This window comes from Pempheris klunzingeri, chromosome 21 (genome assembly GCF_042242105.1).
Source record: "Pempheris klunzingeri isolate RE-2024b chromosome 21, fPemKlu1.hap1, whole genome shotgun sequence".
Lineage (NCBI taxonomy): Eukaryota > Metazoa > Chordata > Actinopteri > Acropomatiformes > Pempheridae > Pempheris > Pempheris klunzingeri.
Window position 1 is genome coordinate 13,911,498 of NC_092032.1, and position 72,089 is coordinate 13,983,586.

At 41.8% G+C, this 72,089-nt stretch overlaps 2 protein-coding genes across 8 annotated transcripts; one reads left to right on the top strand and one right to left on the bottom strand.

The window, feature by feature from the left end:
• Positions 1 to 4,843: 4,843 nt before the first annotated feature.
• rbm33a (RNA binding motif protein 33a) lies at positions 4,844 to 32,129 on the top strand. Of its 7 annotated transcripts, none has more exons than XM_070852640.1 (20): positions 4,844 to 5,014; positions 8,528 to 8,606; positions 9,464 to 9,512; positions 9,935 to 10,008; positions 10,169 to 10,484; positions 12,396 to 12,557; positions 13,042 to 13,207; positions 13,389 to 13,618; positions 15,053 to 15,371; positions 16,936 to 16,997; positions 19,547 to 19,676; positions 20,089 to 20,456; positions 21,095 to 21,367; positions 21,563 to 21,847; positions 22,291 to 22,959; positions 23,008 to 23,121; positions 24,820 to 24,996; positions 25,945 to 26,130; positions 26,573 to 26,661; positions 26,829 to 32,129. In XM_070852640.1, the coding sequence occupies exons 1-20, from the start codon at positions 4,996 to 4,998 to the stop codon at positions 26,875 to 26,877; spliced, it is 3,816 nt and encodes a 1,271-aa protein (XP_070708741.1). In that variant the 5' UTR covers positions 4,844 to 4,995; the 3' UTR covers positions 26,878 to 32,129. The 7 variants fall into 7 exon arrangements, with proteins under 7 accessions (XP_070708741.1, XP_070708742.1, XP_070708736.1 ...); XM_070852641.1 differs by having other exon boundaries at positions 15,056 to 15,371; XM_070852635.1 differs by having other exon boundaries at positions 22,291 to 23,121.
• Positions 32,130 to 35,845: 3,716 nt separating this feature from the next.
• On the bottom strand, positions 35,846 to 43,518 carry shha (sonic hedgehog signaling molecule a). Its single transcript, XM_070852785.1, has 3 exons — positions 43,005 to 43,518; positions 38,705 to 38,966; positions 35,846 to 36,640 (listed from the first exon to the last, which is right to left on the bottom strand). The coding sequence occupies exons 1-3, from the start codon at positions 43,302 to 43,304 to the stop codon at positions 35,961 to 35,963; spliced, it is 1,242 nt and encodes a 413-aa protein (XP_070708886.1). The 5' UTR covers positions 43,305 to 43,518; the 3' UTR covers positions 35,846 to 35,960.
• Between the last annotated feature and the right edge of the window lie 28,571 nt (positions 43,519 to 72,089).

Below are 72,089 nucleotides of genomic sequence, written 5' to 3' on the forward strand. Positions count from 1 at the left end.
CAGTGACAGAGCAAAAGCGTCTAGACGGGTGTGAGGCAGCAGCAGATCAGGTACACAAGCACTGATGGACACACCTCACTCTCACTTCCACGTTGGTTTTAGTTAAATCCGTATTTACGCCCTTTTCATTTCTGCACACCGTGATGCACAAGCTGATCATTTATGGCCGGAAACAGTACGATAATCAACGTCTTCAGAAGTCTGGACGAGCATTGTTTGAACTGAATGCTAGTGAAGACATTTCAAAATCAGGCATGCCACGAACAACCACAGAGAACGTGTAAACAAAACGGAGCATAAAACATCTAGGGCTTCCCATTTAGAGTGACGCTGCAGCCAGATTTACAATCACATTTACATGCGTGTGTTATAGTTATAGATTCAAATATAGTGTGAGAGAAAGCAGGCATACGCTTTATGCAATGTCGTCAGACAGAGTGGAGAAATACTTCATCATACTCTGAAGCTACTCTTGAAAAGTAAATACTGAAAACGTTTAGAGCGCACGTGACTAAAAATGTTTTTTTTTTTATTGTTGTTTGGGGGATGTAGTCATGACATGATATATTAACGCAGTGATCTGATGAACCCTATAAAGTCACCCAGCATCATTTTATAGCGCACCTTAAAAAGTGAACACACTACCCCTGTCCTGACCTACAGTGTGCACAGAAACCAACCTTTGTGAGCTGCCTCCTGGTTGGTGCACTCTTGTTGAACCCCAGGGCTGAAGGCTGATCCCCTGCAGAGTAAACAAGGACAGGAAAAGAAAAACACACTCACACACACATCATATAGGATTCATATTACTTCACCACAGGGCCACATAGATTAGTCCAGATTAATTAACTGCACGTGTGGCTGGAAAGAGGAGCTGTTTGGTGCTTTGTAACCACAAATTGTGCAGGTGGCACAGCCGAAAGGGTTAAAAAGAGAATTGATGAGGCAGGTTTTCCTTTCCAGTGGCTGCTGAGTAACAGGTAGCGTGGGGTTAATCAACATCCTCACGTCAGCAAAGGTGCGTCACCTGCGCATCCTCCTGAAGTAGTGTGAATGAGGTCAAGCCTCCAAATCAAAATAGCTACTGTGCAATTCATGGGAAACAAGAAAACGCACACCACACGACTTCTTTTCACTGTAATAATTAATAGGGCTGCTCACAGCTTGTTCCACGAGGGAAAGATAATTAAAAATTTGAGCTACGAACCCATTTTTTTCGACAAAAAAAACAAACAAACGCGTAGCTAACACTCACAAATAAGCATCTTTTTTTGGCTAATGTGCAGCGCTGCGGTATCCACTCAGTGTTAGACAACTTGCACCCTGCCGCCTGCCTTACCTGCCTGTGAATAAAGAGCTGTCTGCTGATAGACTGCAGAAGAAAAAACTTTCCCAGCGTTTATCTCAAAAATATTTTTTGGCTGAATGTGGCGACTCGTGGGCGAAGGCGTTTGAGGAGGAGAGCAACAAAATCCCATTTCCAGCAGGCGGCTTCCACGTAAATGTGCAAGGACGTGTAAAAAAAAAACTCCATCTCCAATTTTATCAATTTCAGACAGACTCCAGACAGTCTCCAAGCGGTTACGTGCCTGCTCGTCTTGCGCGTGCACGCCGAATGGCGCGGGAAGCGGCGATAACGGATCCGGAGTGACAGCGCGAGCGGCCAATGGTGAAGAAGAGTCGAATCTGGCATCCAATCAGAGCGGCCGATAGGCGCAAAGCCCCGCCCCCTCCTCCTCATCCTTTCTGTTGACAGTGCACTGAATAAAACAACAGTCTGAGTTCATTGCACTGAGATGTGGGTCACTGACTGCAGCTATGGGAGATGTATTACAGAGAAATGTTATTACCTCAGACATGTACATAAATGATACCATTAACTGTACATCTGATGACCCAGATGCAATTAACTAAAAGGATTATAATCTACCATTTTCATATGCTTTATTTTAAGATATCTACCATGTCACATACCATATAAAAGCCTATAAATATGAGAGATTCCTTTGACACTGTGATTGGTGCCATTTGTTGTAAATCTGAGACATCAGTGACAAATGACAGTGACATATGCGGCAGCCATTGTGTCACTATATGCAATACTCATGCCATGCATGACTACATACAGTGAACTCAAATTCCTGCAATGGTCCTAGCATGTTAGTAGGCTTTATAAATATCAAGATGTCGCCACTCATGCCTGCTGCCTAGATCTCCATCCAGTTATAAGAGAGAATAATACTATTGAAATATTTATATATTGTTCCCAATCACATATTGTACATTAGCAGTTGAAGGTTTGGTAAATAATGCTAAAGAGTGTGCATATACTGTACAGCAAGGTGTTGGACCATCCTTGGATACTGAAATAGATAACAAACCCCTGACCAGTGTCCAAGGAAAGATATGGGGTTCAAACTCCAGTCTCTTGTGTGATACTGACACAGACATCCACAAATCTTACAAAAGCAAATCTTCATGTTGGAGTATATTAAGCTAACAGTTCACCATGTGGTGATATATTCCAACTTGGACAAATCAGTCTCAGATAGAATTAATCTCAAGCTAAACACAATACATAATGATTTTAAAAGAGAACTGGTCGCATTTCATTTACAAAATAATCTGTCGCAGGCCTATACACTCCACAGCTTCAGTATCACTTTCTCAAGACAGTTGCTGATCCTTATGAGCTGACAGCAAAAACTTATTGTCTCCCACAAAACAACTTCCAAGTTGGATTTAAATTCTGCCAAAGAATACACAAGGCATACAGACAAGTTTGTTGTAAAGAACCTCTGTCCTTTGGATGGAAAATAACAAGTCTTGTCTCCTTCGGCTTTGCACCCTTTAATTTGCATTGTTATGGAAAACCGCTGGATTTGGATAGGGCACAGAATCATTGAGGTCACCATAATAGAGTGTGACAGCTCCCCTTTTCACATCTATTTGGAAGTAAAATCAAAATTCCTGGGAAAGTGAATCCAGGCAGCATAGAAATATCTTGTACAGCTTTGGAAACAGCTGTTTAGAGTGAATATTTAATAAAGCGGGGAATACATATTGATATAAAGGCACCTGCATTCATTTAAAGGAGAAATACTGGACACATGAGTTTGCATATGTACATAGAAGCTGAAACATCAGCCTTTTATAAGGTTAAGTAAGCTTGTTCTAAAAGAGAAGCAGCAAGTTTTGTTTTAAGCTATACATTATTATAAATAATGGCCTTGAATGCAGCCGTAACTGCACATGACGACCAAGGGGATGTCTGGGAGCTTGAAATACTGTAGCTAAATTGCATTTCATATTACTCTTAAAGAGAAAAGGAAAACATTTGCCGACTCAACATCTTGTCAGTACAATCCCCACAGTCCATTAGAATTCACAGACTGTCTTTCACCAGGAAAGCCCTTTTACGCTTTCTCAAATTAAAAATCTCACGGCTGATCCCCTCCATCACCCTGGCTTTCAGATATTGACCTTGTGGTGCTACAAAATAGCTTCTTCCTCACTGCGGGACCCCATAATGAGCCAATACAATGAGGCTTCAGTTCACTGCTCACCTCTCTTTGGTGTCTCTCGGGGTCTTTGTTGACGTTTGTCAGCCCAGGAGGAATTTGGGCGTTTGAATTCTGCTATAGTCTTGCTGCACACTCAGACAACAACTTTGACTCCTGGACTTAAGCACGAAAGAGGAAAAAACTTGGTCAGAGATGAAAAGGCTTTGACCTTACAGGGAAGAAAATCAAAGGAGTGACTTGAAAAAAGATTAAGCACCATTTTGAATTTCAGCCAAATTGACCAAGATCTGGGCAGCATGGTGGTGGGCAGCATGGTGGTTAGCACTGTTGCCTCACAGCAAGAAGGTTCCAGGTTTGAACCTGGGGTTTTTCTGTGTGGAGTTTGCATGTTCTCCTCGTGCTTGCGTGGGTTTTCTCCGGGTACTCCGGCTTCCTCCCACAATCCAAAGACATGCAGGTTAGGTTAATTGGTGACTCTAAAAATTGCCCTGTGATTGGCTGGCGACCAGTCCAGGGTGTACCCTGCCTCTCGCCCGAAGTCAGCTGGGATTGGGTCCCCTGCGACCCTGACGGATAAGCGGTATAGATAATGGATGGATGGATGACCAAGATTTGAAAAGGCCAAACATTTATATATATGGCATCTTTGCAGAATGATGACAGAATATGTCTTATATATAATGACATACGTCCTTAAAGCAAACAGAAGAAAAAGGAAATAGATTAATGACACTATAAATAAAATAGAGATCCCTCTTCACATGTAAATCTCATCTGAAGGCCAGATTTACATATTGGTATAATTATTTGTGAATAGTAATAACCCAGAGAACAAAATAATACTGAATATCCAGATGGCTGCTATGTTAATGGTGGTAACCATGAGTTATTTTCTTTAGGATATTTTTTATTATCTTGCATTAAGCCACAAACTATACTCACAATTACACCAAGGAAGGACTTTAGTGCAAGGCATTTCCTGAATGTGTAGAAAAATATTGTGTTTCCATTTCAGCCCAGAGGTGTTAAGAAAGAAACTCATAAGGATAAATGGATATTCTACCTACCTACCTGTTTCTTTACTTAGATGTCTGTAAATGCCATTTTCTCAATGAATTAAGCCAAACAATAGGGCACATGTTTATAAAAGCAAATTTGGATCAATAATGGACTGAAGGCAGTTGTAAAGGGCAGATACATGTCAGATGTGTAATGTTTACCTAACCTGACTAGCAGCCCGCTCTTGTGCAGCAAACCGATCGGGGGAGCTGGTGTTTCCCACCCACAATGCATCATCGCTGCAAGCAGCTCTGCCATGTTTGTGCTCTGGTCGTAGATGGAAATCATTGCCGCATAGAAGCTCTTCTCTTTACCACTCTCGTGTTTTACACCGCCATAATGGTGAAATACTAAAGACCAAATGCACTCTCCAGTTTTGTAATCAAACTCTTAGCGGGACGCGCATTGCACCATGTCAGCAAACGCTCAGGGTGAGTAAAGTCAGCAGCGTTTGACGACAATGCTATGCTACTATTATAGCTAAGTTAGCCGCCATTGCTAACTGCTGTGAACAGCATTTAATACCACGACTGAATTCACGGTAGGCCACACACTGGACCTCAGCTATGGCTAGCTGAGTTAGCTTTACTTTGAGCAAACTACGGGTGAACAGCAATGATTGATATACGTCGTTGTAATCATGTTTAAATGAAAGTTAGCGTTAGCTTGGCAGCTAAGTTATTAACATGATATAACCTTAGCTTAGCATAACTAGCGACGTGTGTAAGACTTCATGTTCGCTGAATTATATTACCCACAGACTAAGCAAATGGATACGCAGAGAAGTCGCAGGCTAAAGATAGGGTTTCCTTTTTCAGTCCAAATTTGCGTTTCGAGGCTGTTAGCTGCGTTTATAAATAAGGTGAGGAAGTTAGCCTGCTAGCATTAGCCAGCTTGTAGCTAACTAGTTGGAAAACGTTTCATACTTGAATATCTGATCCAGAGTCCTGCCTATGTCCAGTTTGTCCGTGTTGAAGTTACTCTTGAATTGCCAAAGTTGCTTAATGTTTTGTTTTTTTAACGATTAATGGTATCCAAACGACAGGTGTTGTGCTTAAATGTAAGCTAACGTTAGCCGCCACAACGTTGCTGATAGGAGTTATCCTCAAACCAAGTCCGCACAAGTCAAATGTCTACCGAGAGGGAACACGCTTTTCTTTGCATTTCTTTTCTTTGCATGGTTGGGGTTTGCGTTTTAGCGACATATTAGTCGCACAGTGTTGTGTTTTTATTATCTGGCCTTGGCCGCAGTGGTCGGGAGTGAACTCACGACTGTAAAGGGGAACCAGTAAATGGCGCAGTTTACTCAGTGTTAATTGTTTTTGAGCAGCGTTGGTCTGTAGATGCCATCAGAATAAACACAGCATGTCATTTATTGTTTGAGTCTATCCAGGTGACTCGGAGTGGTGAAATACATGAACAGGGACTGTAAATACATTAGCTGTCCAAAAGTGGGTCTACTGGTGTTGAAGTTATAACCTTACTCTGTACAGTTACATATTTCATAGATGTAGAGAAAGCTGTCCTAAAATGAGCATGCATGTCAGTAATAAACAGGGACTTTTCATCATGTTTCAGTTTACGGTATAATGCTTAAACTTCAAATATGACATCTAGAAAATGGTATGGTTGTGGTAATATGTTCATATAACTAATGTTTTTCTTTATTGCCCTAGGATACACAAAACTCATGTTATGATAAAACCATAATTTAAAAAAGATCCATGATACAATATTTATCATATTAAAAAAAAAAAAAAAAAGAAGATAAATATGATGACTTAGAAAATTTACATTCATGTTGTAGTCACAATTCTGACTACAACATGTAAGGCACCTCAACTACTGGCATGTTGTCAATATGAACAAATAAATAACATAAGTCAGAACAGAACATAAATCAGTCAGTAATACTTTTTCGTCAGCATACAGAGCTCTGACCTGTTGATAATTGCAGCTTTTGCTTGTCAATGGGGCATGCACGACAGACTGACTGAAATGCACACATGAAGAACTTTGACCATGTTCTGTATTATCTATGACAGAGTGTGGTTGCATATCAGCAGTGATAAACAGCCCTTTAGCATTAGTTATTACTTTGGCCCAGTCTGAATCTGCCTTTGAGGCTGCCTGAACGCTTTGGGGAGAAAGACTCTTTTTGCCTCGTTCTGCTTATATTTACATGTAATCTATGACTGTCGATGTGTCGCAGACCGATCCAACTTCAGTTAAACAATGTCAGCATCCAGTTTGATACTAATTGTTTAATTTTCCTTGTGACTAAGCAGCCTCAGCTGACTACCATGCTACAGCTGATAGACACGAGTGCATTGGCAAAACTGTCCGGGGGAAAACTCACTCTGTAGAATTTCTGTTCCGCACATGTTAGCCTTGTAATATCGCTACCATTTCCAGTATTTTCATCATGCAGTGGCTTTTCTCCTTGGTCATTTTCTAAATTAACCAGTTACTGAGCATAGACTGACTGTTAAAACTTTAGATATGGCATGGATTGGTCAAATGATATTTACCAAATGCATGAGTTTGTGCTCTCCACCTTTCTGAAGTTTGTGTTGACAGCTTGTTTGGCAGGAGGTGATGCTGTGCTGTTGCCTCAAAATCCCTGCGCCGTTGTGACCTTGGGTCTGCCAGCCAGACATCAGTTTTGTCTTTGAAATTCATGCAGCAGAAGGCTGCATTTCATAGCTGTTTTTGTAATGTGGTAGCTTCATCATCCTTTTATGTTCAGAGACTGAAGAGAGATGCAAGTGCAGAGACTGGAATGATAAAGCAACATTTTAGACCAAATCTTGGCCAGATCCACGCTCTCTTCTTAAAATCAGTATTATACATTTTTCACAGAGGACATTTTGACATGTCAGTGTCAATTAGGTGTTGCAATTGAAGTGGTTAGTGGGTGCCTGCTAGAGAAGCATTCAACAGGCCTCACTGGGGCACTTAAATATAACAAAGCTGTTGTTAATGGCAATTCAAAATGTTTTTTTGTGAAAAAGGCTTATGTCCAGATCCTAAACTGAGGAATTAAATTACAAAGTGGACACATTTACACCCATTCTTGATGAAATTGTTTTGTCATTGTTTCCAAGATTGTGTGGTATTAAATGCAGCACTTTTAAGGTAAGGGAGTCATTATTCTGGTTATTCCTCCCACTTTTTGTCCTTGATTATGTGTAGGGATGGGAATTGACAGGATTTCATTGATATAGATGCCATTATTGATTCTGCTTATTGGTTAGAGTCTTTAGCGTTTCCATTATAGATTCCTGATCAATTTTCTGGACAGTTCGACAATTAGGGTCCAGTTCTTGATTTCCATCCCTAATGATGGGTGACTTTGATGGCATTATTGGTTTGCTTTTGCCTGATCTGCTATTTTATCCCAGTGTGTGCTCCTTTTTGGTGTGTCAAATGTTATGTAGTAGCACAGCAAAACCGAATGCATGGAGCAATGAGGCCGAAGGATTGTTGTTGATCTGTATCAGATGATGATCAGATAGCAGAAGCAGATGTGGCAGTTGTGTGATAACAATTTCCCCTTGAGGAGTAACGTAACAACTAGAAACACATGAAAATCCTTTTTGGGCACTTACACAACTTTACAGTAATACAGGCCAAACTTTGGTTTTATGTTTGGGCAGCTTTAAACACTGGGTAGTAAAATACCCTGCTATATGGGTTCAGCCATTAGAAAGATGTTTTTTCCAGTCTCTACTGTTTACCATGCTGTTGGAGCACATGGCATTTGTGTTGTTGTTGATTTGGATTAGCATGTGCAGCCAGCATGCTTATAATCTCTGTACATTTTAAATTGCACAGGCCAGTAGGACAGACTGATGTCAATTTATGAGGAAGGTTCATATTGTTGGCATAGTCCATTGCCTGATGGGAGTTGGTCTGTAAGCAAAACTTCCTTTCTGTTTCAGATTATGACTTTGATGAATTTGACAAACCCGGTGCTGAGAGGTCACGCAGGAGGAGAGGTGAAGATGATGATCTAGAGAGGTAAAACATCTTGTCATGATCTCATTTCTATGTAGGAGAGAGTGCTGTTGTATATGTTACTCACAACCTGCTAAGGTAGGAAAAATCGGACAGACTGAACGCAGCAGATTGCTCCTCTCCTAATTAAAATGCCATTATCCTTTGAAAACCATGTCTTTACAAAACATAGACCTCAGGAGCTAAGAAAAACAGCTGCTTTTAGCTTTGCAAAAATGCTTTTTTTTTTTTTTTTTACATGTGTGAATATATTCAGCTTAAGAAGTAGAATAATTTTGTCATCACATAAAGGAACCACTAATCCTTCCTTTATCTGTATCCATAACAACTACAAACACATGATTTATTTTGCAAGGTCTCACAAAATGAGTGTAGAAAAATTTTCCTAGTCAAGCCAGTTACCTTCAGGCTTAAGTGGTGCGATAGTCTGTTTAAAGGTTATTGACAGGCAAGATGTATTGGTGCTGGGAATACTGCAACGATTTACCTTTTGTTGTAATCCCTTTGGTTACTTTTAAAGATGCCGACTTGTTACACATCAAGTACAGCAAAGACACACAGTGAAAACAAGCGCTATATAACTGCATGATAATGCAACTATTTCTCTTGAAATAAGATAATCAACTATGAATATTATAAATAATTGTCCAAAAACCTTTTTGTTATTGCAGTGCATTCCAGCTGCTTAATAAACCCTGGATTTCAGACTCTGGGAAGAGACTCTATAGCCTCCCATTCTGGTATCACAACAGGGAGAATGACTGTACTGTATAAAGCAGCAGTCTTTTGCTAATAGACATAACACTGCACTATTATCTGACTCGGCTAACCTGTTATTGGTTGTCTTGTGTCCTTACAAGTGATTTGGAAGAGGAACTGTTGGAGGAAGATTGGCTGTCATGTAAGAAGGTAAGATAAAACAAAGTCTCACTCAGTCTCGGTCTTTGTTTACTTTGATTTTTATACTTGGTGCCAAAAAACACTCTGTGCTGTTTCTGTGCTTACAAACAGGAAACAGAACATAGCGGTCCAAACATTTGGTGTTAGTGTTGGTAGAAGATTTAGAAAATGGAAGTGAGCAGTTGACTTGTAGCAGGTGGCTCCTCCACAGGGGGAACTGTTGATGTGAACCAGGAGGAAGTACAGTGGACAAAAAAGAACTGTGCTGACCTGCCCAGATTGCCTTCACCACATGGGAATAGAGCATCCTTTGGGGTTGGAGGTGGTCCCCTGCCCCGACACCTCACACAGAAACAAACAAGCAGAGCTGAGGAAGCGTAGAATACATTTGTAAACAAGCACACCATAATGTTCCTTTATTTTTGTTTTAGAATCCCTCAGAAGCATCAGATGAAGAGCTGAACGATGACCTTCTGCAAAGTGATGAAGAAGATGTGAATTTGAGGTACACTAATTACATAAGTGCCATGTGTTCAAGTTTTCACCACTTTTAGTTGAAAAACTGACAAAGTTAAGCTCCAATTTTTACTTATTTTACACACACGCATATATATCGATAGATAGATATATATTATTTATTTACACTAATGTTTTGTTTGTTTCAGTGGTCAGGATGTGTGCCTCAATGCCACATACAGCTTGGACACATCCTATCACCAGCAGGACAACTCGCAGGAAGCAGACTACACAGATGATGTCGTGAACCTGGGTGCAGAGGGCTGTGAAGAAGGGGATGTAGGGGAGGAGGGGTACCAGCAAGAGGGGGAAGAGGAGTACACAGAGGAATACAGTCAGGACGACAACGCAGAGATACCTGAAGACCAAATGGATTACACTGAAGAGCCAGCTGAGGGTGACGATGGCTACCAGGATGAAGTGCTAGACATCCAAATCAATGAGCCCATAGATGGTGAATTTCAAGTGAGTCCTCACATATGCTTACTCTCACGTAAAAGCCTACAGTTGTGTACACACACACACACACACACACACACACACACACACACAGAAGCGTCCTCCCACTCCCCTTTCTGTCTAACTCTATTGTGTTCAAGAGATAATGTCAGTTTTCTTGTCTCGGTAAGGGGACAGTCAGGATTGAAAATCTATTCAGGAGAAGGAGATGTTGGTCGGCGTTTTTGGGCAGGGGAGGATTAGATTCATTATCACTTCCTGCCAGTTAATTTCTCCATCTTGCTGACAAAGTTTGTGTTGACAGCTTGTTTGGCATGAGGTAATGCTCTGCTGTCGCCTCCAAATCCCCGTGCCATTGTGACCTTGGGCCCTGTATCTTTGGGGGAGTAAGAAGCTGCTTTGTGTTGGGGAGATGTGCTGCCAATCGGCGGAGGTTAATGTGGGGGGCTTTTATCTCGGGCTTTAGACTGGATCTGATAAAGTCTCATGCAGGTGAAAAGATTATTGACCTTCCTGAGGACACCCCATACAGTTTTCTAATGATTGATGTGAGTTTCTCTTTTATTCTTCCCCTTCCCTCTTAGCCAGGACTAAGAGGATCAAAGATAAGACCGGATCCATGTGCAAATGTCCGTTATGGTCCATTTACCAAGGTGTGATGGTGTTTGGCACCTGACAGAGATATATTAGCCTACCTCCTTTCTCCAAATAAAGATAAGATGTTGACCTTCTTACTGGGGGCGAGCGGCACAAGTGGACACCTATTTTGGATTTTGGGTAGTGTCTGCAGGTGTTTATGTGTTATGTGTGTATTATGTGTAATAACTATTTACAAGGTCACTAAACTGCCTGGCCTTGACATTTTGCTCGTCATGGTATTCAGTGAGTACTATGTGGAACAGTTTAAAGGATTAAGCTGTTGTGTTCCCTTGGGGCAGCCTGTCCATCCGTCTGGTTTGCTGAGGGTTTTTTTTTTCTTTTCTGCATTAATATGTGCTGCTGTTTGGCAGGTTAATGGAGCGCAACTCCAAACACCACGGTGTGACCTACAGTCTGACCTTATTTAGCAATGAGTTTTTGTTAGATGGTGTGATGCAGATAGAATGTTTGAATTACTAGCAACTCCTCCACCAGTAGCTCGTTGGTTTGCTGGAATAACTGAGATGTGTATTGGGGATCATGTGAAATGATTGCATCATGAGTTGAACTGAATTTTTTCTTATGAAGTAGTAAAAACTGACCTGTCATCTCCCAGAATGTTTATGTCTGTGTGATGTTTTTTGACATGGAGTCGTGAACATACAGTGTGGCCAATAAGGGAGTGATTTGCGAGGAGTCAGTCAATGATATTTTCGCCATCATTGAACTGGGGAGGAGTGTTTTTATCTGTGCCTGCATTTCTGTATATCATGTCAAACATTTACATCTCATTGAATTTCAAATGCTGTCAGGAATAGTAATGAAGCCTGGCTCCCACTGTTATGGTAATTTTGGTCTGAAGGGGGGGTTACATGGTGTCGCCCCAAAATCCTCTCCGTGACATTTTAATGTTTGCCTTTATGCTCTGTATGATTTTTGTCTTTTTTCATTAAAGACATTTTTTTTATCTCTCTAAATTGCAAAAATTCATAAGTATATCCTCATTAAGCCTACTTGTATTTATGTTAGCTATTCAAATGATATAGAAATGTACATCCATATTCCATACATTTTATTCTTAGATGTCATTTGAATTCATCCATGTATCTTTTATGCTTGTATATAATATTCCATACATTGTAACGGCATTGCTGAGCATAAATAGATCCTTTTTCAATAGAGACACCAAGAGCCTGGTTTTCAGTGGCTTAAATACAGTCAGCCATTGCTGATTCTTATCTAACTAATCAATATGTATTATCCATATGATCTTTTAAGGATGATGAATATGAAACCTCCTATAATGATGAGCTTCTAAATGAACATGGAGTCCAACAGGACGAGGCCCCCGAGGAGGAGGAGGTGGTAGGGGGTGAAGAGCAGCAGGAAGAGGCGGAGGAAGACATAGCTGCGGCTTCTCAGGTCTTTGACACAGAGGAGGTATGCTGAGACCCTCCATACACACCAAACACATTGTACTTTTTGTTGGATTGATTGCATTTTATTGAAAATCCGCTGTTAAGACCCAGCATAGATTAAACTGCGATTTCTTGATTAATCAATTAATTATTTGGTCAAAATGGAAAAAATGTTTCAGATTTCCTATATTTTCAAATGTCTTCTTTTGTCCAACTCACTGTTCAAAAGCCAATGGTTTAATGTTAAGGAAGATTTAAAAAGCTAGAAAAAACAAAACATTTTGGAAGCTGGAGGCAGAGAATCTTTTGGCGTTTTTGCTTAAAAATGACTTACGCTATATATTGATTATCAAAATTATGGCAGCTTAAAATGCTTGTGAATGGCTTATTGATTCAGCTCTAGACAGCAGAACAGGAGAGGAGCTGTCTTGATGCGCACAGTTGTCGCCCAATGCTGAAGGATATGTGTTTCAATGTTTATTTTTAACCTCTGAAAATGTCCTCAGGCTGAAAATGAGGCTGTGCCTGAAGAAGAAACAAAGGAGGAATCGGATGAGGAGGATGAAGAAGATGAAGAGGGTGGTCGCATACGGTTCAAATCTGAGCGGAAGGATGGCGCTGTTGTGCGGTTGGGTGATGGCAGTAAAAGGAGAGATATCCCCGAAACACTAGGTACAAAGTAATCTTCATTCAGATGCAGCCAGAGTGAATCCTCAAATATTTTCTGATCTTGAACCTCTCCTCTACACTGTAATATTTTTATATTACTATGGACTTAGGCCTGTATTTTATCCCAAGTTCAAGTATGTCAAGACGGTTAATGTGCTCTGTTTTCCTGTTCAACTATCATCAGAGCTGTCAGAGAAGGCCAAGCAAGATCTGATGGAGTTTGAGGAACAAGAGCGGCAAAAGAGACAAAACCGTTATGGTGGCCGAGGCAGAGGAGGAGGAGGAGGAGGAGGAGGACGAGGAGGCAGAGGAAGAGGAGGCTTCCCAGCTTTTGGAATGGTAGATTTTAGAGGAGGGAACAGAGGACGAATGCACGACCAGAGGCTCCCCCTGATGGGAAACATGGGCATGCAGGTAAGCCACTGTGCAGTCATCCACCTGAACTACTGTAAAAGGATCATCTATTTGGCTCCACTGAGTAACGCATCACTCAGCACTGAACCACTCCTCTTGAAGAGTAGCTAAAGGGAGCATATTTGGGCTTCACTGGATAAGATGATTTGAAATGGCTTGAATTTTTACCTTCTTCAATTCGTCACGGTTATAACAAAGCTGGGTGTCTTTGTACTTGTCATGTTTTGTTAGCTGCTGCTCTCTTTACTATCTCAAAGGAAAAAAGTAAAAACACACCCCCAACCTCCCACCCCCCTCCCACGTCATTGTTGATATATGGATTATAACAAATCAGTTGGCAGTTGTCCATTTAGACAGTATTATACAAAATTAAATTTGTTCTTTACTCAGGATTTAGTTTCTTGTGAGCTTTTATTATTAGATATCATTCCAAGCATTTAATCCTTTGATTTGCATGGCTCATCACTTCATACAAGACCTTTTGAAGGTCTAGGGGGGGAAAAAAAGTCACCTCAAACATGCAGCCTCAATAAAAAGATGCAGTGGTGATGATCTTTAGTAACAAAGGCGAAGGTTGTCTGATTTCCTAACTGGGCCAGGACTAGTCATTTCCATAATTTCTTCCTGTTAATCATGATGTTAAAGACACAAATTTCAGTTAGTTTTGATTTGATCACTGAATTAAACTACGCACTTAACCAGGCTATGTCGTGTAAAAGTGCACAAAAACAACCATTATGTCAAAGCAGTTTTTCTCAAGGCTGTGTGACATTTCACTCCAGCTCTTTTTTTAATTTTTTTTTTTAATTTTATGATAATAGGCTGTAAAATTGGAAAACAAAACACCACTGGAAATTAAATTTTAATGGCAGATGGACAAGATGCCAACACCACAAACACTCTGCAGACTGCTGTTAATGAGCTCATACTTTTTACAACATACTGCATGTTTAACCACTTGACTAATTTGGTCACTGACATGTTTGTTTGTTTGTTTGTTTGTTTGTTTGTTTGGTAACTTACACAGATAGACAGGCCAATTATCAAGGACCTATTTGAAATCACTTGACGATGTAATTATTGTTCATTTATCAGTTGGTGTAACCCTGGTTGATATATTCCAACACTAGCAGACAGCAGGCTGTTGGTTTCTTCTTCTTAATGGCTGTAGCTCACTTAAAAAAAAATATATGCTGTGATCCAACCAAGGTTACATGTGACAAATTCTAAAAAGATGTGTACTTTTAATCGTCAAGAAAGCCTTGCAATAAACTACTTTAGGATATCATCTTCAGTCTTGCTGATGAATTGACTTGTTGGTGTGTCATAGCTTGGCTGCAAGCAGTGATATCAGAATCCTCCCAAAAAGAAATGTGTTTTGACAGGTTGTTTTGGTTTTCCCTCCTCTCCGTTTCCCCATCTCTTTCCAATTAGCAGCCATCTTCCCGAATGCCTCCTCCTCATCAGCTTCATCAGCTGCAACTGCAGTCCCAGCAGCACCACCCCTCGCGTCCAAGAGGACCTCCTCCCTTCCAAGAGCATGGCCGCCCGCTGGCCCAGCAGCCCCTTCAGCCCCTCATCCCCCCGCACATGGCTCACCGCTCCCCACCGTTGCGGCCCCAGATGGAGCCGCCACCACGAATGATGAGCTCCCCGCCACCCAATTTCCCCCAGCATCACCAGCAGCCTCCACAGCCCAAAAACATCCACATTAACCCCCATTTCAGAGGGCCCACGTCATCCTCTGTACAAGGTAGGGTACTCCACTATCACTGAAGTGCTTTTTCTGAGACTTTTTTTAATTGAACTCAGTGGCTTTAAAGAATGTCCCCTTATTTCCAGTGTTTTTCTGGACTCACCACAGTGCTGCATTATAAATGATATCAATGCTTCTGCCACCTATGCATTCACATGGAGATATATTGCATCAAACAAAGCTCTTCTAATTATACACAAGTTGTCTCAACTAATGACAAGACTGTTTAAATTAACTATGCAACGGTAAAATGTAAGAGAGAAATAAGAGACTATGAAATGAATTGTTTTGTACCAACAAACGGGCTTGTTGTGTGGAATTTTTAGCTTGTGTGGAACACAAGTTATGGAAAATGTTTTCCCAACGTTGCTGCTAATGATTTTAGTCATTGCAGTATGGGTATAAATATCGTAGATTCACTGAATTACTAAGTCTGTAGATTTCATATTATCGTTGAAATATTTTTTCAGTATATTTTCTTTATTGTGCAATTAAAAATCCAGAGCTTTTCTGTGCTCTGTCTGAAATTAATTATTTTGGTCTTAAGCATGTAAGTCGAGCAGTTGTCTATATGCTGTCTTTATGAGATAACCTTTGTCTTGTGCAGAGTTGAAGTGGCAGTCACAAACCAGCCACACATGTTCTCTCTGCATGAAGACAAAACAAAAGGCAATGAATGCCTATGAGCATAGAGTATTTTATCCAGAATTGCTCAGCCCTATTTAACAGGGATGATGCTCTGTTGAGGTGCATGATGCCGTCATGGCTGGCAGTTATCCTTACACTGTCCTGAAAGGTGTGTGGATTAGAATGTCATTTTGTTGTTTGGTTGAATGACAAGTGAATAGCTCTCTCAGCCAGTAATGGGTTTATCCTCCATTTTTCTTCTGGCGGCATCACCATTTCATTCCCCGAGATGGGTTTATCTGGCCTGTCTGTCCAGGCCAAGATAGAAATTTTGTTAGCAAAGCATGTTAGCTTGTGTGTATGTGTCACTGTGTGCAAGCGTGCATGGGGTTTGAGTTTTGCTCCTGAGAGGGGGACGTGTTCTGGAAAATCAGGGATTGCCTGTGGTTATGATTAAGTCCGTGTGTGTTTGTGCATGTGTTTGTGTACACGTCTATGTATATTCATTTGTTTGTATATTTATTTAAGTGATAGATTCCAGTTGAATTGTTTCCAGTTTCAGATGCTGACACACAATTATAGTTCTTTTGAAGAAGTATGAAAATCCAGTTTATTGAATTGCTTTGTGCCAAATATCGTCAAACAGCAAATGTCTTATTCATTTTTATTTGTTGAATAGGACAAATTTTTCTCATGTCTGCAGTATTTTGAGCTCCTGGTCTGTGCCCAGCTCTGTAAAGATGTGAGGAGCAACCCTGATATAAAATTTAACATGTATGTCTGTGTAAGAGCCTTTAGCATGGAGATATCTAATGGGCTCCTCCCTTCCTACTATCACCATCCTCTCTCTGACTACTGCCCCTCATTTTCATTTTTCTCCCCCCCTCCCCTTCTCTTTCTCTTTCTCCCCCTCTCTCTCTCAATCTCATTGCAGTGCCCTTGATGCCTCCTGCTCAGAGCCAGCCCAGACCTGCTGTGGGTCCTCAGAGGTTCCCTGTGAGTAGCAGCTGCTCCTCTCCCTCCCTTTCGCCTCACTTTCTCTCCCTCTCCACGCGGTTAGCGTCCCTTTTTGTGAGGGCAATATCATTACGGCAATTAGACTGCCTGCCCTGGCCAAATACTGTTAAAGCAAATCTGTAAACACTGATACGAGTCTGGCTGCACAACTGGAAATGCATGATAGGGGCTTTAGGCAGTAGACTTTTGGAGGTCGGGGCTGCAGTGGCGGGACTTAGTTAGCAACTCTTCATGGATGGGCTGGGGCTCAGACTAGCCAGCTTGGCACATAATGGAATTGTGAAACCAGGATATACTGCCAGTTAAAATTCACTTTCTACAAGTTTGTGTCCCAAAGGCACGGAGACCTTTTTTGAACGGCGTTTGAATTAATGAAACACGGTGGTGGTGTGATGGGGCTGGGGTGAGCCTCTTGCACCACATATTCCGAAAGCTGAATTTCACGTCAGAGAAAAGGGGTCTTAAGCCAGTGATTTCCTGTTAGAAAAGGTCCTTTATTTCACTCACATAGAACCCATCCAGGAGATGACAGAAATGCCTTTAAAGTAATTACTGTATTGAGGGAAATGGCTCGCCAGCAAGTCAGCCAATGTGCCTTAAGTTACTCCGTCCCTCTAGTTAAGGATGCCCAGGCATCAGGTGGTGCTAGTACAGACTGACATCTTCCTGGAAAGTGCATTTTATATGGATTTATGCAAATGAACCTTTGGAAAATAGCTGCATCCAATTGCATTCATGTGGATTTACAACACTGTTGCCAAATGAGCCAGGCTTCCATATAGGAATCAATCGTTGTCAAAAAGAAGTGTTTATTTACCTCTTTTCCAACCTTCAATGTCAGTATCGCACAGTTCCTGTTCCCTGAGGTCTGTGATTGTGCTAGATATTGATAGCACAGTAGCAGGGAGCTGTTTTGCCTCTTATCAGACAGTGGAAGGTGGGGTTGGAAGGGTATGCAGACAACCGGGCTGATGAGCAGCATAGTGTTGGATTCCCCAGCTGTCAATCGCGTTTAGGCTGCTGTTGCCAAGGACACAATTTGAAATGCAGGTGACATACCAGCCGGCAACATTCCATTTACCAGTGGGCACCTGATTACTCATGATTATCATACATTATCATCCCATCAAATTTAATTGTTAAAAGACCGGGCAAATGGGGGGTCATAGCCTCTAGTATTACTGCATTAAATTTTTGCTGTTAGAGACTGGGTTTGAAATATTAATCTCAGCACCAATTAAAGTTATTAGAATATTCTGTTTAGATAATGACATTCGGCTTAACCATTAAATAAAGACGGCACCAACCATACTATTTGGAAATGTTTCAGTTAGGGGCGTAATTTCAAGTAGTCAATACCTTTTTGAAATCCTATATTATTTGGTGCTCCTTCTGGTAATTAAATTCTTCCATGATGGCATTTGGTTGCAGTCACAGTCCTATACTCTCCTGTAAACAGTGCCATGTCCCAAAAAACAAAGAATATGCCTCATTGCTAACCGTCTGTATCGGTATTAGCTGTAAGGAGTTAACATGAAAACCAGAAACGGAACACCTCTTTAAACTCAAATTTCCATTCTTTATTAAATGCGTTGACATTTGGCCCCTCTCTATTATATATGTCTTGGTTATCCCCTCTCTGCTGAGAACTATCCTCGCATCAGATACGTATTGAGCAGCCTGCAGCCTGTTTATCGAGGATTAAAAGTGAGAGGATGAGCTGTTATTTGAAAGGTATTATATGGACACCAGAGTCCTCATTGTGCAAACCTGCCTGTCTGACCTTTTAGAACAGTATGATTGCGCCCCTATTGTGATCCCCTGTCTTTGTAAGCCCCTTTGATTAACTTTCTGTTAAGCAAGTTTTTGGGACTCTGGCCTTCTAGCTTTCTAACACCTCTCCTCTCTAAATACCTCTAGGCAGCAGTGGAATAAAGATGGATTAAGCCTTGATAGCATCTTAAGTAATTTACAATAGGCTTGGCGGAGGCAAGCAGCCCATTTGTGGAAGTGCCACGTGTTGAATAGCAGGTTAATTTTTCAACAGAGATGGATGTTTAAAAGAATAAACGAGACAGTTATGAGGGGGATTCGAATTCCAAAGAGGGATTAAAGGGTTGTTATCTAGTTTTCCTTGAAAGACAGATGAGTAACATGCATGCAGCGAGCAGAAAGATATCGTACATATGAAGTGGTTGAAACAAAAGTGAGGGCACTTATCCCCCCTTGAAATACCCTTTCCTTGTTAGAGACAGGCTTTTAGAAGGTTTACCAACAAAGCCCCAAGTAGCATTAATGCAGGTTTGTGCACAAATTCATGCTGAAGGGTTTGTTTAATATTGCCATGCATATTGATGTTTACAACTCAAGATTCTGCGTCTTTTTAATGACCCTAGCCCTTCAATTACAAGCACTCCCTGCTCAGTGCAGTACTCCACAATACATTCCCATTTTTCATTAGTTTAATTTGTTTGTGATTATTGAGTTCCCAGTATGGCCTATAATTCATGAGTTTTCTGTTTTCCCAGGGACCGGGAGACTTCCAACAGCACATGTCTGGTAATTTTGGTCAGCCCCAGCGGCCCCCTCATCACATGGAGCCATTTAGGAATCAGCCACCTCAAGGCCCCCAAGACCGAGAGCCCCTCTTTATGGGAGGTGAGTCCTACACCCAGCCTTGACGAGTGATACAAAGCTTTCTTAGCATATTTAATCCTATTCGACATCACCTCTGGCAGTATACCTACAGGGTATGCTGCTAGCTTCAGGTGCTGCTCTATTAGCAGCACTCATGTTATATGCATGTGTATATATATACATCTGAATGAGCCTTGGAAACTGCATTAAACATCTATATTTGAGTTTCTCATTCACTGTTAATGCAGAATTAAGCACAACCCACTTGGTTGTTTACCCTTTCACCTTGATAGAGTTGTCTGTTTTCGTTTCCCTCGCCATAACACTATACATCTGGAGAGGGAGTTACTGATGTATTGAAATTGGCTCACAAGGCAAAGAACTGACATCTCTGTTGCGTTGTTGTTGTTTGGTCTTCCCCGTGTGGGCACAGAGCGCACAGAGTCAACACGGTTTCCAGGGCAGCACATGTTTGATCACCAGGGCCCCAGCCCTCTGATGAACAACAGCCCCAACCTCCACCATCAGCAGCAGCTGCCCAGCCAGGGCCACATGGGCTTCGGCCCGCCAGGACCAGCCTTCAACCAGCCGGGCCAGGGTCCGCTAGGACTTTTTCCGAGAGAACCCCCAAGACCCAACCTCCCTCCCCACCAAGGTCACCAGGGGATGGTCGGCTTTAATCAACAAGGTGGCCCCCCCAACCAGCCCAGACCCTTCATGGGCCCTCGTCAGCCGTTTGGTCAGCAGGGTAACCTTTTCCCACCTCCACAAGCACAGTTTGGGATGCAGGTACGACTAAGAGTAAGTGATTTTTCTAACCAATATCTGTGTATTTGCGTCTGTAAATTGTGCAGTGATTGTGTGCTGTTTCTCCTGTTCTTCCTGAATTGTTTCTTGAACTTAAGATCATTTGATCTGAGTATCATGATCTGTTTTTTAAGCAATCTTTCTTACCTGTGTCAATTCTTGTAAAGTAAGCCTGGTAAACAATTCACATGCTTTCTCTGCCATGAATCCATGAATTTTTGTTAGCTTTGCTCTAGATTATTAAAATAGCTGTGGCAAGAGGAATGACTAGACAAGAGTACTGAACACATGAGTAAACTAGTCTAGTTATCATATTCACTGCTGCTGAAGCGTTAAGGAAAAAGACTCACATTTGTTTGGCACCTTAGTCAAGAGACATAGACAAGAGCTCCCTCTAGTGATTGATCCCTGTTTTTGTACTGCTGTGTAGATGTTTGAGGACACCAGTTGGACATTAATTATAATCAGAACTACCCGATTCAGTGTTTAGATTAGGGTTCATATGAAGTGATATGATTGCTCTTGTAGGAAATCAAATAAAATGACATGAACATTTTGCATTGTATTTAAGTTTGTCCTGATTTTGCTGGTTTACTCATGTTGGAGTTTGCTTTTTTTCTTTGATATGTCAGGGCTTAATGCACGGGCCTCCTGTCTCCCAGCTTCCGCATCACGACCCCTTGCCACCCCATCAGCCCATGCACCAGCAGCAGCAACATCACAGACAGGAGTTACCCCATCATCATCATCATCAGCAGCAGCAGCTAAATGTCAATGAATCTCGCCCCATGATGCACCATGGCCAGAATCCCTTCCATCAACAGCAGGCACATGGTAGCCCTAGGCAGATGACTCCCCGCCCTCTGAACCCCCAACAGCGAAACATGTCCAACAGGCAGAGGATGGTGAGAGATTAACATTTTAGCTCCACTGTTTTATATTCAAACCGTTTAAAGGCAGTAAAACTGGGACAATGTTAGCACTGTGTCAGTGTAATTACTGTAACTACTCTCCTCAAAAACAAAAAGTGCCATGTGAAAATTAAGATCAAATTAATTGTAAATACAACATGAAATGTTTAAATGTTGCCCTTTCTTCAGAACACACCGGTCTCCAAGCAAATGCAGCAGCGCAACAGCAACCTACGGGAGCTCCCTGTAGCACCTGGCAACACAAACGTGAACAGTGCTCGCCCCGCTGCCAACGTTAGGCCTGTTGCCAAGGCAACACAGGGGGTGCGTCCTGGGCAGAACACTCAGCCGATGCTCGGTGGTGGCAGAGGAAGAGGCCAAGTTGCTGCCAAGACCGAAGCGCAGCCGGGGGGAGAAGGCAGGACAGTGGTTCGCAAGGAAATCCCAAGCACAGTGTCCAACACAGCACCACAGGTCAGCTCTTTAACACTCTTGGAAAAAAATGAGAGACAGAAAAAAATGTCTAGTTTGCTGGTATAATGGATAAATTATTTCATATTAATTTGTATTGTGTTTTTTTTTTTATTCCTCTGAAATGGTACTGTAAACTAAGGGTTTTTTCCTGCTAAATTCAGTGATCCAGAAATTGTAAGCTCAGCTGAGCATATTAGTGTGCTGAGAAGGGCTTCCATCTATTAAAAGCCCACTCATATGGTTGTTAATGACAGCAGTCTCATTCCATTGGAAAGCACAGATCAATACTATTGCATTTTTTTTCCTCTTGGGTTTTGCCTTTGATTACATCTGAGTGTCAGGCCGAGTAATATGGTTGAAATAAGTCTCCGAGTCTCACTACTCCCCCTTCCAGTAAGTGAAGACAGGTAGTCATATTGTCAGTTTGTTGTTTTGTCCCACAGGACCCTGATGAGGATGAGGAGACAAGGCAGTACCGTCTGAAGATTGAGGAGCAGAAGCGTCTGAGAGAGGAGATCCTGAAGAGAAAGGAGATGCGACGGCAGATGCAGGCAGGTGTGCGAAAGAAGGAACTACTGGACAGGCTCAATGCCCAGCCAAACACTCCAAGCCAAGGCCCAGCTCCTTCACAGATTCAACCCTTACAACAAAATCAGCCAATGCCACACCCCGTGCAGCAACAACAACCACAGCAGCAGGAACAAAAGCAGCTGCAGCTGCAGCAGCAACAGCAACAGCAACAACTACAGCCACAACAGCAGAGACAGTTTCCTCAGAGAGCACCACAATCATTAAATCAATCATTAAAGAATCCCAATCAAGGCACCCCCCTCCCTTCAAACAGCGGTGTTCAGACTCCTACACCACGTCCCAATGTCAAGACACGCCTGCAGATGGTAAAAGGTAGCACCCAGCAGCAACAAACGCCTGGGCCTGGGCCTGGTCCTGGTCCTGACCAGCAATGGAAGCCGCCCCAACACAATCAGCAGCAGTTACAACTACAGCGAAGGAACAGCACCATGCAGAATGTAAACAGACTTGGTGCTCAGGTCCAGCCCAATGACGTCCCCCTGAAGAACATACCTGTAACTCCCTCTGTGGGCCCTGGCCAGGCTCAGGCTCAGGCTCAGGCTCAGGCTCAGGCTCAGGCTCAGGCTCAGGCTCAAGGACCTAAACCAGGAGCTAAAAGAACTGTGATGCAGCGGGCTAAGAATTCTGGTTTTGAAGGCCAGCAGGTGCCACAGAAAGTCAGAGTCGTCAAACTTTCAGGAGCGGTGAGCATGCTATTTCATTTTATTCTGACACCTTCTTTTGTGTTTTGGTGCGACATTTATTTGATGCTCTTCAGCAGATTTTACCCACATGGGAAACGACAGTTTTGAAATGAAATGCCACTGATTGCCCTCACGCTGTCTATTTTGTAATCTAAAAGATATCTAACCTATGGGAATGACAAGGTGATGTCTGTGTCATTTTGGCAAAATTGATCTGTCAAGAGTTTCCTCTCTTAAGCTTTGGAAAGTGGTATTTAAGCCTTAACGCACATTTTACCTTTAGAACGTAGAGAGGTTGTAGGCATTAAAGAGAGCAGTATGACATTTATCTGTAGAGTTGGGGACACCTCATCACTGCTCTTAAAGGTTGATATCCTCTTTTAAGGGCAGAAGAGTATTCTTTTAAAGATAGAGGCCTTTGAGAGGGTAAAACAAGAATGACAGTAACACCAACAAAGTCCAGAATTACCAATGCCGGCTATTTCATACTCACTTGATAAGTTAGTGCTGTGGCCTTAATTACACATTAATCTTTATTGAAAAACCACAAAGGCATGCATGTTTAACATTCATACTTGCCACTGATGAGACATGTTGGTGGGTTGTGATAGTATTTGAAATAAGCCGCTTTCCGACTCCATCCCAGAGGATCAAGCCGCAGAGCCAAAATCGCAGGCTGGCTGCAGATGAAGATAACTGGGTGTCAGTGCGTTAATGGAAACCTGTGCAGAGCTATCTGATGTGCCGCATCTTTGAGAAAAAAGCCGAGTGGGATCTGAGGTGGAGAAAGAGAGATGGAAACAGAAAGAAAAAGCTAAGGCCTATAGCTGTGATGAAAAAAAGATTGTCTAGATGCTCCCTCTTCCACATTGTTCTGCTGTCATCAACGGGCGCTTGACAATGTTATCTCCTTTTTTTTTTCTTGCTCTCTCTCTTCCTCTCTGCCATCCCTCGGTTGCTTTTTTCCATCAACCCATCTCTCAGGTGCGAGGCAACAAAAGAATGCCAATCCAAGACCCTTGTAATTAATCTTTCTTGGTTGAACGGGGGGAGAAACATAATACCTGTGTAAGAAAGTTGCCACTTTTGAGGATTTGGATTTGTATGGCTTAGGCACACAGATAAGAGGCAAATTATATTTTCATCAGGGATAATACAAAGCAGCGCAAGACACAAAAGCAAGGGAGGAGGGGGGTTTAAGGGGGATGGGGTACACATCGAGCTGCTGTCGTTCCAGTGTAATGCCGCTTAGCATTTGATGGGTGCAATCAGGAGCTGTGATTTCTATAGGAGGGATTAATCCATTTACTCTCAACTGGGGACAGGTCAGAGATATCGCCTCTTTTCTTCCCCTGTATTGATCTGTCACATCTCTCTGTAGAGTCGGGGAAGAGACGACCTTCAATTCCTCCCCGCATGTCAACACAGTTGAGCTGTGACTTTATTTGATAATGAGACCATCACCTTGTTGGGCTGATCTTTATTCCCCACAGTATGTCTGATAGGGATCCAGCTCTAATGCTGGCACCTTTTCCGTTTGCTTTGTAGATATGTCATCGCATCTCTCTCTGTTGTCCATTAACACTTTGCCTAAATGTTTAATTTGAGTAGGAGTTTTTGATCCCTGCAAATGGAGATAAAGGCTGGAGTTTTGTTTGAGGCTCTAAATTAATGTTGTCCTCCGTCATACCCATCCAGAGTGGAAAGGGACCCGTGCCCTCTGACGGCCCAGTGCAGCAACAAGGCACCTGGTCGGCAACCCCACACAACCAGGTCGTCCAAAGGAAGGTCACCATGACAGGACAACAGCAACAGGGACCAGGCGGAACACCGCAGGCCAGCCGAGGGGGCATGGGCAACCCACAGCAAAACAGGGTATGTCATAAATGAGCACTCGCCTTTTTCTGTGCTTTGGGCACCAGCATCCATTTCACCTAAAAGATATATATATTAATAGTGCAGACTCTGGGGTAATGGCAGTTCTGAAATAAAAGAAGCTGAAATGTCTCCTGTAAAGTTGTCCTGTGCCGCTGGCGCTACCCTGGCATTCAGTAGACATACCAATCGAGCAGTAGTGGTAATAAGACAGGACAGTATGCCAGGTGCAGGAGTATTGACAAGCTGAAAGCAGTGTAACACGGGGGGCTACACAAGGTCCCCTGGCCTCTCTGCACGCCTGTCACCACCAGGCTGCTGTCACAGCCACCATACTCACTGACACTGACAGGGTAAGGCAGTCACCATAACGCCTTGCATGGCTCCTCTCCCTTTATGCTCCCCCGCCCCCAACTCTCTCTCTCTCTCTCTCTCGCACGCGCACACACACACACACACACACACACACACACACACACACACACACACACACACACACACACACACACACACACACACACACACACACACACACATACACACACATACATTCCCTCTACCTCCTCTCTTTTCGGGGTCTCTCCCTCCTCCACCTTCTCTTCCTTTGCAGCTGAAAAAGCATACCTCTCACTCTCAAGCTCAAATGAAGATATGCCATGCCACATGCATCATGTTCTGACATTGATGTTCTATGTAGAAATATGATAAGTCAATCATTTGAAAGCTTGTCGTGTCTGTGAGAGGAAAACACATAGCAGTTTTAAATGTTCCTTTGTGCAGAGAAACAGTATAGCTGCTCTCTGCACAATTGAATGCAGGATTAAAACATCAACATGCCTGTTTCAGCAGTGAAAGATTAAGTGTGTTTTCGCCGTCTTTCTATGAACCCTTCCCCGAATTTTTTACCTCATGTGGGCGATTTTTTTGTTACACCCGGCATTGGTGTAGGTTGTCGTGTCGGGCCGGGGCCGAGGTAGAGGGGGTGCTCAAATGGGCCGAGGGCGTCCGGTGTCCACCAGACAGAGCCAAAGAGGTGCGGAGAGCGGACAGTGTACTGTGTCCATAGAAGGCCTCTCTTCATCCACAACTGACATTCAACTGAAGAACCTCCTCAGGTCCATCGGCCCCATAGAGGTAGGTACTGAATGTATGGCAGCTTCATACTTACTTTTTTTTTTAGTATTTATTTGTAGCATTTATTATGTAGTCTAGTACATTTCTAATGATCTAAAATGTTTGTGAAGCTTCCAGCTTGTATAAAGACAAACAATATATTGACAAGAATAATATGACAGTCAAAGCTGTAAACTAATGCCTTATGTACCTACAATAAGTAATTTTTTTATTCATACTACATACCTTATGATAACTTAAAACAGATATGTAATTGTACCCACTAGAGAGGCAATAATGAAATGTTCTTACTGCGATCCCATAGCGCCCTCTGTTGTAGTGATTAGGTAGGTAGAGAAAGAGAATGATTTAATCAATTTCCCTCCACCACCCTCACTCCCTCTTGTGGATAAAGGGGGAATATAGTTGTACTCAATTTGTACTTTGTTTCTGTGCATTACAGATGTTCAAAATGATGCCTCAGCAGAGGAAAGCAATCGCCAAATTTTCCAGTCCCCACCATGCAGCAAGTTTTCAACTTAGCTTCCATAGGTAATCAATATTCCTTCCTCTTCTCATCATCTTTATAGAGATGCCAGTGAAATGATTATATGCTGTGGTTGGTTGCCTTTACATTTTCTGCCAGTACGCAGCATTGTTGATTGGTATTTTTGGCCCTGAGACATGGTTCAAACATTATTATCACAATTACTACGCAGGCACATGATTGATTTGTCCCACATTGATGTGTCGCTGATCGATGGATGAGGAGCACAGTAGAGCCAGGGAGACCTGTTACAAGGAGACACTTTCTCCCATCGAGGGAGCCTCTTGTGCACAGCTCCAGCCTGGCACAGGAATATGTCTTCAGCCCTTCTGGGGTCACTGTCTCTACATAGAAGCATCATTCAGCTCCTACCGACTTGGAACAGTGAACATAAAGACATTGGCTTGCCGTTGTTTGACTTTGTCTACCAATTGTCCAATGTTGTAAAATGGCACTGGAGAGACACTGGACAGTAAATCCTACTTTAATGTAGTTTGTGAAGAATGTTTTGAGCATCTTACACGGACACTAAGTAGAACCTATCATGGGATAATGGTTGCTCCCCTCCTTAGTTAGATTCATTACTAAAACCAAACACAAACTTTGTAGTGCGGATGTGACCACTTCATAGAAGTTCTTTATTATTTGCGGCTCGCTGTTCGGTTCGGATGCAGGATTGGTTGGCCAGCCTATTCACAGAGCAGTGTCGCTCTCCCTCTGTAGATGGCAGTATTTCATTACTAATGGTGATTTATTTTTCTCCCCAACTCAAGCCCACTTTCAGGTACAGACAGTCTCCTAGCAGTTTTTAGGTGAATGGCACTCCCTAGTGGAGAACTTGCATACAGGCACAGAGGTGGATGATTTTAATTTGGCGCATAGCTTTGACTGGGAGCAAACTGGGATAGGATGCAACATGAATATGGTTTTTCTAAATCCCAGTGGTTACAGTAATTGTAATTGTTGTGGCTCTTGTGTAGATTTTGTTGTTCTGTTTAGGTTAGTTAATTTGGCGATGCTCCTTGTTCTAAATGTTATTAGGTCTTTTAGCTGTTACCTAGAATTTTCCATTTTGCAATTATCCTTCAGGCCTTTGGATGTGTATTTATAGTTGTATGTGTGATTATGGAGTAGTTAGACTTAGGTTTCTTATCTGTGCTGAGTGTGCTTTGAGGGAATGCGTATGTAAGGATTTTTTTTTGCAATTTTTTTATGATAACAATTTAAATGTGCATTGTAGGGAGTGAATATTCATCAGATATTTGGTACATCAGAGAGAATAGCTCAAAACCCTCTACAGGACATACACGTGTAAATTTTTGCGAGGACATGCGTCTGGGTCACTCCGCTCTGATATGATTGATCTGAATCTGCGTGACTATCGGCTGATAATTTGGTGCCTTATCTCTGAGCTGCATAGTGTACCTGGATTAGCACTTGGAACCATTTCCCTCACACTGATCTGATAATCTAGATGTTTGGCAGCAGAAAAGTGAAGCGAATACACTACAATATTTTACCCCATAATTTGAATTCCCCTTATTATAATAAAAGGCATCTTCTGTAAATTCTGGGCCTACTTAATACTGATATCATACTTTGACATGAAGATAAATTTCCTCGGATGTGAGAAATTGTCGTACAATCTCAAATGCATCACTTTATTTGAACTTCCTCTGAGCATATGCCCTATTTTTAGACGAGTGCTACCGCATGACTGAAAACGTTAAATTCTAAATACATAATTTTCATGTCTGTTTTTTGATTTCATAAGGCACTATTGTCACAGTAAACAAGTTAGTCTTATTATTTTTTCCCTAATTCCACCATTTTTGTCTCTTCTGGGTGTAATGTTTGTTAAACATAAACAGTTCTCTTAAATATTCAGACATCGTGTTCAGACGTGATTGTGACATTATTCGCAGGAAGCTGAGGGGGCAACCATTATCTATGACGTGATCATGTACATACGTAGGCCAGAACTTTCGCTCAGTATTTATCCTGTTAAATTTTGTTTGAGTCCTTCTTTACTTATGATGTATCAAGTTAAACACTTTTTATATGTACGGATATGCTGATGTGTCCAGGCATAAATCATTTTACAAGTGTTTTGTTTCTAATTTAGAGCCAAAATGAAGAATGACTGGACCACATTTCTGTTTATAAGACTTTTGACAAAAGGTTTAAGGGAAAACAAGAAAATAAAAACATGGCCAATATACCGTGAGCACGCAGGTATGTGAAGCCGGTTAAAACTTTAGCCCAAAGATGTGTGGTTGTGTGTGATGTCCATGTGTCTGGTGCCTTTACCATGAATGATCTTTCTCATGTTTTGCATTTTATTAATTTATACTTAACGTATTCTGTAAGTTCCTGGGTATTCAACTTGCAACATATCACACATACTTAAAAAAAAAACACCTTGTATGGCAAGAAATCCTACCTCATATAGATTTAGGGGAATGCCACTGAATTTTGGCATTGAAATTATTGTCTTCATATCCAGAAACATGAGAATTTCTGGCATGCCCATTTAACTGTGATGTCATACTAATGTTCAGCTCCCTGCAGACCTGAGACGTTGGATGGTAAAGCAACGGGAAAAGTAAATGTAGTAGCATTTTAACTGATTTCACCGGATGTTATTTTTTGTTTATTTGTTTGGAATAAGCTACAATACAAAGATAATTTTGAGGCTTAACTTTTAGACATTCAGGCACTTTAATTACTGTTAGTAAATCGACTTCTGGCTGGGCATCCGGATGACATCACAAGTTCACAAGTTCTTGGTTTTAAGACTTGAGGAAGAGTTGTTCATCTTCACAAGTACTTATAGGCTTTTGCCTTTGGCTGCATGTGTGAATAAATTTAGTGGTATTTCCCTTAAATTAGCCATTACTTTAAATTCCTCAAAATCCACAACATTTTAAAATAACATGCACGCACACGTGTAATTCTTGCCAGTAAAGGTCACTAGATTCTCACATGCTTTAAGTATCAAACATAATGGGACAAAGGGGGTGTCTGAAAATGTCTAAACTCCTAAAACTCCTTCCTCTTACTTCCTGTAAAACATTGAAGCGTGGTTTAAAGTCTTTTTGTATGTTGTACAGTTGTTCTAAAGGGACTTCTTTATGTTTCATTCCTTTTTGTTTTTAGTTCAACTGATGTAGAGGCTTTTGTTCCCTAACAATGTGTACTTAATGTCTTTCATGTTGTGCGTGCAACTTGAACTTTTTTAGTGCTGTGGTAAATCCTGTGGATTTAAAAACGTATTGGCAATGCCAGTGATAGATATATTAGTGTTATAAGACAGCGGGTCTTTTAATGACGGAACAGATTCATATTGAATCTTTTTGTATCTTAATTTTAAGATTTTTATACATATATGTACCATGAACCTCTAGATATGATCTTTATCTAGTTAAGTAATTTCCTTGAGGAAAATTGTGCTCGATTATGACTTTATTTAGAGTAAGCTTTCCACTTGCATCACCTCACATGGTTGCAGTAGGTCATTTAAGAGATTTGATCAAGAAAAGCTCCTATGTGACACATCTATGGGACGTTCTTGTGCTTACATTGCAGACCTTCATTATGGCTGCTAATGACTAGCATCAGGTTGTTTATACTAGTGTTGGGTAACATACGCATATGTTGGGTTTTCAACACATCGCTAACTTGCACTTTTATTTCCTACAGGTCCACTTGGTGATCAAGGGGGCTGAGCTGTTGCAGACTGGCTGAAATAATCATCTCTTTCTTTCCTTCTCTTCAGGTCCACGTGGCTGCGAGCCCCGAAAGCAAAGTTAAGGGACCATACCAAGGGTTTAGCATGTTTTGGCAAATGAACCAATTGGGTTATGAATAGGTTATAATTTACTATTGGCCACTTTACAAATCAGAACTACAACTTTCCCCAACTTAAAGGCAGCTGTTGGTTTTAGTTTTCTTTTTGTATGCTAGCACTGTATGAGCGTCGGCTTGCTTCAGATCAGTGATCCATCATGTTGAACTATTATTTGGCTTTACCTTTTGTCAAAGTTTGCATGGTGAGGCAGTTGATGCTATTGGCTCCTTGTTCATGCATTTAGATACTTATGTGAAGCTCCAACATCTGAAATCTGAGTTTGTCCCTCCTGTGTAATGATTAAAGACTAACTTTGGAAAACCCTGCAGGTCATTTGAAAACCATTTACTACTGTTTTGAAGACATTCACCGAGTTGTCCAAGGCTTCTTTATCCTGCTGGTATGAAAAATAAATTCATTTGCCGCATGTTGTGTACAGCACATCACCAAACTGAAAGCTCACAATCTGCTAAACAACCAGGAAGACGGTGCATCATGTCCAGTTTTTGTCCTTGTTTGGCTCAAGTAGTAGTCCAGTAACGGCCCCGGTTGATTTAAGTTGACTGTACACCAGATGGAATCATTTTTATACCAGCAAAAAGCAGCGTTACGTGTTGTCAAATGACCTGTAGTTCTCTTTAATTTGCTTTGTATTTATCTTCTGTGGCTTTAATATAATCACTAATGCAGAAGTTGAAGTACTGATTACATGAGAGGCACAAGCAGGTTTAGCGAAAGCATGCAAAACCATCGGTATGGTCCAGCACCTGCGCTGCTCCTGGTTTAAACACATTAGGCCGTCTGAGGTCGAGGTGACATCGAGTATTAACGGCCATATTTTTCTACAGGGTACCGGTGAGAGGAGCCATCGTCCAGCTTTAGCCATGATACTGCTATGTCATTTTTCCTGCCTTAACTCGCTCACTTAACACTTCTTTCACAGCCGCGCAGAGTCTGGCCTGGAGGACAATGAAGACTTTACTTCTCTCATTAAATAGATGTTGCTGCAGTCAGAGTACTGGGCCCGCCACATTTCCTTCCATTACTGCTTTTCCTGCCATCGCTGTTCTTCCAACTCGCATATGTTTGACAGTCGCTCTTCTTTTGAATGAATTTAAGACTTCTGTATCAAGCAGGGTGGCCCACCTGGATTACCACTGTTTGTTAGCCCAGTGGATGGAGGTTTCCACCTCTGTGACGGCAGCCGGGCTCACAGAGCAGACACGTAACTCTAAAGCCGCTTTTATGGCTTTCACTGCACCAAAGGTCATCCCAGCCTCTTGACATGCTTTGTTTTGGTTGGATTTTGACAAAGACACTACAGTGGTTTCCACATCTCGAACAGTATGGTGCCTCAAATAATGACTGAAAATCCAACCTGGAGTTTTGACTGAAACTGTTGACAATCCATCCTGTCGTGTGTGTTCACACTTTGACGTGTAACATGAAGTTATCGTGTTTTGTGTTGGAAAATTCTGAAATCACTGTGAAATGTATCCTGAAACTGTAAATAATGTGACTTTCTGACGGGATTGAATGTTTTTTTTTTTTTTAAAGATAGTGAATCATTCTTCAAGAGATGGAATGTGCTTATTTTAATACCAGAAACTGAAGAAAAATAAATGTATTGATATGCATAGCAGTGGTGTTGTGTTGGTTTCTTATTGTGACATTGGAAGTGTTTCACAAGTGAGGTCACAGCTGCTACTTTTCAGATCAAAACCACCAAGGCCCTTTGGTCAGAGACAAATACTAAGCCTGTGGCTGGACATCATCTGAAGCTGCGGCTCGTAGCTTTTCTCGGACGGTGATCCCTTAGCATAAGTCTAAGTTTGCTATGTCCGTGGTCCTGTATCTTAATGGTTGTGAGCTAAACAAAGTGCGATTAAACCTCTTGAGGACTTTAGTGTTGTACAAGAAAAACGTAAAGATTTGGAACTCAGGAAAAAAGGAAATTTTGAGTAGTGAAATTTAAATTTTCCTTCTTTCCTGTCCTTCCCATAAATCATCTATGCAACTCCAGATGTGGCGATCCCTTCATGGGGAACCCACCAACCTTTGACATCTTCTGTGTTGGTTTCATGTTGTTTTTACATGATATCGAAAACCAATATCTATATCTCTATATATAGATATATAACCAATATCTATATCTATAGATATACAAAACCAATATCTATATCTCTATATATCTATATATAGAGATATAGATATATAACCAATATCTATAGATATACAAAACCAATATCTATATCTCTATATATCTATATATAGAGATATAGATATATAACCAATATCTATAGATATACAAAACCAATATCTATATCTCTATATATCTAGACTTAGACTTAGACTTAGACTTCTTTATTTTATATATAGAGATATAGATACATAACCAATATCTATATCTATATATCCTCAACATTTTGGTCTTTTTTTTAAGTTGGGTTATAAACCCAATTTTAAAAACAACCAACATTTTGAGGTTTTGATTGTGATGTTTAAATCCAACTTAAAGCAGTGCTGCAGTCAAAGAGATTTGACTTTGTACACTTGAACGCACTAAAAAGGCCGAGAACTCTCAAAAATAATACTAAGCGATTCATTGTCATACATTGTAGTTCTATCTGGTAATCCTAATTGTTTCTTTTATTTTGGTAAAAATAGCTATATAATCATGTGTACAGTATATGTCTTAAGATCTACCCAGCTTTCCTTCTGTCTGTCTACTGTATTATCTGTCTGGCCATCTGTCATCCATCATGAGCTCATGTTCAAAGTCTACATGTATGTAATTAGTCTGTCTTAAATAGTTCACCTCTGTGTGTCCGTGTATTGACAGTGAGGGAGGAGGCAGCAGTAAAGGTGTGTTATCGTGTGTAGGCCCAGAGCCTTGTAAAAAATGTCCCCTTCCTCTAACTTACCACTCAGTTTCGAGCTCTCTGCTGGTTGCTTCCACAGAGGAACTCTCTTAGAAATGCGAAGTTTTGTTTTCCAGAATGCCAGACTGTTCGTGTTTGCAAATGTCAACATTTGTAAAAGCCGTTGTTGAGCTCCAGCAGACTGAGGGCCCCCAGAGGGATTAGAGGAGGCTCTGTTTACCTGCTCTGAGGAATGCTGCCCTGCACGGACGCTTTTGTATCTGTCAGGGACCCAAGGTCACAGCGCCAGCAGAGATGGGCCGCTTTGTCCCTCTCCAAAGTTTCCACCTCACAGTATCAACAACAAAACACAATGTGGGCGACCTGGGAGAAGGAAATGGAATTCCTGCTCATGTTGCTACAGTGTTCAGAAACTCAGGTTCAGTGGCCCCGTTCACCTTTGATAAGTCTGGGTGGAGGATGGGGTCATTTTTTTTTTTTTTGTGAATTTGATTGGAATATAACCACATCACTCATCGGTATTTTCATATATTTTGATTATTAATTTGCACTTCTGCTTCTCATTGCACTCATTTAGCTTGACGCATCAAACTTAAATCCTCAAAAACAAACTGAAACCCTCTTCCTGTTTGTTCTATCAGCCCACAATTCAGTAGTTAAGTCATTATTAGCAGTTAATCCTCCATTCTACCTTTGAGTTCAGTCACTTTTCATATCAAAGTATTCACACCTCCCAACATGTGGAGTACTTTGCAGCATTTCCAGGCACTGCCTAGCAGCACTACCGGTCTTTCACCGCATGATGTCGCACTTGTACAACTTAATAGAGAAACTGATGCTGTAATCAGCTTCAGAGAGACGTGCAGCCTTTTTATACCTCAGCACACCTCAAGAGGATAAAAAAAACCCTCTCTAAAACCTCTCTATTAACTGCTACATGCACACCATAAGTCCCTGTGAAAATATCGGAGGATTATAGCGATTTGTTAAGGCTGACGAATGTTTTACTGAGCTGTGGTTCACACAATGGCTGCATTTCTTCTTGTGGACCAGGACTGTCAGTCACTGATGGAGCAATCTGACCCCGGCCAGCAGACACCGAGAAGCGCGTTTAGGGCCAACAAACACGCTCGTGTTTAATTTGTCTGCAAGTTAGAAGTTATTTGCGGAGGGCAAACCTCGTTAAATGTGACATGGGCTCTCAACATTTCGCAAGCACGCAAAAGGCAGTTCAAAGCGCAATATTTTCTCCATTTTGGAAAAGCGAGCAAACAGGGCGAAATTGTTTGTTAGCTGTGCCAGTAAACCAAGCTCTCTCAATCACCATGTAAAACAATTGTTAAATATTAATCACAACCATCCAGAATAAATGCAGTGTCAGGCATAACACACCAAATCATCATTTCAGACCTTCATAAAGTCGCTCAAATGCTCCTCTTTGTGTTCCCTGTGAAGCTCATGCAGACAAAGACATGTAACAACTGCAAGTTTGAAGATTTTCTTTATCTCATTTTGTAATAAACATATAAATAATAAACTCTAGACATTTTTGACGCATCGCCCTGTTATGAAAGTTAACTTGTATGGTCTGGCTATATAGACTATCCAAACTTTGCATCTTCCGCAGGTCATTTCTATAAAACTATTTCCCTATTACAAAATATGAAAAGAAAAATACATTTTAGTACATTTACAGGAGTTACTTATTAATTTATTTAACGAAACTGTTTCAGTACTACTTTAACTGTTACTGAATTGTCAGAATCTGCATTTTTAATATTTTTCTCAGAAGAAAACAGAAAAAAAAAAATAGAAACACAATAAAATAATAAAAAGCAGAGAATGCAGACACGAGGCAGAATATCTGTCCCTCTCCGACAACTTAAACGAACAGTTTCCAAAATAATAAAATTCTTAATAAACCAAGCAGTACAAGATTTTTTTCCAATACTTTCCCAACTACTGTATTTAAATTAAAATATATTCTCATATCTTACACTATTTCAAATAACGAAATGTGATTCGGTAGCGATCTGTCAAAATCTAATTTACAATTCTGTGTATAAAAATATAATTTATGGAACCCCGCGAAGTTTGTTCTCCCCAAAATATAACAGTCAGTTGCACATATATGCACATATGAACATTACAACCTGTCAAAGTTAGCTCCTTTCTACATGGTCTTCTTTCTCTTTGCCATATTTGTTCTTTTTCATTTTTTTTCTTCATTTTTTCTTTCTTTTTTTTTTTTGCATTTGAGATATACAAAAATAGATTATGCACAATTTGCCGCTCACACCGTTTCAGAATCCATTTGTGTGACAGCAGCGAGTTCACATGAGAATAAATTATTCAAAGAGAAACTTTTTAAGGCTCCATTCATTCTTTGAAAGGGGACACATGGAAAAGTCACTGAAATAAATATCCCAACTCCGCCGGGGCCTTTGTCTTGTTTGTTCGTTTTTTTGTGTTTGTTTTTTTAATTATTATTATTATTATTTTATTTTTTAATCTACTGAATAGTTCGTGTGTCCTACATTTTAAGTCTGGTTCTGCTCCTGTAGTAGAGGTTTCAACTCGGGTATACTGACATCCCAAGTGGATGGATCGAGTGGCTGTCCAAGAGCCATGTTCCTAATTGATAAAGGATCTTGGAGTACCAGTGCACGCCGTCGTTCTGTGCACTGGCTTGAGGCTGGGAACTGAAAAGCAACGAGGACACCCAGTGGGCGAGCCTGACGGGTGCCAGGGCCCAGTGCGCCAGGTCGTGGTCTTCGATCACTGCGTAACAGGACGCAAGGACCTGATCCACCACCACGGTCCCCTGCACGGTCACCGGCGCAAAGGAGCCCTCGTGCTCTTGCGTGTAAATCCGTTTCACGGTCACAGGCTCGAGTCGACTTCGCTCGGCGTCAAACACGAACACCTTTTGTCCCGGGTGGACCTGGCTGGCGAAGATCGCCGACATCCGCTCTGCTTCTGTGCTGTTGTGGCCCACGAAGAGGAGGTGCGCGGCAGTCAGGGTGATTTTCTGCCCCCGGTCGGTTTCTATCACGTAGAAGAGCCTCCTGGTCGCCGAGTCTTGGTCTATGAACATGATGAAGTCGGTGTAAATCGGGCTCCCATCGTCACCTGCTGCCAGCACCCTGTCTCCAGGCTGGAGGTCTTTGACCGCCTTCTTGGTACCATCCTGCAGGGTGACCGTGGAGGAGCCTGGGAAGCAGCCGCCTGACTTTGCTGCCACTGAGTTTTCTGTTAAAATAGAAGATAATGCCATTAGAATACACCCCCCGTATTTAAACCATCAGAAAATGTTTATCTAACTCTTCCATCGCGACTGTGATGCTGCAAAATTATTCAAAAACCAGTTTCAAGACACAAACGGTCCCAAAGCAGCAGCATTTAAAGCTCCTAAACACTTTAAAATCAATAAATCACAGGTGTTTTACAGCCATTCCAGCCCAGGACCACCGCCTCATTCAAAAGCCCTTTCAAGAACCTTCCTTTTTTGCGCGTATTTGTATTTTTTTCTGCCTACACACATCATGGTGGGCCATATGCATTTTGCATAATGATGCCTGTCTGCTCCTCCATGCCAAATGCGTATTGGCTTGGCCCACGTTGTCTGAGACGAGAAAAACTGAAAGCCTTGGCTCATCTATTCTTAATTAAAAAACCCAATAAAGAGCAGGCATTGTTATTCTAAATCAGCTTGTGGATCGAGCTACTCTCGGTAAAGAACACTTACGCCTTTCCCAGCTACTCTTCCCATATTTACTCAGGTGCAGAAACCTCTATGTGACAATTCACACAAATAGGCGACTCACAACTACTATTTACCCAGTGGAGCCACTTTTCCAAGCCTCTCGAGTTGTAGATTTGAATTTAAATGAGGGCCCGGACTCTTAAATGCTTTCTGTTGTGCAACATCAATGTCCCCTCTTTCTACCACCTCTCCCTGCTTTGTTGTCAGTCTTGATGACAATAATTTTGGCCTTGGTGGAGCTCTTCACATACCAGTCTCTAGGATCACACTGTCCTGCACACAGAAAAGGGGGTTTCCTACTCAGAATCTGGGGCTTTTAATCTTCTTTTAAGATTCCCGAGCATGAAATAAGGTGACAACTGAAAACCAGATTTACCCCAACCAATTCAACATTGTTCAGCCAAATCCTTTTGGTAAAGTCGCATGACCCCTAATGACACGTCGGCCTGGCCCATACTGTGATCTCGAAACGTGTGTGTTGAATGATAAGTAAGGGATTTATCAATAAAGTCTGAGCTCAGAAAAAGTGCCATGGTTCATCAATCAGTGTGAAGAAATGTTTTCTGAGCCCCATAGGTGTCCCTTTAGCTTAATGAAAGCCTGTGAGGTTATTTCAACCAAAAAAAAAGGAGCCAAAATGAAAGTTGTTTTGAAATTAAAAACTGGATTTTACAGATGAGAGAAACTAAATCCGGAAAAAAAAAAATCCTCTTTTTGTTCGTTTTTCCACCGTATGATCAACTCCGAAATATCCCCCAATCACCCTAAAAACGTCTCAGCTTCCAGCCTTTTATTTTGGCTTTCACTGGTGTCCAAAAAAACAAAATCCAGAGAGCAAAATGATGTGCGTTTTCTAGGTCACACCGATGAGCCTTGTTAGATTGTGGTCGTGGTTCCCACCAGGAGACAGTGTGGGGCGATGTAAGATCAAGAAATAAGCTGCATGGGAAATGCTCATAACGCCACAGGCTGGGATGTGCCCATGCATAGGAATAAATATCATGATAGAAAAATACTGTCAAAATGAACGGTTGCACTCAAACATTTGCTGTCTGCTCTCTAATTACCTCATTAGATAAATACTGAGTGCATGTTCTTGTGATTAAGCTCTAACTGAATGACTTTGGGCTTCTCTGATGATCAAATTTATACTTCTGAAATATAAACGATTCACATTTTGTTCTTTTTCTGCTGTCAGACTTAGTTTCTTGGTGCGTTTTTTGGACACTTGCGAGTCCGTGCACGAAAAGTGTCACGCTTGTTTCTCTCTTTTTGGACGCCTTCATTATGTTCATATCTAATCTAATTGACTGCTCCCTCACAAACAGCTGCAGCTGAAGAAACTCTCATTTTGCATGAAACTTCCCCAGAAGATAAAGCAGCTTCCCTGATCTGCACCTGCTCTTTTAGATGATTACAATCGCACCTGACGGGAAACGCGCACCGGTGGCAGACCTGGTTATTTTCTCCTACAGCCAGCACCACAGTGCGCATGACAGATTTTCTCCTGGCCACAATATTGTGGTTTCCCTCTCGTCCTGCAGCCATACCTGCTTTCACAGAGCAGTGGATGTGGGCTTTGGATTCATAATAGACCCAGTCGAATCCGGCTTCCACCGCCAGCCTGGACAGAGTGCCGTATTTGCTCTTGTCTCTGTCCGAGGTGGTGATGTCCACGGCCCTGCCCTCGTAGTGGAGCGACTCCTCGAAGTGGTGTCCGTCTTCGTCCCAGCCTTCGGTGACCCGCAGCTTCACCCCGGGCCACTGATTCATCACTGAGATGGCCAGAGAGTTCAGCTTGTCTTTACATCTCTGCGGGAAGGAGAAATGGACTAATTAGTCACCTGTTGTGTCATAGCTTGCACATATAAAGTGTCCAGGGGCGCAAAAATGTGGAAAAGTCTGAATCTAGATCAGCATTTGCCGCCAAAGTCTTTCTTATATTGGCACAATTTCTGTTGCCAAGAGCAAGTGCTCGTAACTGAAAGAGAAAAAAAGCATTAGACCTCAAGCACCACACATGGAAGATTTTCTCCATTTCACCCCCAGAAATCACGCTTCATAGTAGACATCTGGATTGTTTGCCTGATCTCTGCTGTCCAGCACAGTGATAACGATTAAAAATCAAATTCAGACTCACTGAGGCCTCGCCAACGCCTCTGCATCCCCACCTGACGCCCCCTGATGCCTCCCAGCTGAGGTGAAACACTGGGACCGACCAGCATCTCTGATCCTCAGTGTGAGCTTACATTTCTCATTGTGAGCAGCAGCGTCAGAGGGCACATCTCGGATAAGAAAGCTGCTGATGAAATATTGATAAGGCACCGCATTCGCTTCACTGGCCTATAACATATGGGTCTTTGGTCTTGGAAAGGTGCGAGCAGCACCCCTTTCTATCAAAAAGTGTTGCATTGAGCACAACATGCATACATTATAAATGCATGAGTTTGTATTAGGCCATGAAATGAGCGAGTCCTTTATTGGTTGCAACTTGTCTGTTTTCTTTAAATCAATAATTGATATGCAGATGATATGAAGATTATCTTCAAGAGCAGCTGCCGCCTTAAAATATCTGGAGTCTGTCCTATAAATAAATCGTCGCACCCCAACCTCTCTGCGCTCTCAATGAAGATGCCTGGCCTTCTCCAAGACAACTATTCTCGACACTCAACCAATATGTCAAATAAAACATCACAAAGAGTCTTTTCAGTCCAACCGCGGAGGGAAACTTTCATTATTCCTCTCCTGCAAAGTCTTGGAGACGTGACATGCCTCCTTAAGTGGAGGTGTTTTGGCTGCTGACTGACAGACTTGTGAAACATCCAGGAGTGGTACGGGCGCACAGAGAAGCGTCTGTGTGTGTGACCCACTGTCCTTTTCCCTTATGGACAGCCTGTGCGTCCTAAGAGAAGAATGTTCACACAGACCCCCAAAAACCTCGTATAACAAAAAGGGAAAAGGGGTTTCACATACATCAGCGGTGTTTTATGGGGATATCACACTTGTAGAATGTGTTGATTAAAACCGGCCCCAAAAAACCTCCCACATTCTGAGTGGGATTGTCGGAGTCAAGAGCCGTAAAGCTTAACCTATTTATTAATTCATTAGGTCGTGTGCCGCAAATCAAGCCAAATTCTGCTCAGCCACCGTGAAGCCCAGCAGGGTGCCCTAGACCGGCGCTTTGTGCTCGGGGTAAAGTTGTTCAACAGCCTCCCTCTTAATCTTTTCACAAATGATTTGGTTAGAGGAAACACTTATCAGCTACCTGTCAGTGCAAACAAGCCGCCGCTGTGGGCAGAGAACCGTGGGCTCCTAAGACTGTGACACTGCGAAACAATCCACGTTTAAAAACCATTTGTTCTACTCTTGGACCTTTTCCTACAAGTAAAAAAGTCACATTTGTCCCATGGATGACTTGAGTTGACATGGCAAACCAAGTATCTCTTGAATTTTCTTGCAACAAACTCTACTCAACACCCAAATGTGCTTCACAAGTTGTCTCTGATAAATTCTTGAAACTAAATGAAATTTCACTGGAAACAGGTTGAATTGGCGAAACTGAGCATTCTCACCGCTTTAAAAGAGAAAATGTGCAGTCAACACTAAGGCAAATAATGTTTTACGACCACATGAAGCTAAACATTTTTGAATTAGATGGTGAAAGTGGTGCTCAGACACCGTCACTCCGAGAAACACGTTGTGTAAATGTCTGTTAAACCCCTGTGTTGGCATCTTTTCCTTGGATTGAGCAGTGGTAATAGTTAAGGGAGTAGATGCTTGTTTAAGCGTAGTATCAAGTATTATAGTCTTGGCTAGACCTCAGTGAATACATTTATTGCACGCTCCTGAGAGAGCTACTGCAGGCACGTGCCTTGTTTCATGCATAAACACCACATCTTTTTTTCTAAAACGTAAGATAACAAGGAAACGGCACTCTGTTTGTGCGTAAAAGTCCGTGCGTAAAAACCCATTACGTTCATGCGTAAAGCCGTGGAGCAGCGCAAAGACCGTTGGCACAGCGTAAATCCCCATGTGATAACGCTTATGCCACAGACAGAGAGGCTTACAAAACAGTTACAGTCCCCATCTTTTGGATGCACATAATTTGATGGCTTTGCAATGTCGTACGATAAAGACACGCTCACCTGTTTTAACTTACTATGGCCTCCCGCTGACCAAAGGTCATAAGTTCAAATTGCGTTTCAGGCCCAGTGACGGGCTCCTAAAAAGCCCTTTCATGTACGTGTCACACGTAGAGCCTGGTGCTGTGTCGTCTGTAAACGCTCGGGTGCTGAATGGAAAGCGGATGATGAACCAGAAGCCACAACAACTGACCCTCTTTATAAACCTATAAAACACAAAGCAGCTCCCAAACATTTTTATTTTAACGCCCTTAACTAGACGAACAGCTAAAGATGCCACAAATAATCACATCTTATCTGAGGGACTCCCATCCTGTTTGTGTGGTTTTATCCAGACCTGTAAACACAAGTGTTTACACAGCAGGTGGGGGGTTTTACTCAGATTGAAAGCCTTGCAGATATGCTACTCGATATTCTCACAACTAAATAAAACAGCAGTGAAATCAAACTATTCCCCTTTTTGCTGCACACCCCGGAACTTCCTCAATGATCCGCAGGGGGTCCCTGAGTCCCAATTTGGGCACCACATCCCCACGCGCCTGTAATTTCATGGTCTGTGTGTATGAGAAGCTATAGGTGTATCACAGAGGCGATGTGGGGAGGGCTGAGAGGGACGCCGAGACCGCACGCACAGTGAATATTTCATCGGAGCTCGTGCTCATGCATGGTGCGAGGCACGGGTTCAGGGACTCCGGCGCGCGCCTGGCTTCATCACCACCACCACCACCACCACCACCATCACCACCGGCATTTTATTATTACTGAGCCAATATCACCCAAGCGCTTTTAATAATTCACCAGCATCTGAGTGCTAAAAGTCATGCTGAAGAGACGCGGCATCCTGCAGCCTGGAAAGAAATCAAGGCTCCATCTCTCCGACGTTTTGTGAGCCTCGTCTTTATCTGCACAGAACGAGCAGTGAGCTTTGATAACTAACTGCCTTCATGAGGATGGAGTATTTAAAAAAAAGATGTCATCATCCGTGCAAGTGAGGCGCCCATCACCCCAGTGCGCCTTGCTCCTATAATTGACCGAGTCCCACCCATTTATGAAGTCCTGATAGTGTTCTGAACACTCTGAAAGAAATGTCACTGTTTTCACGCACTGGTGCACACCATGCGAAAGGCTAATTTACAGCAGCCTGTGCGAGAAAATGTCTGAATGAGCCACGCCATGCCTGAATAAGCCCGACTGTTTGAAGCGGTGCGCATCACCAGCTCTCTGTATTCATGGCTGGAATAAAGAAAAGGCGCTTAAAACAAGCTGCAATGTTAAGCTTAAATAGGCAACAAATACTGCATGTGTGCACGGAATGTGAGGAAACATGAATGTACGCCTGGAAAACAACAAATAGAGCCCCACAAAGATACAAATATAGATATGAGGAGATGGGCACATTAATATTTTAAATACACTGTCACAATCATGAAGGCCGAGTGTCCTGACTGTCCGCCTGCACATCACTTCTCCAGCTGGATTTCTACATTCGCTTCGAGCCTGCAGCCTTTGAAAACTCCCATGCTGGTGCATAAAGCGCATCTGCTTTTACAGTGAAGTTAAAAGGCTCAGTGTGAAGAGTTCAGCAGCGGGTAAAAGAGACTTCACTTAAGGTGCGCAATCAGTCTGACAAGGAGGTTGTTGCAGTGCGCAGTGATGGTGCGTTAGGAGACGGGCAGTATGGGAAAAAAAGGTTATTCTGTCTCCTTACCTGAGTCATTAGCCTGTCGGCACCGGTGTTCTCCTCATCCTTGAATATGATGTCTGTGTTATAATTGGGAGTCAGTTCTTTAAATCGCTCGGAGTTTCTTGTGATCTTGCCTTCGTATCTGCCGCTTGCCCCGAGGGTCTTCTCCGCCACGTTGGGGATAAACTGCTTGTATGCAAGAGGTGTCAGCTTCTTCGGGTGTCTTCTCCTGCCGTAGCCCCTGCCCGGTCCGCATCCCATCCCAGAGGACACCAAGGACAAGCAGATGAGACCGACCAATACGATTCTGGTCCACAGCAGCATTTTTGTCCTTTAAGATCTCAAACGAGTCGCCGCTGCTATCTCTACCGTCTGCCTCTCCCGGCTCTCGCAATGTCCTTGTCTCCTCCTCTACTTCGCCTTCGCCTGGTCTCTACTGTGGCAGGTGCGGAAATGAACGCCTCAGACAAATGGTAATAACGGGGCACATCGAAGGAGGGTTAAAAAAAAGTAGTGAGGGAATTAAAAGCCACGGGATCTCTAGTCGAGCTGCAGCCGCTTGTGTGAGGCGACCGCTTTTACTGCTTTGTATTATAGCACCGATCTATAGCAGGGGAGGGATTTGATTGGCTCGCCCAGACAAACCCTCCTGATGTTATCCCACAAAAAATCTTAAAAGATTTCTTCCACCTGAGGGTTAGCCTGTGTTGCGGGGAGGAGGGGCTCTTCCATGGGAAAACATCAATTATAAACCGTCTTTTTTCACCCTCCCATTTTCCAGATTTCAGAGCAAAGGCAGGACAGACGGGAGCACTTGCACGGTGCAGAGCTCAAATCTGAAGCAGTGTAGTTAGGTGAAGTGATTTCAGTGTGTGTGCGGTAACTTTCCGCACAGAATGCATTTCCCAGGAGTATTCGTGGACGCGCAGGGCGCACGCCTGTGCTGGATGATTTTGCTATGACCCCCTACCCACCAAATAAATCAGTAAACATAGTTAAGAGTTTACTTACTTTAGAATTATTACATCTGTGGATTTAAATGAGAATTTGTCTCTAGCAAAGTTTTCCTCCTAAAACAGCCGCATACTAGTGTGAGTATACGCACGAAAATGACTTTGGAGGCGTTTCGCACCATTCAGGCTTTAGTCTGAATAAATCTGGGCAAACTAACGGAATGCACCCTTTGGTTTGACACTATTCAAACTCGATCAAACGTCAATCTTGAAAATAAACCTACACTCGTATCTTAGCAGTGCGCGCACCGTGCGCCCCTGCCTTGGCCCCTTTTACGCGTTTAAAGCATGCGTTTTTTCATTAAATGATTATATTTTAAATGAGTTATTTTTTAAATCTAGTTCTACATTAATCTAATTACAGCACCTATTGTCCCAATTCTGAATCACATCATGAAGCAGACTCCTTAAGATGAGGGGAACGGGATAGACTTAGAGTACAATACAGATGAGGTTTTAGAGTGTGTTCCAGGCCTGTCCGACTTATCCAAGTCCAATTCTTATTGGAAGAACCCAATTCAGCGCTTAAAAAGTTCTCCCTGCATCTGTTATGGGCCAAGGATCACCCACAGACTCTCCTGCACACTGTCTTCCTTCCAAAGTCCCTTTCATTGACAGATTCAGTCTTGGTAACCACTGTATTTACAGTCTCTCTTTCACAGGAGAAGGGGACAGGGGGGCTTCTTGCACTCATGGCAAGCAGTAACACTCAGCACTTCCCTATTTCATTCTGTATTATGATTTTCCAGTTTCTTTGGTGTTAAAATTGATTTTATTTCAATCACCAACCTTCCTGGGTTTTTTAAAGCCCATCACAGACTGATAGTTATATTCCTGTGATCAGTGCTGGTGTTGTTGATTAAAAGCTGCATCACCATCACACATGAAACACCACTGTATCCGCATTCAAGTTATATCAGTCCAGACAAAAACAGATATTGCAAATGCTTCGGGAAGGCAAATTATTTGTGTGATAACAACTGTTAGAGTAATTACAGGAAGAGGGGCTGTTGTGGCGTAGCTTTAGCTCTCATCACACTGACAGTGTGGCACAGGTGCTCTGAAGTGAGGACAGATATGCCAGCCTTTGGTGTGGCTTTAGTCTCATTAAACCTCACTCTGGCTGACCTCCAGTCTGGTTCAGCTTGTGCCAGGCTTGTGGCACCACAACCAGGGCAGGTGAGACTACCTGCCGCTCGCTGAGACCATGAACATCAAATCTTGGCCAAATATGGCTTGTGCACCTGGCAAGCTGCTGTCTAACCCCCGACCAAGATACTCTCCTACCAGTGATGGCTTTCACTCCACATATCCCCGAATTCCCTCTGTTTCTGCTTAATGCCACAGAGATTCTCAAGATGTCTTTACTCTACATATTTCAGCAGTTGTTTCTGCAGAGGTACTGTTCAAACACAGAGCTGACAGCAGCTGTGGTGCCCTGAGGGACACCGGAGGTGCTGTCTGGCCCCAGGTCAGGGTCCTGGTTCAGGTGTCACAGCTCTGAGATGAAACCTGGCATGCCACACAAACACCTCAAAACCACAGAGACGGGAGGAGTTTAAGCAGCGAGAGTCCACATAGGCCTCAGTCTATTATTATTACTATTATCATTTCTATTATTATCATTATAGAGACTTTAAGGGGTTCTTTGTAAATGAGCCAAGTGACAAAATGTGATGCTAAGTGAAATGAATAATGCAGAGATTGTGATGAATAATGCAGCCTAAAGAGCAAGGTGTGCTGATGTGAGAGACTGGATTTGAACTTGAGTTTCTCCCACAGAGGAAACCAACCATCTATCAGCCCGACCTGGGGCAAACAGTATTTGCAAACATTACACTTCATTGTTTGGTTTTGGCCTCCTCCAGTGCCATATGGGTGGAGTTTGCAACTAAAGGCAATGGAAATCACAGTAGACAGTTTAGACAATTAATCAAAGTATCTAAGGTCAATTTAGTGTATTAACTTTTGATTGAGAACTTATCTTGATGCTGTCTAAAAACTCAAATATCCTAAAACAAACACTAAACTACTTACAATATCTGCCTCAAAGTGGGTTACTCCTGTTCAGGATGAATGCATGCTGGGATGTAAACACCCTGGACAGGCCAACAGACAAGAATAACATATTTAAGAATAAGCATTCACTCAATTTTGGGCAATTTAGAGTTTGCACTTCAGCTTCAAAATAGACATTTGCAGTTTCCCCCAGTTGGGTTTGAAAGGATTTTGGAAGCCCAACAGCTAATACACAAAGGAACACATAATCCTGCAAAATAAGTCAGAACAAGCAAACTGAATATTTCCACCTGACAGCAGCCTTATCCAAGTTCTTTGGAAACCCCTCTGTTGTAAAAGCTACAAACAAACAAAGTATGAACAATGGCCTTTGCTAAATCAACAGCTTCTAAAATCCCATATGTGTGCTGCGATGTGGCAGCCTGTTACCTTTTTATTTACACTGACCTTGCTTTTGCATATGACGGTGACACAGCAAAACAGAGGTTGATTTTGTGAAATAATTCTGCAGGGATTGAGGGAATTACACAATTCTTATTAAGAAGCCTATTGCATGTGATGGCTAATCCGGCGTGAGGCGTGAAAACGGCCAATGAGTCATCAGTTTTTACCCCCCAGAACGTATATACCTCACTTCCCTTTATCCAGACATCTACATCTGCTCTGTTACACTCCTTCTTTAAAAAAACTCCCTCTTCAGCCTCACATTCAAGGGAATTAAGAGATATGCCTTGAATCAGACTAAATCCACACCCATGTTTGATTTCTTGTGCCACAGTCTCAATCAGGCATGGGTGAGATGCAACTAGAAGTGGTTGAGCGGAGTTTTACCAGTATAAGTCCCCCCAATTACTGCTTTAAAGCCTCCTCCTGTCTGAATGTTTTGTAACATTGTTAGACGGATTAGAACTACAGAATAATCACGCACAAACATATAAGTAGTGTCAGGCTTTCCGTGTTGTTTTCCTTTGCTGCAAATAGGGTTTCCTTTCTTCCAGCCCAACAGAAAGCCGCCCATACCACAACTCATTGTGGGTATTTTTTGTTGCAGGTGGGGTTTGCATTCAAACCTTTATCCTGTTTTGAACTTTTGACAAACAATTTACAGCACGGACACATTGCCGTTAATCACATGAACATGTGTACTCTTTTGTCAGCATAATAAAGTTTGAATAATCTTCCTCTAAATGGTTTATTTAAGCCGCACGCATCAAGCATTATGAAGAAGCAAAGAGTTGAAATTCAGTGGAACACATTCAGGTGCCCTGAGGCTACTCTGTCAAGCACAATGGAAATTTCACAATACAGTATCTGGAATCACAGCCCTCAGCGTGCCCCGGAGTCTGTAAAGGCATTTTATTTGCACTCTCCAGCCGCTCCCAATACTTAAACATTAAACGCCAAGGCTAGACAGGCAAAACCACTTTGAACTGCAGTGCAGGGTGAACTCAGTGGGAGGGGAAGGAGGTGAGTGAGTGGTGAGCGGAGGGCTGGTGTGTGTGCGATACTCCACCAGGTGAGTCAGCGCTGGCCGCCGTGCAACACCATCACAATCTTAGGCAACGGTGACAGAGAAGGGAAGGGCTCGAGCTCATTGATGTGTGGCTGTTTGCTTTCAGACATAACTGTAGTGAACGTTTCTTAATATAGAAAAGAATTTACACCCAAACAAGTTGCTCCGTCTGTTATTGAGTTTCTTAAAAAAAAAGTGACTCCTACTGGTTTGAGGTTATCTTACCTTTTTCTAAACCTACAGCCGGAGGGTGGTTGGTTTAGCTTAGCATGAAGACTGGAAACGGGGAAACGGCTAGTCTGGTAGTATTGTCACCGTGACGTTGCCCGGCAACCAGAGGGGCTCCAGGAAGTCACCACTTCAGGCTAAGAAATATTTTGGCACATATCCCCCCTAAAAACCACATCCTGGCATTTTTACACCCCAGTTTTTGTACAGACTTGACAAACAAGTCATAATGTGAATAATAATTAATTAGATGTCAAGGGTGCTGGATTTTTGTAGCCAGGCTAGCTGTTCCCCCTATTTCCAGTCTTTATGCTAAACTAAGCTAATCTCCTGGCTTCAGTTTTATATTCAATCTACAGGTCAATCTGCTCATCCTAAATCTTGGCAAGAAAGCACATTTCCCAAAAATATTTTAATAATTAATTTGTCTGCTATTAAGTCCTAAAATTTGTTTTGTTTTGCTTTTGTTCCTTAAAACAAGGGAAAAGGAGAAGTGAGTGAGAAACTCCAAAGAATGTGCATTGATGGTGATGTTGATTTGTCTCTTATTTGAGCCCTAAAATGTTATTATCATTAAGTGATATTAAGTTGTAGAACTCACAAGGGACAGATTAAAGACAGCAGGGGAGACATCCTAACTTTTAGTTAGTATGACTCACCCTCTGAAAACATGGGATCCCACAATACAATCAAGGAAAGGAAACAGTTTCAATCAAAACACCACCAGTGACTCAAAGACATAAAGTTGTGAAACAACTGGCTGATGTAGCAACTTAATCACACTGGTGTGACAGTATTGGCTATGCAAATACACAGAACTTCTTAGTGATGAGCAATCTGCTTCAACATGATCTCCACAGCATTTGCTTTCATTAAAGTAAGGACATTGATTCTATCTCTCTAATGAGTCCTGAGTGCTTTGAGTGTGTGCCATTTCACTCTTGGCTACGAAAATGGAGGTTATAATTCCCTTATGACTAAAATGAGGTGTAGGAACACAACAAACAGCAGGAAAGCTTAATCACACCCCGTTAGCAGGCTACTACACTACCCATGCCAACCACAGTAACCACCTGTGTGTCTGATAGTCAATTATGATATGCTAACATGCCGCTCAGGCATTCCTCTCCTCAATCAGCTCTTTCTCATCTGCCGTAATCGTATCTGGAAAACATTGTGTCTGTCATCAGACTGACACGGTTGTTATTTGTTACGGTGGCTTGTTACTTAGGAATAATGTGCATATTTCATATTTCCTTAGTAAGGCATCAGTTTGCATCACTAAACGTCATTTCCTGTCCTCTAGCATTACTTTTACCTTTTATTTTAAATGTAAAGTGATTTCAGGTTGATTTGCTGCAGATATGCCTCCCACAAAAAGGAAGTGCTGGTATGAACTGTGGTGTCGCAGTTTGTGTTAAATCACAGTTGATAGGGATCATTTCCGCAGCAACTTATGTCCTTCCTGCTCTGTACGTTCATTCAAACTTTGCTAATTCAGGAAACTGCTGCCAGTGATCAAACTCATTGCATGGAAGGAACAAGGAAGCTGAGCAAAAGTGACACTGTCTCGCATCTGATTATGAGTTGTGGCTTTGGATGGACACAGATCCTTGTCAGCTGCATATGTGAAGCTGTTTCAAAGTGAAAGTGGCAATTGATTTTTTGCCCTCCTCAGCATCATTAATATTTTCATGGGTTCTGGAGCATCTTGGTAGCTGACTGGTTACAGTACATTACACATGACCTCATGGTTGCAACTGTTGCCAGTTTGAGTCCAGCTGGCAACCCTTGTTACATGCCAAAACTCCCTCTCTCTATTTCCTTTTCTCAATGTCACTGTCCAATAAAGGCAAAGAACACCAAAAATTGATTTTTTTTCTTTGGAACCAAGAGAAATGTTTCCAACACCCTCCCCATGTAATGTAACACTTGGTAATGGTACAGTTAAAATGTCATCAATAATGTGTAGTGTACAAAGCATTGTAATGGTTTACCACCAATGGTTCTCCACCAATTTGGCTCTGTCATTTTACTACACTGGTGGACTCATAATGAACATTTATTGAAAAAAAAAAAAATCAAATGCATTATCTGTTTTTATTCCGTGTAGTTTCTTATTTGTCAAAAGCTGATGCCTACATTACCCACAATGGAACCCAACCATAGACAGTACCCCCCACCAATGCTGACTCAAGTGACCTCACTTGAGGAAGTCATTTAGCAAAAAAGAAAAAATATATAACCTTCCCCAGCTTCTGAACTGTCCACTCTAATAATTTTTGTATTGTTCCTTGTCTGTGGGAGAGTGAAAAGTGATGTATCTATTGAGCTTCAATCCAAACAGACGAGGAAAAAACTACACACTTATGCTGTCACCACACTCCAAAATCAATTCATCTGATCAGAGGTTAACAGACAGAAAGTGAATCCTGCAACTGTAGTAATTCACACAAGCAGCAAAATGTCAAAACATGTCAAAATGTGCAAACTGACAAACACTCGACTGCCTCTGAGTGGGAAACTTTGACTCAGTGGATGTATGCGAGTGTGCATATGCGAGTGCATGTGCATGTCTGACTGTAGCAGTGGGAATAACAGCCCAACAGGAGTTAATGAGGCAAGTGACTGACGGAGCAGCCTGCCTGTGTCAACAGGGTATGGAAGACAGTCTGGTTGGGAGCTAAGCGTCTGAGAGAGCCCAGGTGAGGAGAGAGAGCGAGCCGGTGTTGATGGGAAATGTCAAACGCTGCTACGGAGGACGAGTCTGATTAGCACCCAGACTGCACTGCACCTCTCACTCGCACCTTAGCGATGACCCCTGCCTCTCACACTCCTTCCTCCACCGACACCCTGAATAACAAAATCCACCTTGAGACATCTTAATTCATTTTTTTAACAAGCAGAAACTCCCTGTGAAACTTCAAATAAATCAGGGATGGACCAAATCCCTATATGGCAGCTTCATAAAAAGCTGCCAAACAATCAGCCGCTGGGCTCTCATACCTATTTTTATGATTTGTTTAGCCGGCATGGTTGTGTGGGCTCTGGGTTAATTATCTTATGTGGCAGAGGCTTCTGTTTGTGTCCCCTGAGAGAAAATGTGGGGCATTGACCTGCATTAAAACTCCTTTGAAGTCTGATCAGTAACAGACAGATTAAAGTGGCATGCTGACGAAAAGCAGATAGATAGATAGATAGATAGACAGATAGATAGATAGATAGATAGATAGCAGACTTGTGCCATCACGTGGGTGTTTCTGTTTTACAAAACAAACTCACACCTTTTACCACATGACTAATAATAACCTCATAAAAAGGTTATTGTATCTCTTGGATTGGCCAATATTACAAAGTTCTGCAATGATTAGTCTTGTAGTCTTGTGGATTTGGGTGTGTGTATGAAGACATTGGAGGATCAGCACTGACGTCACACATTGAAGCATGGGTCTGATGTTACAAACCTGGGAGACACCAAGAGATGTTGAATTGGATCAACATCTCTGAATTATACCATGCTGAGCTGATGGAAAGGGTGGATTGTTGTTTGATTGCTTCTTTTTGTTCATTTGGACTGTGTAACAGTTTGTGGACCAGACGTCTCATCATGCAAAATAGATGTTGGTAAATCAGGTAAATCAAACCTGTCCCCCACCAGGCCAGGGAAACAGAACACATTCACAAGTCTCTTGCAAGGTCAGGTTCTTAGTTTTCATGCACAACAAGTCCTCTAAGATACATAACAAAATTCATTGTTTGTCCATGCCCTCTAGAACAACACATAAACGTGAGGTGCCTGACACCACCTAACAGCAAAAGTAGTTGTGAATAGAACAATCACAGATACAAAATAAATAAGGGAAAGACTTTACTAATGCTCAACAAAAACTTTGACTGTCCCTTGGAAACTGGAAACGAACAGCGATCTCCACTGTTAAAGTCCGTTGTCCGTTCAACCTAATCTCCTCCCAATGAGGACTTTGTCACTCTATAAAACAGTCACCTTGTGTCCTTTATGACATTTATTATCATTTACTTGTAGTTTTTCCATTTGGTTGTGCTTTTTTAAGCCTGCATTAATTTTATAGTCAATTGGGCACAGTGTAAGAAGCTGTTAATACAGTATTGGTCTTATGAATGTGATATGGTGAATGTGTTTGCAAACAATTGCTTATTTGCAGCAAACAATAGCTTACATGCAGCTGAGCACCATAAGCATCACCGTGGAGTTGTGTTTCTCGACAATTAATGAGTAGGTCAAATACTCCCTCTTCTTTTCCCTCTGTTTTGGTCTCCACCAAGTCCTGAGGGATATATCTAGCTCTTTACCCGCTAAAAGCTCCACTACGCTCGTGAGCTAGTTGCTAACTTTGTTTGTCTGCCATTTGGAGCTGGGCAGGTATTATAAGGTGAATTTATTTGAGCTTTTTCACTATAAACAGCTGCCTAAAAATGAGGCTGATGAGAGCAGTAAGAGTGAACTAAAACACTAAAACCGTAAAAACAAAAAAATGAGTTGAACGATGCCAAAAACCTACAAGTAATCCCTTTCATGTTATATGCAGTAATTGAATTCATTGTTAATATAAAGATATTGCAATTACATAATTGTCATGTTTTTCCCTATTTGTCCCTTCACATGTGTACAAATTGAAGCTGGTTACATTCTTTCATGCTCCAATAGGGTTCACACGGTCCAAAGAGCCGACTGCTTCTCTTTCTCGGTGCGTCTGTGTACAGCTCGGTAAGCTGGGACTAATCCCGTCCTGCCACTGCAAATAAAACCCCAAGAACTAAATACATTTCACCAATACAAACAAGGAACTGGAACATTGCTTCAGGTGGGATATATATGGGAAAGAAGGGGCTGCATGGGCATGTCACAACAAGTCCCAAACATCATATTTCTTTGTGTTATCAGAGAAGGTCAGACTTAATCGTTAGCTCAACAGTTGTCCTGGATGCTGGTTTGCGCTCTAAATTGGACAGGATAAGGTCTAAGAGGTGAAAGTACAATCAGGCCTGTGTCTGGCAGCCCTGGGTGTAAGTGAACTTGTCCCCACTTCCTGTCTCGAGGTGGGAAACTCCTCATCCTTTATCTTTACTGCCTCAGAGAACGGCTGTCCTGTCAGGAGCAGAGGGGAGGAGTTTACGGGTTGAAAGTTTTTTCAACTGCGCTACTGCAGGGTGGAGAGGTTTATAAAAGGCTTAGATCACAGGTGAGGGGATCACAGAGGAGACTGTGCAGGTGTTTGAGGAGTGTACTGAAGGTTGTACATATGAACATAATATCAAATCGTACATTATCTTTCAGCTTTGTGAAGATGTGTTCTATCTGCAGATCAAAAGCACAGGAAACAGACTTGCTCAGAGTGGGGATGATGGCTACACCTTGCAGTACAGCCAATCTCACAGAGATTATCTCACTGAAGGCTCTCATTATTTAATAGTAGCACAGATTGATTGTTGTTTAGTGCTGCTCAAATTGATGTTTATGCTGTTCTCACGGAAAAAGGTGATTTCCCACCCTAGGTCCTCTTTTGTTTCTCAAATAACCTCAACTCACACCATTATCATAAGAAAATTCCACATTATTGTCATTTCAAAGGATACTTTTCAGTAGCTAGGTGGAATCGTTGCTGTTTTTGCCTCTTTTCAGATGTTTTTGTTCAATTTAGACCCTCTTTTGTTCCTCTATAATCTCACCAAACTATCAGAGGCCGGCTTCCACCGCAGAGTTTTTGGGGAGGTCGGGGCCGGTGTGAGATCTCGCCACATCCTCTGCTTGCGTAGCTCCCTGAAAACTGACAAGGCAGTGTGTAAAAACTCACCCACTCGCTACATTGTCGAGTAAGCTGCCGAAAAGACTGAAGCTCTGCGCTCAAAAATGTGTTGAATTTACTGCCCTGAATGCTTTTGCTTCAAATACAGAAAGTCAGGCACACGGAGAGAAGGGCTATTGTCCAAACAGTCAATAAGATTTTGACTTGAGGGAGGTTTTAATGATGTTTTAATGACAGTGACGGCTAAGTAATCGTTTGTCATAATCTAGTTTGTGCAAATCTACAGTGGGAAATCCAAAACATTTACAAAACCTTCATAAAAGGAGGAAAAACTGATTTGTATTGGGCTTGTCCACTGGTCTTGTCCCTGTCAGTGTGTTTGTCTGGCTGGATGTCTGGGTCAGGGTTGAAACAACGTGCGCTGTGACGCATAGCAGCACTGCAGATAGGCTGATCAGAGGTGTCTTTAAGCTATCTGCCCTCATAGCATTGGTCACGACCCACTGGACATCTGTGTTAGTTTATAGCCTTTGATGTGGAGCAAGAAGCACCTCAATATCCCCCCGATCTTCAGAAAAATGCCGGAAGTTTTATTCTAAAATCTGAAAGTAGATTTTTAGAAATGTGGCTATTTTCAGTCTTATCACATTGTACTCTGTACCTTAAGCTTTGGCTGTAAAAACCATTAAACACAGATGTCAACTTCTTCCATCAGATTATTCTGTATGTCAATAATTTAACAGGAATAAGCACAGTTACGCAACAAATGGGCATGTTTCCAGATAGAATTTACAGTCTGAGTATAGCATTTAGTAAAAATAATCAGTGAAATGTGATGTTAGGATGTTTTAGGCTATAGGAAATCATGTTTGTGTCTCAATAACTGAAACGTGTCTTTATCTAGCTGTATTTTTAAAAGTTATATAAGCGCACAGAGCTGTAAAAGTAATGAAAGTTGAAAAGTAACAATAAAAACTTGAAGATCAACAACACCACGGTTGTAAGGCTTTCACTTGACAGCAGTGAAGAATAATAATGTGAAGATCAGCGCCGTTCTGATCCCTAAGCTATGTTAAGAGCCTTATTTTGCATTGAAAATACATTTAAGGCACTAATATAAAAGTAGCAAGTGAATAAAAGTGGAGGTAATGGAGGTGGATCGATCTAGGGAAGAAGTTTGCATAAAATTATCTCCTGATAGTCCTGACATTGTTGAAAAGGTGGTTGTTAACAGCTCAGAGACAGACTTTTAGAGAGGCGACTGCGGCGGTGCTTAAAGCACTTAAAGAGCAGCGAGTGCATCAAAGGAGAAAAAAATAAGAGTGAAAAAGGAGAAAGTGAACAACTTTAATGAGGGTATGATCAGTGTGTAGCCGCCGTTCTTGTCATGTATCAAGCGAGTAAGCTGGCAGGGCCTAGAATATGGCCTTCTCCCCTGCTGCTCGCCATAATTTCCTCCCATCAGAACACCTTAACTCACTCCTGCACCTATATATCACTACACCTGAAAAAATGGAGAAAAGAAGTGAAAGCAAGTAGAAAAAGACATTAAAAAGAGAAGATGTAGGTGGAAAAGAGGGAGAGGACAAAAAGAACACATAAAAGCTTGTTGAGAAATACCAAATGGAGGCACATATATACAGATATATACACATCTATATATATGCTATGATGAATCATTTTTCAGAATTCCTTCACCGTTTCTCACAGTGAAGTCTTGTTTTTCCTCATTAATGTGGAGGATCAGTGTGTGTGAGAGGATCAACAGATGATTTGGGGGCCAATAGGGGGCACTGGGGGCCTAATCCACAAGTTTGAGAGCAAGCAGTGGTTCAAGTAGCACACACATGCCTTTCCTTTCGCTTCCCCACTATAACGCCGAACCTATTTTGAACCGGTAAACTGAGAGAGATGAAAACTTCACGACTCTTGTGTCACTTGCGGAGATTAATCTGGGGCGAGGCAGCCTCGTGCAATCAATCTTCTGTGCTTGGTGAGACCGCGGACACGGCTGCTGCTGTCTGAACCATCATCAACAAGTCAGTGATGTCTAATCAGGGTTTGATTGGCACCCTGGGTTGAAACGGCCTGTAAATCAATCAGATGTGAAGTGCTGTTTCAAGGGCTCAGTCAGCTCTCTGTTAGTCTGCTGTAAATGCTGCTGTTTTGTTTCACACAGGAATCACATATATTTAATACTGTTCTTTTTTTTTAACATATATTCACTACTTATGTGGTTTTAACAGTTTTTAAGAGAATCTGCTCATTATCAGAGTGTATTCAGCCTATTCAACAACTTTGAGAAGCCTTCCTTCTAATTATAACTCTACCCAGCTTCTGTGATGTATTTGCTGTAGTGAATTATGATGAAGTACATTGTTGTCACCAATTATCCTGCACAGAGAGACTGACCGGCTCTCCTTCTCTACCTCATGAGCTGTGGTTACCAATGGAAACAGTGCAAGGCTAACATTTACCCTCACTCCTTTGTGTGATGTATTGCAGCAAAAAGGGAAAAAAAAAGAGGTACAAAGCACAGAAGCATACTGTGTGTGAGGGAGAGAGAGAGGGAGACAAGGCTCTGCAGAGACTGAACTTTCCCAACTAATGTACTTTGTGAGTCTGGCGGTGACAAAGATAAATTAGTCAAAGAAAGAGCAGGGGACGCTTCAACAGCAACCGACCCTCCGACACCAATTAGCAGATTGATTATGCGCCTGAGAGAAGCGGACGCTTGTCAATCAGCGCCACACAAGGGGAGCGACAGGAAGGAGCTGGTGTGGATGTACCTGGAATGTTAAAGGAACAAGGGCTGCTCCAGGGGATCCATACAGAGGCACTGATCCATAGGACTGTGTAGCGCTCAACACTGACACACTGAAACAGCAAAGGTGCAAATACCACTATGCCACATGGAAGCCCGAATACCTTCACAGGCTGCAAACTCAAATACCTGTATAACTGGAGGCACACAGGCCTGTTGTGATGGCGGGCCATGCACCCAGCTTCCTGTGCCGTATGATCTGAGCGGATTACTGCAAACAGTAATTGTGCAAAAGGAGCTCTTTTCTTGTGTGCACGTGTGTCTGCATGCGTAGATTATTTGCACACATGTATATTCTTGTTCTACTCATGCACACACGCAAGCATATACATCCCCATGTTATCCATCAACTCCCGAGGGGCTGGGGAGTGCTGTCCTCTGGATGGTGGCAGTCTTGTTCGCCTTCATTTAGCAAGGACACACCAGCAAGGACATAAAGTAAATAAACGCCAGCGGCTAAATTTAGTGCTGCCTGAAAGAGGGCCCAAAGAAGAAGAGAGAGTTCATTTTGACTCAGATACAAGAAGACTGCAAGTGCGGCTATTTGAGGAGGTTCACACCAGGTTATTAGCGGAAATATCAAGAAATGTTGCAGCTCAATTTCATATACAAGTTCACATATGCAAAAACACACAGTAAGTCAGACAGCCCAATCCTCTTCAGTGGGGCAGTTAAACTTGGAGAAGATAAAGGCACAATTAGATTTGGCTAAAGGAGGAAAGACCATTAGGTCCTGATTCTCTGCCTCCCTTTCACAATATATGGTCCACAGTCACTCTTAAAAGGATGAGACGATGACATCACCTCCATATTCAGAATACCTACTGCATGAAAGAATGAAAAAAGGAGAGGAAACAGAAACCAATTTGTTAGATTAAACATTTCTCATGCAGCCACATGATTTAGAAGGTCTGCTGACCGCAGTCGCACAAGGTTTTACCTCCCCTAAGACACAGCATTCTGTCAATCTGGCCCAGCCAGAATTTCTAATTATAGGCTGCAGACGCAAGAAGGTCAAAAGCTTATTAAAAGTCAAGATTAAAATTCCCATTGCATATTATAAGCTACCTCCTCCCCGACTAGCTATTATTTGCTAACTCATGCCAGTATAGTGAGTAATATTTCTCAGGAGGAACAAATTAGGTGTTATACATTATTTTATTTGACTTTGCTGACATCTGGTCGCACCTTTGTACTTCCAGCTCCCTCCTCATCATAAAAATTACAATGTAGCTGAAATAAATTATATTGGTATATGACTGTTGATACACTACTTGAATTGTAGCGTTTAAAGAAACTGAAAATATCTTGTATTGAAGAATACAAGAATATTTATTTGTGAGAAGAAATAGGCAACAATCAAAGTTAAGGTTTAGAGAAAAACAGACATTTCTGGTGACGTAAGCAAATAACCCTGCAGCTGTCATCACATTCAGATTCGAATGTTGCTAAACTCTGATTGGTGAACAGAAATATGTGACAGCCTCTTCATCCAAATAAGTCCTACCCACTTCAAAAAATGTGAAAACCTCTGATGTGAAATAACCAAAACTGTTCAAACTCTGACCAAAACTCTGCTGTTTGTGTAGGATCCCATTGCTTATAGTTACTTACTTACAGCTGATTGAGAAAAAGGGCTTTTGGGGCCTTTAAAGCATAATTCTGGTCTATTACAATTTGGGTTTTATTGACATGAAAGTACAAGGACAAGTAATAAAGTAAGTAAGTGCAAATAATACATTTGAAATAAAACTTGAAGTAAATCTTTGCAGTGACACATTTTTCAGTCCTACAGGGACATACAGGGATATCATGAATGGAAAAATTGGGCAATCTGTTTCATGGCAGTGTTAATATAGTTTCCAAAGTCTTGCACATTGTCTGAAAATCTAACCCTGGAGTAACATGTTTTTGCACCATGGACACAACCTCATAGTGTCAAGCAGGGTCATCACAATAAACATCTTTTTCTCCTTCTTTCTCAGAAACACTGCTTTACCCTCCGTCTTTAAAGAACACCCCCAAAAGACGTGCGGACAGACGCCTCAGTGGACCAGCTAAGCTGTTGCTAGTAGACATGGTCTGTTATGAACCAAGGCCGTTTCAGTCAACAGAATCGATCTAACTGTGAAAAAAAAGCCTCTCCCTCTTTTTTTCCTCTCTGGAAAGCTTCCAGCGACGTCTAATCACCTCGCTGCTCCGGTATAGATCTGAGTTCACCTTCCATCATGGCGTTATAGAGCCTGAATCATAATTGAAAAATTGATTACAGAATAATGACACGACACTTGTTTAATCAACTCACTCCAAGCCAAGCAAATAAACGTACACAAGCACACGCACACACACTCTGGTGTGTGGATAATGAAAGCTGCAAGGTGAAAAGCACTTTATCAAATGAATGGCTGAAGCACTGCAGACCATAGTTATTATCAGTCCAGGCTGGAGGCTGAGACTCCTGTGAAGACCGGGATGCAGCTGAGAGTAATCTCTAACTAGATTTAATTGCTAGGTGGAGAGTGGGTGTGGGGAGGGGGGGATGATTTGGGGGGGGATTGCCATATTTATGAAAGTAAACACGATACCTCGCTTCCATGCTGCCTCCTCACATGTGGTTTCTCAATCTCAGGTCATCTTCCCTGCATCTGCTCCTCATGAAGGCAACTGCTGGGGTATACAGTATTAATTATGGCTGTGTGGTTGAATGGTGTCTGGGGGTATCGGCGTGGCAGCACATTTTAAGTTTTGCCCTTCATAATTCCTGTATGCTTGAGCTCAGACACAGGACCGGGCACGCTTACAGTCTGCATTGATGCATTCAGGGTCTAAAGAAAGCCCTGAAGAAAGCCATACATCTGTATTCATGTATTCGCAATACAACAATGACCCTCTCTGTGGCTCTAAAAGGGAATAACACAAGCTATGTGACATCCACATGGTGATCAATTTACTCCGCCAGACAAACATGTTGTTGCCGAGCCCCCCTCTTCTTTTTCTCTGATCTCTTGGTTTGGGCGACACAACAGAAAGGCATCATCTCTGAATCCTGTATTGGTTGTGCATTGTGAGAAAAGGGTCACTTGATATTTTGTGGTTGTCCACATTGCATCATTTATGGCACCTGCAGAACGCCGGGGGAAAAAACCCCACAGCTCGCTACAGTTTCATACATTTCCATTATGGTTATTTTCAAGTCTCGGTTTTTGTTTTGATTTGCTGGGCAGAGCTTATCATCTGCAGACTTAACCATACATTGGATCACCTTGTTTTTAGTGTTAGTTTTAATCTCCTTTTGATTTATTCTTCCATGGAGGAGAGGTAGTTTAATGCACAGGTATCAGTAGGAATTACAGGAGGGCTCCTGCACACTGTCAGCCACACTTTCTTGTGGCTTACTAAGTAGAGCTGGCTGCTCTCGAAGATGAAGGGCCACTGTGAAGTTTTACATAGATGATCATGTCTGATTTTTTTTTATGTTCTCTGCTGCAACCTTTGAACACAGGATGTGTTTCCAAGTCAAGTAATTAACTCAGGGCACAGCCATTTTCATCCACAGTCTGTCAAAACGCTTCGACGGAAGGTTACCAAATAATGAAAATGAAAGATCAATACTTTGCAATATTACATTCCCGGCTGCATTATTCTAAATGTGCATGTGGCTCAGTTGCAGTGATTACTTAAATTGTGTAATGAGGTCATCGAAGCAAACTTAATTTGAGCCAAGTTCTAAAACCGTTTTTGCTTCGCTCATAATTCAGCAGTGCCTCAGTTGAACCCGTTGCTCTGCCTTTGCCAAAGAGGAAAGTATATTGAGGATTATAAATTGCAGAAATAATAAATGACAAAGCAGTTTTTGCAGTGGAGTAAGTCTGACTCGGAGCTTGTGTGTACGTGTTTGTTTATAGGTGAAATTTCGTCCTACCTCCACTTATTGTTGTCATTTAATGTCTTACCTGACTCATGGCAGCAAAGTGATATTTGAGCACACCAGTCACCTTTTCATTTTATATAATGGATGAAGCAGGTGATAGGCAGGAAGTAAAGTCAAGGCATTGTGTGGAGTCATGGGCTGCTATTGGTAGTTCAATTCCAGGCCCTTCTTATCTACATGTTCAAGTGTCCTTGAGTAAGACACACGATATAGGAAAACAGCACTATATAAATGTTCCCCTCCTATTTTCCCCTCCTGAGTCCTTTCGTAATTTTGTTAAAAATATTTCTCAACTCACACACTGAAGAGAAAGTTTTGAGTTCCTAAACACCCAACTTCATCTGTCACTGCTCCCCCAGATTTTCCATTCTGGGTCCAACGTGGTGAACTCGGTGGAAGAGGACGTGCTCCGTAAGTACGTATAAAGGCCTCATTCTAAGCTACTGAAAACGTAGTGATTCTTAGTTATACGCTTCTGAAAAAAATTCTGAATATTAAACTTCATTTCTGCCAGTAGATTATTATGAATCCTACACACTGTACGTTTAAAGCTAAATAGATAAATAAATAAACAGTAGCTATACAGAGTATATACAGTTCAAGTGGTGTATACAATTTGATGGATGGACGGACGGGTGGATGGATGGATATGTCTATGGGTGGGTGATGTTGAGTGTCCAGATGAGATCATCACTGATGTGAACTCCCAGGAACTTGAAGCTGCCGACCTTCTCCACCTCAGCAGGGGTCGTGCCGTCAGCGAACTTCAGGATGGTGTTGTCTTTGTGTGAACTGGTGTGAATAGTAGAGTACTTGGCTGAGAACACATTGTTGGGGGGTGCCTGTGTCATTGATGTTAGAGTCCCATGTCTGATAGCCAGTCACAGAGAGTGGAGTTTAAGCCCAGGTGAAGCAGTTTGGTGGTGAGTTTGTGGGGGGTGACTGTATTAAAGGCTGAACTACAGTCTATAAACAGCATCCTGATGTAGGAGTCTTTATTTTCGATGTGGGATGGGGCCGTGTGCAGTGCTGCAGATATTACATCTCCCGTGGATCTGTTGGTGCGGTAGGCATACTGCAGAGGGTCCATTGTTACAGGTGTGGTGTTCTGAATGTGAGCCAGCACCACTCTCTCAAGGCACTTCATAATGATTGGAGTGAGTGCTACTGGCCTGTAGTCATTCAGCGTGGTAACCGGACTCCTTTTGGGGACTGGGATGATGGTGGGGATGTTATCTGGGCCGGCTGCCTTTCGTGGGTTTACTCTCCTGAGGGCTGCACGCCCTGCCACATGCGCCTGGTGTCGGTGGAGTCGTAGCCCTCCAGCTTCTGTTGGTACTGCTGTTTGGCTTCTTTGATTGTTTTCCTCAGTATGTATCTTAAGGATTTGTACTCTACGTCATTACCTGATCTAAAATGCAGCATATGTCTGACCTGACTGTTCATCCAGGGCTGGTCGGGATATTCAATGACACATGAGGTGGGTACTATGTTATCGACGCAGGTACTGATGTAGCCAGTTAGGTACTCTGCATATGTTTATGGAAGAGTTGTCTTGTGTGGCTGTAGCGTTGAACGCGTCCTAGTCTGTCCGTGCAAAACAGTCCTGTATGATACTCTCAGTGTCTGGAGTCCAGCGTTTTATTTGAGTTCTCACTGGCTGGTCCGCTTCAGTGTCTGTCTGTAGGCTGGGTACAGAAACACAGAGATGTGGTGGATGTGGAGAGTCCGAAGTGAGGACGGGCAGCAGCTTTGTATGCGTCCCGTAAGTTGGTGTAGATGTGATCCAGTGTGTTCTGTTCTCTTGTGGGAATGTTGACATGCTGGTAAAACTTGGGTTGTGCAGGCCGTAGGGTGCAGTGGTTAAAGTCGCACATAACACAAGTGGCTGTTGCTTTATTAGCTAGTCGAGCCCATCGGGGAACTTAAGTCTCTACTATTATTAAGAACAGTCTGTTTTTTCTCTGCGTCTTGACTCAGAGAAATGAAGCGGTGTGACATCCACTCATTTTCAGACCCAGTCTTTTCACCGGTGTTGATCAAACGGTGTGCTCCACACTAAGTGCTTCACTTAAAAGCAATACATTCGGGAGGAAAAGCAGACGACATCACGGTCGGTGTCACTTTGTTGGAGGGTGACAGATGAAATTATGCCCTTGGTTCTGTGAGCTGTCAAGTGAACGTAAAACTTTGGCAGGTAAGCTACCGTTTACCTGCTGCTGGGATATGCACAACATGAAATGAGATACATCCTCAGTTGTAAATGTAGTTGCAGGGCCCTGACGCTGACACATTGAATGGAGACAAAATGAAGAAGCAGGCTGGTGGCTTGTTTTTTTCAGAGGCTGGTTGTTGGCTAATGGGGCCCCAGAATTCACATACAATAAAATAAGGCCCAAGATTATGTCTTAAAACTAAGAACTTCTTTTTTGCTGTTATGATTTAGTACAGAGCTGCAGCTGCACACACTACAAATAAGGGGTAAATAAAGGTAAAAAAGAAAAACAGATGTTTTATGGTGGAGTATTTTAAGTTTTAAATCTTCAAAGGTGCCATTGCAACAGCAGCAGCAAGAGCATAACAGTGTTATGAGTTGTGTTCCTTACATAAAATATCCTGTCGTGTTGAAGGATATGCTGCACATACTGTCAGCTACAAAATCTGTACCTGACCATGGATATTGTAGAAAAGAGTAAATGTATAAAGAAGCCCTCGCTCAAACTGAACATTTACTGGTCGCTTATGTTACACTTGCTGATTCTTTTAGATGGCTGTTCATATTTTGGGGTGGGTGTCTCTTAATGTCTGTGTAGACAGAATGTGAAGCAAACTTTAGATGTGGAAAACTTGACTGAAAGATGCAAGTAAGCATGAACAAACACAAATTTGCTGAGGACAACACAAACTGACACAAGGCGTGTTTGCGCAAGTTGAAAAAGTTTCAGATTATCCCACAACTGCAATGAAGCTACCTCCTAAAGGTTCACTGATGAGGAAAAAAAAGAGAGAGAGAAAAAGAGAGGCTGTCACACAAACACACGTAGCCACATAGCTTACGGCTAACATAGACAAAATAGACATACTAGACAAAGAATCGTCCGCACAGATTTCTGCTAATGAGGCTTTCATGTCCTCGTCCTCTCACGCACTCCTGATGAACCTGAACCTCACTTTGGGGACCACTAGCTCTCTGCGTACAACCCTGTCTCCCAGAAATACCAGCAGGTTTTTGTATGAATCTATGCTTTTTAAGGAAAATCTAATTCTACATTTAATTAAGCACTATGAGTGCCAAAGTACAAGTGGGTACTGAAACAAGTGATATATGTCATCAGAGAACTTTTTACTGCGTTCAGTACCAACCTTTTGCTACATGCCAAACACTGTATGTTAATTAATGATGTTTGTAATTATGTTTATAAAAGATGTCCGGCAGCATTGTGTTTCCTTCCAAGTACAGAAACATAATTTGTAGAGGACAGGTTTGCTGTGTTTGCAGACTGGTGGACTGAGCCGACTCTCTGTTTCAGCTGCAGTGATGCCTCCAGTGTCGGTGCAGCCTGAGCATCTCCGCCTCACTGGCAGCCAGAGGTGTCAATGATGTAATGCTCATCCAGAGACAAATACAGATATATGATATTACATCATCGGTACTAAACCTGGGTAGAGAGCACACACACACACACATGTGCATTCTGTACACGACCGCACGCACACACACCCACACACACATTTATGATAATTAAGCTTTTGCTGCTCAGCCTCCATTGTTGACATTCAGCAGCCTTTCAGAACTTTTGAATGTGGTGCTAATTTGGCAACGACGGTGCCTTTTATCATTTAGCAGATGCTTTTCAATCATGTGTAATGCTGGGGGGGAAAATGAGTATCTCAGGATAGTCTAGAGGAGTTTGGTAAGTTGGTGGATTTTGGGGGGAAATGAGGAAGCTTTCAATGTGTCTACACTCGGGGTGGGAATGACAAGACCAGGGTGCAGGAAGAAGCAATTATATCCCCTGAAGAGTTGTTTGACAGTTTTATAGTGCAACATCTATTTTCTCTATCCTCCATATCGACATCTGTCTGGGGAAAAGAGTGCCATTAGTTCCTCTAAAACACATCTCAATAATTAATGTTATGCTTTGGAAAATCACTGAATATGGTGGATAGAAATGTTGTAGTTGGACCATTGTTTTCACACTGGTCTGAAGAAAGTATCAGCCTCTATTTTCATAACACGCTTACGGGTATTAGACCTTCTTGACATGTTCTTACATGTTTAAAATAAGGCGCTGACAAATATAAATGCTGCTTGTGACATGTGTAAATCATTTTAAATGCTTCCAGTGCTCAAATGTCAATGAATATTTGAAAAAAAAATCTGATATCTTAAAGTCTGTTATTGTGAAAGCCTGACAACAAACAGACAAACAAGATCAAAAACTGGGAGATAGTATTTCTAAGGGAACATCCAGAATGAGATGTCATGTCTATATAAAAGGTTATTCATTTGCTGTAGGTTTCTCTGTACTGCAACAGCAAGTTTGAAATTTCAAATCTCATATCTGTAACAACAGTCAGTAAAATATTACCACAGTTTACTAAAGGACTGAAACAAACAGCTTTGTCTATATTCTGCTCTTGTTTCTTTGACGTTTTGCTTGATTAAGAAAATGATGTTTAGTAAATCCTGTTGTTTGCACAGCACATGTTTTTCTCCTTTTTCCTTCATGCTTATCTGCTCTGCTGCAGAGCTGCAGAAGGAAATGAAGCACCTCAGCGTGACCATATGTAGTTTAGTTACACAAGTGATAAGGATGCATTTCCAGTTATTGGAGTCCAGGACAGCAAACATTTACCTCTCCCTGCTAACGAGTCTGCCAAAGTACATTTACACCCTATAACTTCCAGGAAATTGGTTCTAACAATATACAGTGATGAACCTCACTGGCTGAGGATCATTAAGCTTAAAATACACTCCCAAGAAAATGGGATTAAAATCAATACCAATTTTCTTTCTTTCCTCTTAAAAACATTAAAATTGCCTGCAATAACAATATATCTGTATAACATTTTTATTGTCATGTTTCTCCTAATTTTTTTAATCAGTCAGTATTTCTATAAAGTTAGGTTATACTTGACCAGACTAATGTGTGCAAATCTATACTGACTATAAAATACCAAATCGGGATCAAATGTTGTGTCTAAGGTTATTTGTGGTCATTAAAATTTGATCTCATGGCCATTTAAACCTGAGCAGTGAATTGATAACATCTGAACAGTAGACACAAGCTGTAAATTAAGTTTTGATATCATCAGTTAGATCAGCGAGTAAGCAGACAGCATTTCCTCGCTCTGTATGAAACGCCTCAGGTCGCACAGTCTGGGCCAAGTAGCTTCCTCTCCGGAGTTAAAATACATCAGGCCTGTATAAATCACAATATAATGCATGAAGTGCCTACAGTGTAATTTGAGATGTTATTAATTAGCGCACCAGGATTTGGGATCAATAGGACATTCCTGTGAGATTTGTCAGAGCCTGCAACAGATAAGATTTGCATCCCAGCTTACTGCAAACCTGTAAGATAGACTCTGACCATGAGATGCATGCTACAAGGAGGGGAGGCTACACATGTGTCTTTCAAGGAGCCTTTTCACCATTAGAGGTCCTTCTCTACAGTATAAAACAACCTGACACACAAACCGAGGCTGCAACAAGGTTGCATATCTCCTCTGCCCTCTCCCTCCTTTCCCAAATGTAACTCAAGTGTTGGGCATGGAGATTTTTTATTTATTTATTTATTTTTGCACCTACCCAATATCAGAATTTAATATTTCTGTTTTATAGAAAATTAATTTGAAAAATATTTCAGTGGTCCATTTGGTTTGATCTCTGTGCTGTATCCACCGGTGGGTACAGCTATATAAAATTTATAGTATGTAGTCGAGCACCAACAGTGGACTAATGAAGATCCCAGAGATACTGAGCAGTCAGTCTGAACTTTGGGGAAATGTGTGTAAAACGATGCATGACATCTTTATTTTTTGCAGTAATAACAAAATAATTTTACTTATCGTTACCATCAATTGGCATCATTAAAGTGTTGGAAGAAGCTGATATGGAATATACAATAAATGTGATGTCCTCCATAATAGTTATGTACCATATTGAGCAATAGTTGAAAAACATGTAATAAATTCTTACAATCTAATTGTTATAATCTAATAATCAAATTCTCTCAACTTTTCTTCGTGTTGCTCAAAACTTTCATGAAGGCCTCCTTCACTTACACGTGTATTAAATATGACATTGTTTACATGCATTCTTTACAGTTGTTGCAGTTATAGCAGCCTGAAAAGTGCAGTCAAGTAACATGAGAAATATTACCATGTTAGCACTACAGTTGCAGAAATTAAAATTTTCTGGTGTAATTTAGTATGCGGTTCAAATTTCTAAAGAGTGAGTGTTTGCACCCAATACCTGCTTTTTATAAATCTAAATAAAGACATTGCTCAAAAGGGAATATTGTCTGTGCTGTGTGAGTTCATAGCATACTGTTAGATGTACAGGAGGGACTGTGCGGCCCAGCAGAGTGAATGTAAAGTCACAGTTTTGTTCTTGAGATGATGTTTGCTTCAAAGTACGGATGAAGCTAGAGGCACAATGTACGTGAAAAGATGTTTTTGGCCATTAAAAGACGCAGTCAGTCACTAGCGACGTCCAGGTGTTTACAAGATCCTTAAAATGTGTCTAATATATCTCCATTAAACCACTGGGAGCTGTCTGCGACACAGAAACTGGATTCATGATTCTTAGGCCAAATTCCCACTCTGCATTGGCAGCAGTGTAACTCCAGCATGGCCGCCTGCTGCTGCTGCAGCCTTTTGCGTCAAAGTTCATTGAGTTGTGTGTCCTGAAGTGGCCGTCTGCACATCACTGCTGCTGCCCTGAGAAGTCTCATCTGTCAGTTGAAGCCACTAATTGGATGTTAATTGAACCAAAATTGGCAAATCCAAGTCACTGTACTTAAAAACCCCACCACTCTGCATCAGCAATCATATCATGCTCAAAGCTGCCTAAATCACCTGTCTTGCCCACTCTCACATTTAGAGAAACAGAAACTACCTGCTGACTCACTGTCTGCGGGATCAAGCTGTGTGTGCGAACAGGAAGACCGGTACCTAATAAAGAGGCCACAGTAGGAAGATCCTGGCTGTTATCACCAATCTAGTATTTTCCCACAGTACGAATTTGATAACCACATTGTTATGACGAAGAAACTTCCTTAAATAAGCAGCCGTTAATGTATTGCGGCTTTTGTAACCAGTGAGAGTTTTTGTTGCCTCTCACAATTACGTGCGAGTGTCATCACTGTTTAGCTGAATACCCTGTAATATTATTTCTTCTCACCATGAATTAGGGACTATGAAAATTACAGGCTGGAGGTCTGCCACACAGTTTTATGAACTTTAAGTGCTGATATTGATGGAAGGGTAATGGTAGTCCTCGGCCCTGTGTGTAAATAGTATCTAGGGTGATTACTTTATTGTCACGTGGGGGAAAAAGGTAGAGGCAATTAAAGCAAAAGATAAAATGCAAGACGGAGGGCCTCAGACTGAGAACGTCTGATGGCTTCATCTTTATTAATTATCAGTTTTGGTCCTTGGAAGAAGGAATGGATGGAAGAAGCATACAGGCAAAATATAACATTATATTTAAATGCAATGTGCCAATAGAAGAACTGCATCTCAGCAAAAGTCTGAGGTACCATTTTCTGCTCCACTATATTAATCTGACAGACAATCTTTGCTAACTAAGGTTTTACACACAAAACATATGACAAGCCTATAAGATATGAAGCTTTATTGTAGATTAAGACATCCAGCAGGATCTAAAGTAGCATTGTGTACCAGTAGTATTGTGACCATGTCCAACAGTAATCCAATAACATTATATACAGTATTACAACACCGACAGGTGCAATTTTCTGCACAGTGAGTCCTTTTGCTTTAAATATTTAAGTACCTATTACTGATAATACCTCTGTAGTTTTACCTGATTTTGATTGCATGACTTCCATGTATATTGGGGTATTTTTACATTATGGTTGTGTTACTTGTAATACTGAAAGGGTTTGAACACTTCTTTCTCTGCTGTTTACATCTAAGGTGATGTTACTTTACATGTTGTCATTGTCTCTAATGATCCATGTCCTCCATGTCCGTAGGTTGGTAGTTTTTCTAGCTTTGCGCTATCAGACATGTTGTTAAATGTTTTATTATGCCATTTGCTATAATGTGGACCAATAATAATAATAATAATGTTTATAATAGTGTTTATAAAACTTTATTCATATAGCACTTATCAACACTATAAAGTGCTTTCCAACAGGAAAAAAGAGAAACATACAGTGTACATGACACATAACATATGGATTTCACACAGAAACCAACCTGCATCCACGTAAATACACACATGCAGAAAAATGTACCCAGATTAAATAATAATAATAATAATAATAGGCTTATTTGTAATGGACACATATTGTGTCAAACTAAAACAAATTTTGTTATACTCTTCATCTCTGCATTCAGGTCTACATTAATATTCTGCCAAGTGAACTGCAGATGAAAATAAGTAAATCTCGCCTCATTCTGGCACATTTACATTTTAATTGAATGGTGAATAATCATAGTGTGTGTGTGTGTGTGTGATTGTAAGACCCTTTATCTTGGGTGTCAGGTAACATTTCGACTTGTGGCTGCTAGGTAGAGTGCTGTATCTGAATGCTGTTCGGCTGAATATGCGATCCACAGAGCTGGCAGTGGTCCACGATCTGTTCAGCATCGCTCCACAGCTGAGGACTCCTCGTCACACAAAAGCAGAGCACAATCTGAAAGTTGCTCTCCTTTGCTACTTCTCCAATCAATCTGCCTGACAGCTCCTCTGTTCACGGTTAAGCAGCTGTTAAATTATTTTGGTTAATTTATATTTGTAGGCTCTGGTTCCACAGAACTTCTTAAACAGCTTTCCTAACACCCATGTCGAAGGGTTAAGATTTGATTTTCATCAGTGAGTCGTGCCGCCTCCCACCACACACCCCCTCTCACCCCCTCTCCTCCTCTGTTCCCCTCTCGCATTTGGCCTCCTCTCCTAGGGAAGCTGAACATATAGCTGATATCTTTCAATCAAGCTCTCCCGTCCTTGCAATCACAGTGTCATTGTTCGTCTCATGTTGTGGAAAGCTCTTTTGACAGAGCGCTGTGATGAATCACCTGGCTAAGGCTTTTGGAAAAGAAGCCTTCAGATCCCATCGCCCTCTTTTTCATAGAGTTGGAAAAAAACAACATTCAATTCATTTCTCCTGCTCTTTCATGTCTCCTGCCGCTTTTTTCGTTTCGTACACATAGTGTTTTAAAAGTTATTCACTGCAAACCCTCCTCTTTTCTTCTCGCTGGGCTTCGCAAAGCAAATATCTGGCGGGTTTAGTTCATAAAGGAAGCGCTTTTACTTGCTTAAGGTGCTGACGGCAAGGCACACTCTGTTATGTTGGAGGCTTAGAAAAACAAAACTTCGCAGGGTAAGTCTCAGCCGCCAAATTAAGTGGCAGAGGCTTCTAATTCTTCCCCTGCTCACCCTGTGGAAAAACGAATCCCTTCACTCTTTTGTCCAGTAAGCTGTAGCAATGCAGAGAAACTTGTGCTCTTTTTCAGGTTTGTCATGAAATTCTGCTGTTTTTTTTCCTCTTATATCAACTCCTAAAAGTGAAAAGAGGGACAAATATAAACTTGTAGGAGCAGCATGTGCGCACATGATCTGGTCCAGGGTGAGTGTTTTTCAAAAGGCTGAACACATCATAGAAGAAACCGACTGTGGGAGAAGTGCAAATGACACTCCCTCAAAACATGGCAAAGAGAGTGATTTAGAGCACCTGTGATTTCACTACAGGAGAGCACAATGTGCTTTCAAAGCCTGTCAATGATCACTCATTCGCTGCAATGGGATGATTATAAACGCTGTTAATCTTCCGCAGCATATATCAGTATTTAAATCATGATAAGTAACAAAATTAGCATTTCCCTGTGATTAGAAAGCAGTCTTGGTAGGTTTGATATCTGTACCAGCTCTATCAGAGCGGTTGGGTAAAGGTGAGGGATGTCATGCATGGCAGCCAGAGGACATTTATAGATCCAGACGCATTGTACCTGCCAGCTGTGCAGCGATCACTCCGCCCAATCCTCCAAATGCAGACATAACAAGCTTCCTGAGTGATGGGATACAAACCTTTGGACTGGCCTCCAACAGCTTAACCCTAACCAAACACTGCGAACTTCAATGACACACAGATCAAACCATATAAATACTGATATATTTATGTATCAAGAAATTCCTGACCACACCAAACACCGAAGTGATCTGCCAAACACCTCAGGGCACGGCTTTTTATTTGCTACTGAGCAATTAAAACATCTTATTGAAGCTATATACAATACAGGTAAATTATAATGTGTTCTTGATTAACGTTGTTTGGAAAGAGTGTAAGTACGGTGAGTTCGTGAGAGTTAAAGGCCCGGATGTTTTCTTAAGACCACATTTAAAAACACTACTATCAAAAGTGTTTTCAAAGAGTCTCTTCCTATTTCTTGCAGCCTGAAATGTCTTGAATACAGGGCATGTTTGAACATTTCAACCAGGGGCACATGTTATTTTGTCACTATTATTTTTTAAAGGTTCTTTCATGGCAATACTGAATGAAGCAATCTGTACAATTATGGCAAAGACGCTTCAGCAATGTGAAATTCGGAGACCTGGACAAACCCTTTGCTGTCTGCAGCGGGAGGCCTGACACCTGGGCAAACACTGCAGCCCAATGATCTGTCATCAGCTATGGAAACCAGCACCAACCTGGTCGCTTTTGTCAGCGCACAAAAGAAAATGCCTCAAATTAATTTAGCACTCTGCATTCATCTTCTGTTGAGGCTTAAGACCTCATCTAAGCTTGCGAAACAGCAAGGGGCTCATGGGGCTTCATGTAAGAATTTTGGCTCATAGGTGAAGCCAAACGCTGTTAAGACGTGACATGTTGACTGTTTAGTGAAGTATGTGTATCCTGTTAATTCAGACAGTTGGTAATACCTGGGATCTACGAAGCCCTCAGATGTACTTCTGCGTGTACCCTCCTTCTCTGATCTCTTTTACTCAGCCTTTCCTCCACAATGCCAGACCTCTTGAGGACATACAAGATAATTGTCCCTCAGCCTTCTCTCTCCCACAGACAACTTCAAACAGACCTTTGCCAATTCAAGATTATGTTGAGTATGGCAGTGATGACTTCTAAGGCCCTCGATGATGACATGTTGAGTTTTGCGGTGGCCATGCAGGTGACGCATTGCTCCGACCTGAAATAAATATTCACACTGTCTGGAATGCAAATGCTTAATATTGAATGACTCACTTGCGTCACTAGTGATGTATTAGTGATGAAAATGCATCTCCCGTCAAATTGAATTCACCCGATTTACAAAACAAACATTGTTTTGAAAATTTTCATTGAAGTTCTTTTTTTATTTTGAATGTATTCACATTTTTGTGATGAAGAAAATACAGACGATAACCAAATCAAAGAGGGAAGGGGGTCTTTTACAAGTCCCCTCAAAACCCCTCGAAATTCCATTTTTTTATTACTAATTTACAACAAAAATATGTTTTGAGAGGATTGTAAAGCTACACTGACGTCTCAACTGAAGTGCTTTTGTTGCTTAAACAGGACCACATGCATGACTTATAATGCAAGACC

Coding starts and splice junctions, on each gene's coding strand:
- rbm33a (XM_070852635.1), top strand. Junction 16,998..19,546: donor TGGGTCCTCAGAGGTTCCCT/GTGAGTAGCAGC, acceptor CTGTTTTCCCAG/GGACCGGGAGACTTCCAACA. Junction 26,662..26,828: donor TTTCAACTTAGCTTCCATAG/GTAATCAATATT, acceptor ATTACTACGCAG/GCACATGATTGATTTGTCCC.
- shha (XM_070852785.1), bottom strand. CDS start 43,304: ATGCTGCTGTGGACCAGAATCGTATTGGTCGGTCTCATCTGCTTGTCC. Junction 38,967..43,004: donor CCGACAGGCTAATGACTCAG/GTAAGGAGACAG, acceptor TCCTTCCCGCAG/AGATGTAAAGACAAGCTGAA. Junction 36,641..38,704: donor CCACTGCTCTGTGAAAGCAG/GTATGGCTGCAG, acceptor CTATTTTAACAG/AAAACTCAGTGGCAGCAAAG.